At 43.4% G+C, this 72,089-nt stretch overlaps 2 protein-coding genes across 5 annotated transcripts in view; both read left to right on the forward strand.

Annotated features, from left to right (window-relative positions):
* Positions 1 to 2,483: 2,483 nt before the first annotated feature.
* LOC148149197 (uncharacterized) lies at positions 2,484 to 52,680 on the forward strand. 4 transcript variants are annotated; one of them, XR_015758065.1, is made up of 5 exons: positions 2,484 to 2,571; positions 3,547 to 3,663; positions 15,575 to 15,709; positions 47,507 to 49,095; positions 51,635 to 52,680. XR_015758065.1 is itself a non-coding variant. In XM_087990292.1 (5 exons), the coding sequence occupies exons 4-5, from the start codon at positions 15,644 to 15,646 to the stop codon at positions 41,233 to 41,235; spliced, it is 978 nt and encodes a 325-aa protein (XP_087846418.1). In that variant the 5' UTR covers positions 2,484 to 2,571; positions 3,547 to 3,663; positions 10,334 to 10,569; positions 15,575 to 15,643; the 3' UTR covers positions 41,236 to 42,100. The 4 variants fall into 4 exon arrangements, 2 of the variants coding, with proteins under 2 accessions (XP_087846418.1, XP_087846417.1); XR_015758064.1 differs by lacking the exons at positions 47,507 to 49,095; positions 51,635 to 52,680 and adding exons at positions 35,964 to 36,163; positions 40,324 to 42,100; XM_087990292.1 differs by lacking the exons at positions 47,507 to 49,095; positions 51,635 to 52,680 and adding exons at positions 10,334 to 10,569; positions 40,324 to 42,100.
* A 4,008-nt stretch (positions 52,681 to 56,688) lies between these two features.
* The window catches only part of LOC148149198 (putative G protein-coupled receptor 139), a 20,154-nt gene continuing 4,753 nt past the window's right edge, over positions 56,689 to 72,089 (forward strand). Inside the window, exon 1 of the mRNA XM_087990293.1 lies at positions 56,689 to 56,954. Within this exon, the coding sequence (XP_087846419.1) occupies positions 56,738 to 56,954 (217 nt within the window). The 5' untranslated portion in view covers positions 56,689 to 56,737. The remainder of the gene's footprint in view (positions 56,955 to 72,089) is intronic.

The raw sequence follows: 72,089 nt of genomic DNA on the forward strand, positions 1-72,089 counted from the left end.
TTGATATTCGAGTTGTCATTGTCTCCAAGTTTGGTACCAAAGGACTGGAGGATTACACGTGTTGTTTCCTTGTTCAAGAAGGGAAGTAGAGGTGGCTCAGGTAATTATAGACCAGTGAGCATCACTTCTGTTGTAGGAAAGGTTTTGGAAAGGATTGTAAGCGATCAGATTTATAATCATCTAGCAAACAACAATTTAATTTGAGATTGTCAACATGGTTTCGTCAAGGGCAGGTCGTGTCTCACAAACATCATTGAGATTTTTGAGAAGGTGACCAAGCATGTAAACCAAGCATGTAGGGTATTTGACGTGGTATACATGGACTTCAGTAAAGCCTCTGATAAGGTTCCACATGGTAGGCTGTTGGAAAAAATGCAGAGGCATGGAAATGAGGGTGATTTAGCAGTTTGGATTAGAAACCGGCTTTCTAAAAGAAGGCAGCGAGTGGTGGTTGATGGAAAATATTCAGCCTGGAGTCTGGTTGCTCATGGTGCGCCACAAGGGTCTGTTTTGGGATGACTGCTGTTTGTCATTTTTATAAATGACTTAGTTGCAGGCATAGGTGGATGGATTAGTAAATTTGCAGACGACACTAAAGTCAGTGGAGTAGTGTACAGTGTGGAAAAATGTTGCAGGGGGACTTGGATAAACTGCAGAATTGGGCTGAGGAGGTGGCAAATGGAGTTCAATGCAGATAAATGTGAGGGGATGCACTTTAGGAAGAATAACAGGATGGCAGGGTACTGGGTCAATGGAAAGATTCTTGGTTTTGTGGGTGTGCAGAGGGAACTTGGAGTCCATGTACATAGATCCCTGAAAGTTGCCATCAGGTTGTTAGTGCTGACAAGAAGGCGTATGGTGTATTAGGTTTCATTCGTAGAGGGATTGAGTTCCGAAGCCGCAATATCATGCTGCAACTATACAAAACGCTCATGCGGCCACACTTAGAATATTGTGTGCAGTTCTGGTGCCCATATTTTGGGAATTATGAGGAAGCATTGGAAAAGGTGCAGAGGAGATTTACCAGGATGTTGCCTGGTCTGGAGGGAAGGTCATATGAGGAAAGGCTGAGAGACTTGAACCTCTTCTCATTGGCAGGAAGAAGGCTAGAGGGGATTTGATAGAGACATACAAGATGATCAGAGGATTAGGTAGGGTAGACAGTGAAAGTCTTTGTCCTAGGATGATTACGTCAGTGTGTACAAGAGGGCATAACTACAAATTGAGGAGTGGTAGATTTAAGAGAGGTGCCAGAGGCAGGTTGTTTACTCAGAGAGTGGTAAGGGCGTAGAATGAACTACCTGCTTATGTAGTCAATTCAGCCAAATTAGGGAGATTTAAAGAATCCTTAGATAAGCACATGGGTGATTTGGGGATAGTGTAGGGGGATGAGCTGAGAACAGCCGAATGGCCTGTTCTGCGCTGTATTGCTCCATGACTATAGTGCTGCAAGGGATTTCTGCTGTCTTAAACAGAGTGATTGATCTTGTATTGTGGGGTTACGAAATGTCACTGATCACTACCAAACATGTACGAGGTAGACTCAGCAAAAGTGAGGACTGCAGATGCTGGAAAACAAACTTTAGATCAGAGTGGTGCTGGAAAAGCACAGCAGGTCAGGCAGCATTCGAGGAGCATGAAAAGGTAGAGTCAGGGCAATAATGAGATGCTGCAACAGGAGGGGAACAGATAACTCGAAACAAAACCCTTCATCTTCTTACATATTTTCACCTACAAAACAGAGGGAATTCCAGAAAAGCGCCTCTATATCCCACCACAACAGTTTGCCTCACAATCGTGGTTTCTGGCTGTGCACTATTAGAGTGGAAAAGTCTGTACTGGGACCCACTGAGGCCCTGAAACACTTGGTAAAGACTAAAATCATCTGAGCATTGAGAGCCCCGCCACATTGCATACATTTTCTATTGTTTTGACTCAGTTCCTGACTTCCTTTGTTTTTTCTAATGAACCTGTTTAAAGTTGTTATTACACACACCTGCACACGCTGTGAATTGAACACAGGCCTCTCGGTCCAAAATTCGGCATATTTTCACCGCATCACAAGGCATCGACTCTAACTACCCTTGTCCCTTAATGTTTCTTGTGCTTCGCGACTGTGTAGCGCCTCAATCAACTCTGCAGGAGGAAGGGGCAGAGCAGGAGGACCGAGCAGCGGCCGGGCATAAACTTATGCCCGAAACGTCGATTCTCCTGCTCCTTGGATGCTGCCTGACCTGCTGCGCCTTTCTAGCAACACATTTCTCAGCTCTTACCTCTAACATCTGCAGTCTTCACTTTCTCCTAGACCAATTGTTAATGTCTAATATTTCACCCATGATTCTGTGCAAATATGAATATTCTCTATAAACTCACCAGTAACCTCAGACGCACGCGCAGTTTGGTTTCTATGCAGAGCATGCGCAGTGTCACATTGGTCAGCACGGGAAGAGAGCGAGACATTGAGATGCTTTCCCCGGCTGCGATCGGTTTCAGAGAGCGGCGCTCAGAACCGGTGTGAGGGAGTCTCGCTCGGAGAAAGGAGCGGAAAGAATTCACAAGTCCCGAAAAAAGGTAAAAGGAACGAAAAAGACCCTCCAGGCCCGGGTAAAAAGGTGGCGGTCTCTGATCAGGGACGCGGCCCTGGGTCACGGCCGCCATTTGTTTGAGGGAAGAGAGAGAGTGGGCCCCAGGGCCGCCATCTTGAGAAGGTCAATGTGCCGGAGGGCGGGGCTATCGGGGTCTGTAGAACAATCAGAGGAAAGGTAAGACCCATTGTTATTGATTAATTCCTCGAACACAGCATCACTGGGCGATCCTGCAGGAATATCCTCTCTCAGTCCTGCTGTGATGTTTCACCCAGTCAGAACCACCAGCTCTCCTCTCTCAGCTCCCGTTTTGTCATTCCTGCTGCATCTGTCCCTGGAACATTGAGCTGCCTGTCCTGTCCTGTGCCTCCCTCAGCGGTTGTTTTGTAATACCTGTGATGTCCCAGTCCCATCTTAGATTATAAAGTCTTGAATGCACTCTATGGATATTTCTTTACATCAGCAATTGTTCAATACTCACTCACAGGATTTTAATTACATATTTTTTGAAGCATTTAATTCACATCCAAACAGTTGCAATGGTGGGATTTGAACCTGTGTCCACAGAATATTTGTTGAGTTTCTGGATAAATTGTCTCACAATAATGCCACTAGGCCATCACTTCACCTGCTCACAGGCTGCGCATTCCAGTGCAACATGAATCAAAACCCTTTCATCGTGCACAATTGTTTGATCCTGCACTCTGGTGATATCACTCAGTATCTCTGCATGTGGTATCCCTCACTGTGTGGTTCTAATTGCTGCTTCTGTCAGCGTCTCTCACTCTTGCAGCTACTCCAGATCCTGAGCCAACAGAATTCTCCACTCCAGAGAGATGAGGCAGCACAGGCCAGGATTAGAGACTGGGATTTTCCTGTGGGGCTCAATGCCATTCTACATGTATAACCCTCACAGCATCAGTCTCATTTGCCATTCTGCCTATTTCTGTGTCTTCTACAGGTACCCATGGAGTTCCTGACTCAGTATACTTGCCAACTGCTGGTTGGGAAGATGGTTGGTCAATCAGAGAGACAAAGGTCAGGGAGGTCGGGAGCTTTCAATACATTCTGCCGCCAGGTAAAATCATTCCAATGCAGAGAGCAATGAGAGGGCTCCAAACATCAGCTAACAAGACATGAAATAGATATAGATATGGAGGGCGAGTACAGTACAGATATACCCCAGGCTCAGTCACCACTTTTACTTTAAGTTTTGTTTTGTACTGAGACAGCATCAAGAGTTCCCAGTTTGCTCTCCAGGTGTGTGCTGTATTGGTGAGCATCAGGACAACAGAGGGGAAAGCAGGCCTCCCACGAGAGGGTGGTAATGCTTCCTGGGATCTTTCTGTTCCATATTCCCTCTCCAACACTGCTTCTATGGCTTGTCTTGTGGACCAGTGTCTTCAATCATTCTAACTCCTATAACAGTTCCTATATCTATCTTCTCCTCCCCCTCACCAATTATTTCACATATTTGAAACCTCCAGTCCAGTTGACCATTCATATCGCTGTAACTTGCTTCAGTCTCTCCAATATCCCTTGTCTCGAGAGTCTCCTCCTCCAACAACTGGAGATACAGGGCCTGTTTCTGTGCTGCATGACTCTTTGGCCGAGGTTTCCGAAATGGAATGAGTCGCATTTGCCTCTGTTGGCCCATATCCCTTCAAATCTTCTCCTCTGCATGCACCTGCCCAAGTATAGTTTCCATGTTGTAATTGTACTTGTTTTTGCCATTTCCTCTGGTAGTCCATTCCATCTATGCATGATCCTCAGTGGAAAATGTTGCCCTCAGCTCCCTCTTTAAATACTTGCTCTGTCACCTCACTTTTTTGCCTATAGCTTTGGACTCACCTACCCTTGGCTATTCACCTTACTTAGGCCCTACATGGTTTCATAAACCTTTATAAGGTCACCCCGTGGCCTCCTCTGCCCAGGAGAAATATTGACGACAATGTTACAAATATCTCCAACTCATGTACTCAATGCTCTGACCAATGAAGACAAATGTGCCAAATGCTGCTTTCCCAACTCTGTCCACTTGTGATGCCACTTCCAACTACCACTGTAACTGCACTCCTTGGTCTCTCTCTGTTTGACAACACTGTCCAGGGCCCGAACATTAACTGTGTTAGTCCTCCCTGGTTTTTCTTAACTAAATCCAACACCTGAATTAAATTCCATCTTTCATTCCTTAGCCCACTGGCCCAGTTGATTAACATCCCCTTCGTTAACTATATTCCCTGCCCACTCATCCACTAATCTTGGTATCCGCAAATATACTAACAGGGACTGCTATATTTTCACTCAGATTGCTTATGTAAATGGTTCACCAATCCTGAAAACATACTGCTGGTCAGAGGCCTCCAGTCTGAACAGCAATCCTCTCCCACCACCCTCTGTCTCCCACTGTCATCCCATTGTGTATACAGTTGGTGAGCTCTCCCTGATCCCTTGTGATCTACCCTTACTGACCAATGTATCATGCTACACCCTGACCAAGGGTTTGCTAAAGCCAGAAACAACTTCTGTTGCTCTGCCTTCGTCTATCTTCTTAGTCACATCTTGAACAAACTCCATTTAAGTTTGTGAAACATGTTTTCCCACGCGCAAAGCCATGCTGGCTGTCTGTAATCAGTCCTTATCTTTTCCATTACATGTAAGTCATACCTCTCAATGACCTCCAACTGACCCACCCTGATGTCTGGCTCATCAGTCTGTGCACCCCTGGCTTTCTCTTGCATCCTTCCTTAATTAATGAAACAACTGTATAATCATAGTCAGACAGTCATACCGCACTGTTTGGTTAGTGCTAAACATACTCTAAAACTGATCTCATCCCACCTGCCTGTTCCTGGATCATATCCCTTCAAACCTTTCCTATGGTACAACTATCTCTGCGAGGGGCCCTACAATTTCTTCAGCAGCTTCCCAGTGTCCAGAGATACATTTGATTAGGTCTTGGGGATTTATCTACCTTTATGTATTAAAACCTCCAGCACCTCCTCTTCTATAATGTGGACTCATTTCAAGACATTGAGTCATCGAGCTGTATGGCACGGAAACAGATCCTTCGGAACAACTCCTGCAGGACGTATCTAGTCACATTTGCCAGAATTTTGCCAATATTCCTCTAAATTATTCCTATTCATATATACATCCACATGCCTTTTAAATGTATTTCTATCACCCTCCACTATTTCCTCTGGCAGCTTATTCCATACACTCTGCAGGAACCCGTTGTCTTTTAGATCCCTTTAAAAAGTTTCCCTCGCACTTTAAAGCTATGCCCTGTCGTTTGGGAATCCCAAGCCTGGGGAAAAGACCTTGTCTATTGACTCTATCGATGACCATTATGGTTTTAAATACCTTTTTATCAGTTAACTCCTCAGCCTCCCATATTCAAGTGAAAACAGCCCCAGCCTATTCAGCTTTTCCCTGTAGCGCAAACCTTCCAACCCTGGCAACATCCTTGTTCATTTTTTTCTGAACCCTTTCATGTTCCACAGTAGTCTTCCTGTGGCATTGAGACCAGAATTGCACACAGTATTCCAATAGTAGTCAGGCTAAGCGCTGTTTAGGGTCCCAGTCTTTCTCCACAGTAAGTTCCAAAGTGAAATATTTGTTTCGGATCTTGTAGTTTCACACTTCGTTGGCTTCATTAATCATTAAGGGTACCGGTTTTGTCCCTAGCTCTTCTTTTACTCTTAATACACTTGCAGAATCTCTTTGGATTCTCCTTAACTTTCTCTGCGAAAGCTATCTGATGTCCCCTTTTTGCATTCCTGTTTTTCATTCTCAGTGTATTTCGACAACCCCGATCCTCCTGAAGGGATTCACTCGAGTCAGCCAGTTATGTGCCCCTTTTTTTCTTGACCAGAGCCAGTGTTTCCTAATGCTGTCAGCATTGAGCTGCACACTAACAGGAACATACTGGTGCTGAACGCTCCTTTTATCTCGGTTTTAATATATTCCTACTTTCCAGACTTCCCTTTACCTGCAAATAGGCTCCCCATATCTACTTTAAAAATACCTGTCTAATACTATCTTGCTCCATTGTATAACTTGAACTTGTGGACCAGGCCTGTCCTTTTTCATCTCTATTTTCACACTGATACAAATGTGGTGACTTTCCACAGTGCCCCCCCCCCCACCCCCAGTCACACCTCAGTCCCATTCCCGACCTTGTTTCCCAATGGGAGGTCAGGTTTAGTCCCATTCTCCATTGGGACTTTTACATATGACTGGGAGTTTCTGGAACTCACTTAACAAATTCCTTCCATCCAAACGCTTAACACTGTAGCAATCCCAGTCCAGGTTTGGAAAGGTTAAAACCCCCTACCGTTACAACCCTATTACTCTAACAAATATCTGAGATCTCCTGACATATATCCTCCTCCATTTCCCATTGCCTATCGCTGTAGTACAATCGTAGCAAACTGATGACCAATTTTTATTTCTCAGTTCCACTAATATCGCTTAACTGGGCGATCCTGCATGAATACTCTCTCTAGGTACTACTGAGATGTTTCCCCCAATGAAAAATACCAGCTCTCCTCCCGTTTTGCCCCCTGTTCTATCCTTCCTGTAGCATCTGTCCGCTGGAACATTGAGCTGACAGTCCTGAACCCTCCCTCAGCTGTGTCTCTGTAATACCTATGGTATCCCAGTCCCATGTTACCTCCATGTTCTGGATTCATCTGCCTTATCTGTCCGGCCCTTTGCATTTAAAAAATTGCAGTCTAATTCATCAATTTTCCCTCATTGTCTTCTGTATTCTTTTCTGCAGTGTCTACTTATATTTCTTTCTTGAACATCTGCACCAGCCTCAAACTTCTTTCTGGCCTTCCGACTGTTTGGGGTCACACCCCTGCCAGACGAGTTTAAATCCTCTCGAGCAGCGCCAGCAACTCTTCCCACCAGGATATGGGTCCCCCTCCCACTCCCAGTTCAGGTGTCTTCTCCACCCTGTCTACCTGTGTTGACACCTTCAGACATCCAGGAACTTGCCCACCAAAGTCCCTGTGTTCCTCAGTACTCCAGGAGTACCTAGCATTCATGATATATATCGTTCCCTTATTAGACTTCCCACAGTGCATTATTTCACAGTGATCAGAAGTAAACTCCATCTGCCATTACTCTTCTCAGTTTATCATCTGATCGATATCAGACTGCAGCCTGAGACCATCCTCCTCACTGTGGACAACACCCTCCCCTTTCATGTCATCTGCAAACCTACTAATGATACCTTTTTCTTTCACATCCGAGATATTAATGTACATAATAACCAGCAATGATTCCTGCACAGATCCCTGTGGATATATAGCACAGTGATAATACAACCAGGCCATCACGTCTCCTTCTCATAGGCTTCGAATCCCCCAGCACTGACACCAGCGGCACCATGAATCAAAACCCTTCCTCCTACACAATGGTTTGATCCCTCCACCAATTGTGGATCCAATTTATCAACTTGCCTTGTATCCCATGGGCTTTTCCATTTTGGACCAGCCTTCCATGAGGGACCTTGTCAAAGACATTAATGAACTCCATGTAAACCACATCATCTGCACTGGCCCCATCAATTTCAGAGGACAGTCCTCTACAAAATCCATACAGACAATCCCTTATGTATTCCTGTCCTTTCGAATGTTGATTCATCGTGTCCCTCAGAATTGTTCCCAATAATTTCCCTCCCCCTGCTGTCAGACTACCTGCTCTGTAAAAACATGGCCTATCCCTGCTGCCATTCTTGAACAAAGGAACCACATTACCTGTCTTCCAGTCATTCGGCCCTTCACCTGTGGCCAGCAAAGTATTAAATATATCCACCATGTCCCCAGCAATCTCCTCCCTTACCTCCCATAGCAGTCTGGGATATATTTTATTGTTACTGGGAATTTCTCCACCTTTTTTGCCTGCTCCATTTAACGTATCCTCCTCATTGATCTTAATATGTTCCAGAACCTCACCATCCCTGACTACAATGCCTTGCTCATGTGGAAATACAGATGGGAAGTATTCATTGAGAAGACCTCAACTTCTTTCTCTGGCCCCATGCACAGATTGTCCCTTTGCTTTCTAACAGGCCCCACTGCTTAGTTGGGAATCCTCTTTGTCTAACTGTATTTATTAAATACCTTGTGGCTTTTCCTTAACATTATCTGCTAAGGATATTTTGTGACCGTTGTTTGGCTCTTCAGTTTTAAGCCCCCCACCCCCCACCCCTCCCGCACTCTGTATATTTTTGAAACTCTTCATCTCTTTTTATTTCACTGTATTTTCTTTCTCAAACTCACAATATCGCTTGATCAGGATTCGCTAGATGTGCTGCCTTAGCTGTTCACTCCTCGCAAAACACATTGGCTCAGACATCTTAATGCATCATATTCTACATCTCCCATGTTCCATATAGAGACTCTAATAAGTGTAGTTCCTTGCAGTCTGGACTTGCCAGTCTAATGATAATAACGTCGAGTGACAGTGATAATCTAATGATAAATAGCCTCCCAAAGTTTAGATAGTTAGCTTCTGCAAAATCCTTATCTGTTTTCCATAATGTCTTTGAAGCTAACAGTTATAGTTTCTGTGCTCAAAAAAGCTCCATAAATCCTTATCTCTATCATCTTGTCCAGAACCTACAGCCCACCCTGTCTTTAACATTCTTTAGTCCATACCAACTTCTCCCTCCAGCCTCGACAACACATGATATCACAGTAACCTACTCCAGTCCCCACAGCACACATGCATTCACCTATTTACAGTGATCGGTTTTGACCATTGGCTGAGATTCTGGATATATAGCACAGTGATAATACAACCAGGCCATCACGTCTCCTTCTCATAGGCTTCGAATCCCCCAGCACTGACACCAGCGGCACCATGAATCAAAACCCTTCCTCCTACACAATGGTTTGATCCTGAAATCTTCCTGCACACTGCTGATATCACTCAGTATCTCCCCATGTGGCATCCCTCACTGTGAGGGTCTAATTGCTGCCTCTGTAAGCGTCTCACTCTTGCAGCTACTCCAGATCCTGAGGCAATAGAATCCTCCAGTCCAGAGAGATGCAGCAGCACAGGCCAGGGGTGTTGACTGTGGTTTTCCAGGTCAGTATGGCAATTATTGCCATCCTGCACGTATTTCCATCATCCTAATTTCAGAGTCTGTCTATTTCTCTGTCTCCTGTAGATATTTAGGAAGTTCCTGACTCAATAGACTTCCCAACACCGCTGAATCCATCTGACAGGATCTCCCTCTACCTAATTTGTAATGCCTATCCGTAATCAATTACTGTCTTTTCGAATGTTGATCCATCCTGTCCCTCAGAATTGTTCCAATAATTTCCTTCCCCCTACTGTCAGACTATCTGCTCTGTAATTACCTGGCCTATCCCTGCTGCCCTTCTTGATTAAAGGAACCACATTAGCGATCCTCCAGTCATTTGGCACTTCACCCGTGGCCAGCAAAGCATTAAATACATCCTCCAGGGCCCAGCAATTTCCTCTCTTGCCCCTCATGGCAGCCTGGGATACATTTCATTGGCACTGGGGATTTCTTCACATTTATGCCTGTGAAAACATTAATACCTCCTTATTGATCTTAACATGTTCTTGCACTTTAGCATCCTAACTGAAATCCCTGGCTACAATGTCTTTCTTCTGTGTGAATGTAGATGGGAAATATTCATTGAAGACCTCACCTACTTCCTCTGACTCCATGCACTGATTGTCCGTTTGATTTCTAACAGGCCCACTGCTTATTTGGGAATCCTCTTACTCTGACTATTGTCATAAAACACCTTGTCGCTTTTCGGATTCTGTGAGAAGCTAGGGAAGAGATTGCAGGACGCTTTGCAGAGATATTTGTGTCATCAACAGCCATGGTGAAGTGCTGAAAGACCGGAGAGTGGCTAATGCTGTTCCATCAGTTCAGGGCTGCAACGAAAATCCAGAAGTCTACAGACCACTGAGACAGACATCAATGGTATGTGAATTGTTGGAATAGATTTGAAAATCTTCATGTATTTTAAAAAGCAATGGTGGATTATGGATAGTCAGAATGGGTTTATGTGTGAGAAATGAAATCCCACAAACTTGATTGAGTTTTTGAGGAAGTGGACAGGAGGAAGTGTGGTAGATGTTGTCTCTAACAATGTCTTTGACAATGTTCTGCATGGTCGACTGGTTAATAAAGTGGGATCCAGGGAGAGCTGCACTAATGGATACAAACTTGGCTTGATAGTAGGAGACAGAGAGTGGTGGTAGGGATTTGTTGTTCTGAATGGAGCTTGTGACCAGTAGTGCGTGGCAATGATTGGTGCTGGATCGACTGTTTTCCTACATTTATATAAACGATTTAGAGGAGAATATAGGAGGCATAGTTAGTACATTTACGGGTGACTCTAAAATTGGTGACAGACTGTACAGTGAAGAAGATTGTCTCGGATTACCATCGGATGTTGATCAGATGGGTCAGTGAGCTGAGGAGCAGCAGATGGAGTTCAACTTAGTTAAATGCAAGGAGTTGCATTTTAGTCAGGGGAAATGGAGTATGTTGTAAACAGTTAATTGTGGAGCTCTGTGTAGTATTTTCAAAGAGAGACAGATGGGTACAGGAGCACCGTTGCTTGAATGTGGTATCACAGGTAGACAGGGTGGGGAAGAAGGCATGTGGCTCCATTTACCTTCATTGGTCAGAGCTTGGGGGAAAGAGTTGGGACACCATATAGTGACTGCACAGGACATTGGTGAGACCATTTATTACCATTTAATGATGACCATAAAAGCATTGATGATCATCAGGAAAACCTCATCTGGTCCACTTATACACTGAAGGGAAGGACATCTGACATTCTAACTCTGTTTGGCTGAGATGTGTTTCCAAACCAACAGCAACATTGTGACTCTGAGCTGCCCTCTTGCAATTAGCAATGGGTAATGAAAGCTGGTGCAGCCATTAACACCCACATGCCATGAATGCATCAATAAAAGGACATATTTCCCTCCCTACTTCACAACTTGACACCAGCGTGGAGCTGATTTTTATCCTGCAGATTGTGAATGTTTGTGTGTGTGTGGTGGTATGAGTGTTCAGTTCTGTGTGTATGCGTTGGCATGTCTTCCTCAAGCAGAAGAACCCTCCATTATTGCTGTATCTTTCTCCAATCCCTAAAGCATTCCTAATGTCTGTAACTGCCTTTCGGCCCAGATGTCCTGCTGTTCCTCAAGCTTCTGCCAATATAGAACCTCCTGTATCCCCTCCTGCCCTGTTAATGTCTAGTCGAACCCCAGTGACACTTTTTCTATCTCTATAAACTGTTTTGTGTTCTACAACTTGCTCTGTATTTGAAATTATTTCCCTGTCCCATAACCTTCCATATCTCTTGAACCAACTCCAGCACATATTTATCTTCCTAACTCTGTGAACCCCTCCTGCCACAATAATCCATATCGGCTTTTTATTGTTATTGAGGCACGTATCACACTTCAGGTGTCTGCCAGCACTTCCAGTACATTCAAGTCTCCATTATTATCTCATTAAAGCCCAACAATGTTTCCCCTTCCTACAACATACCTCTTACTAGGATAACCCTTGCTCTCCCTTTAACACTGCCTCAACATTTTGAAATATCTTTTGTCAGTTTCTGAGACACTCTGCCTTCAGAATTGTTAGCTTTTATTGACTGTCTTTGAAGCCTGTTTTATTCTAATATAATCCTTAAAGACCTGAGGTATTGGTCGTTGGTTGGTCTTTCTTGCCAAAGTTTGTCCGTGCCAATGGAATGTCCTTTTACATGGAACATTACAGCGGCTCTCGATGTTGCACCGACCTGTCATACCAATCTGAAGCCCATCTAACTCACACTACTCCATGTACGTCCATATGCTCGTCCAATGACGACTTAAATGTACTTAAAATTCGCGAATCTACTACTGTTGCAGGCAAAACATTCCATACCCTTACTACTCTCTGAGTAAAGAAACTACCTCTGACATTTGTCCTATATCTATCATCCCTCAATTTAAAGCTATGCCCCCTCGTGCTCACCGTCACCATACTTGGAAAAAGGCTCTCCCTGTCCACCTCATCTAACCCTCTGATTATCTTATATGTGTCGAATAAGTCACCTCTCAACCTTCTTCTCTCTAACGAAAACAGCCTCAAGTCCCTCAGCCTTTCCTCATAAGATCTTCCCTCCATACCAAGCAACATCCTAGTAAATCTCCTCTGCACCCTTTCCAAAGCTTCCACATCCTCTTTATAATGCGGTGACCAGAAAGGCCGCACCAGAGTTTTGTACAGCTGCAGCATGACCTCATGGTTCCGGAACTCGATCCCTCAGTTAATAAAAGCTAAAACACTGCATGCCTTCTTCACAACCCTGTCAACCTTGGTGGCAACTTTCACAGATCTATGTACCTGGACACCGAGATCTCTCTGCTCATCTACACTACCAAGAATCTTACCATTAACCAAGTACTTTGCATTCCGGTTCCTCCGATCAAAGTGAATCATCTCACACTTGTCTGCATTAAACTCAATTTGCCACCTCTCAGCCCAACTCTGCAGCTTATCTATGTCTCTCTTTAACCTACAACATCCTTCGTCACTATCCTCAACTCCACCGACTTTAATGTCGTCTTCAAATTAACTAAACCACCCTTCTATGCCCTCATCCAGGTCGTTTATAAAAATGACGAACAGCAGTGGACCCAACACTGACCCTTGCGATACACCTTTGGCAACTGCACTCCAGGATGAACATTTCCCATCAACCACCATCTTCTGTCTTCTTTCAGCAAGCCAATTACTGATCCAAATTGCTATATCTCCCGAAATCCCATTCCTCCGCATTTTGTACAATAGCCTACTTTGGGGAACCTTATCGAATGCCTTGCTGAAAATTATATACACCACATCAACCAGTTTACTCTCATCTACCTGTTTAGTCACCTTCTCAAAGAACTCAATAAGGTTTATGAGGCCCGACCTATCCTTCACAAAACTGTGCTGACTATCCCTAATCAATTTATTCTTTTCTAGATGATGATAAGTCCTATCTCTTGGAACCTGTTCCAACACTTTACCAACAACTGAAGTAAGGCTCACTGGTCTATAATTACCAGAGTTGTCTCTACTCCCCTTCTTGAACAGGAGAACCACATTTGCTATCCTCTGGTCTTCTGGCACTATTCCTTTAGACAATGACGTTTTAATGATCAATGCAAAAGGCTCGGCAATCTCCTCCCTGACTTCCCAGATGATCCCAGGATAAATCCCATCCGGCCCAGGAGACTTGTCCATTTTCACACACTGCAGGATTTCTAATACCTCTTCCTTGTGAACCTCAATCCCACCTAGTCTAGTAGCCAGTATCTCAGTATTCTCCTCGACAACATTGTCGTTTTCTAGAGTGAATACTGTTGAAAAATATTCATTTAGTGCTTCCCCTGTCCCCTCTGACTACACACAACTTCCCACTACAATTCTTGATTGGCCCTAATCTTGCTCTCGTCATTCTTTTATTCCTTAAATACCTATAGAAAGCCTTCGGGTTTACCCTGATCCTATCCGCCAACAACTTCTCATGTCTCCTCCTGGCTCTTCTGAGCTCTCTCTTTAGGTATTTCCTGGCTACCTTGTCACCCTCAAGCGCCCTAACTGAGCCTTCACATCTCATCCTAACATAAGCCTTCTTCTTCCTCTTTACCTGAGATTCCACTTCCTTCATAAACCACGGCTCCCGTGCTCTACAGCTTCCTCCCTGCCTGACAGGTACATACTTATCTCGGACACACAGGAGTTTTTCCTTAAATAAGCTCCACATTTCTAATGTGCCCATCCCCTGCAGTTTCCTTCCCCATTCTATGCTTCCTAACTGTTGCCTAATCGAATCATAATTGCCTTTCCCCCAGCTGTAACTCTTGCCCAGTGGTATGCACCTATCCCTTTCTATCATTAAAGTAAATATAACATGATTGTGATCCCTGTCACCAAAGTGCTCACGTACTTCCAAGTCTAACACCTGGCTGAGTTCATTACCCAGTACCAAATCTAATGTGGCTTCGCCCCTTGTTGGCCTGTCTACAAACTGAGTCAGGAAGCCCTCCTGCACACACTGGACAAGAACTGTCCCATCTATAGTACTCGTACTATAGTGTTCCTAGTTAATATTTGGAAAGTTGAAGTCCATATGACAACTATCCTGTCTCTCTCATTCATATCGAGAATCATCTCTGCTATCCTTTCCGCTACATTTCTGCAACTATTCGGAGGCCTGTAGAAAACTCCCAACAGGGTGACCTCTCCTTTCCTGTTTCTAAACTCAGACTATACTACCTCGGTTGACGAGTCCCCAAACATTCTTTCTGCAAAATATTTTCTTGCTGTTGATCTGTTTTCCCTGTTCTCCTCTCATTCCCATGTAACTTGCTTTGTTTCAATTTCAGACTGTTGGGTAGACTTGGAGTGGTCACTGTGAAACTTCATAATCCATTTGAATTCCACCTTATCACTCAAAACCCCCAGGCCCCACCCCACTGCTGGCCAAGGACGGAGTGACTCTGATCAAAGACAAAGAAACAATTAATCTACGCTGGGGGAGCACTTCAGAGGCTTTCTCAAACAGGACTCTGTCATCGATCCGAGCGTCCTTGAAAGTATCCCACAGCATACTATACACCACAGGCTCAGCAATGCCCAGCCCCACACGAAGTTGAGAAGGCTGTCCGCCAGCTCAAGAACAACAAGGCTGCTGGAGCAGACGGTCTCCCTGCTGACGCATTGAAGTGCAGAGGCACAGAGCTCTTGCAGCTACTTCAGATCCTGAGCCAACATAACTCTCCATTCCAGAGAGACAAGGCAGCACAGGCCAGGGATGGAGCTTGGGATTTTCCAGATCTTTGTGGGACTCAGTGCCATTCTCCATATGTAAGGCTCACTGCATCAGTCTAATTTCCCATTCTGTCTATTTCTCCGTCTCCTACAGGTACGCAGGAATTTCCCAACTCAGTAGACTTCCCAACTGCTGGGTGTCTCGTCCATCACCACATTGAAGATGGTTGGTCAGCCAGAGAGACAATGGGTAGGGAGATCTGGAGCCTTCAATAAATCCTGCAGTGAGGTAAGATCACTCACAGTGCACAGAGCAGAGAGCAATAAGAGGGCTCCAAAAATCGGCCAACAAGACATGACATAGGTACAGTGCTGGAGGGGGAGCACACTACAGACACACCCCAGGCTCAATCACCACATCTAATTTAACTTACTTTGTACTGAGACAACATTAGTAGTTCCCAGTTATCAATCAGGCCTGTGCTGTCTTAGTGAACATCTGTACGACAGAGGGAAAAGTGGGCCTCTCAGGAGAGGGTGGGAATGCTGCCTGGGATCTTTCTGTTCTGTGTTCCCTCTCCAACACTGTATCTATGGCATGTATCATGGATCAGTGCCTTCAATAATTTGTAACTCGTATAACAATTCCCGCCCTGTAACCTCCTCCCTTCCCAATAGTCCCTCCATATATTTGAAATGCACTGTATTCCAGACCAACATCCCTATAGCTCTATATGCTTCAGTGTTTATCTTGGTAGTCTCCTCCTCCAATAAATAGAGACAGAGTCATGCAGCACGGAAACAGACTCTTGCCCGATTATTCCATGCCAACCAGTTTTCCCAAACAGATCGAGTCACTTTTGTGTGCGTTTGTCCCATATCTGTTAAAACTTTCTCCTCTCCATGTACCTGCTAAATTTCTTTTCCATGTTGTAACTGTTCTTGTTTCTCCCATGTGCCCCTGGAATTTCATTCCATATCTGCACCATCTTCTGTGGATAATGTTGCCCCTCAGCTCCCTCTTTAAATCCTTGCTCTCTCACCTCACGTTTATGCCTCTAATGTTGGACTCATGTACCCTTGACTATTCACCTTACTTGGGGCCCGCATGATTTCATAAACCTTTATAAGGTCAACGTGTAGCCTGCTCTGCCCAAGGGAAATGTGGAGGACAATGTTACAAATATCTCCAACTCTGACCAATGAGGACAAGTGTGCCAAATGCCGCATTCCCCACCCTTTCCCCCTGTGACGCCACTTCCAAGGAACAATGTAACTGGTCTCTTTCTGTTGAACTACACTGCCCAGGGCTCGACCATTAACTGTATTAGTCCTCCCTGGTTTGTGTTAACAAAATCCAACACCTGATCCAACATCTTTCATTCCGTGGTCCACTGGCCCAGTTGTTCAAGATCCCCTTTAATTACCATATTCACTGTCCACTACAAAATTAATTTGATCATCGACAAACTTAGGAAAAATGCCTCCTATATTCTCAACCAAACCATTTATGTCGATGATGCACATCAGTGGACCCAGCCCCGATCCTTATAGTACACTGCTGGTCACAGGCCTCCAGTCTAAACAACAGCCCTCTCCCATCACCCTCTGTCTTCTACTATCAAACCAATTTTGTGTACAGATGGCTGACTTTCCCTGATCCCATGTTATCTAACCTTACAAACCAGTATTTCATGCTAAATCCTGTCAAAGGCCCTGTTGACGTTAGTGCAGACAATGTATGGTCACCACTTCAACAAAAGCAATCACGTTGGTGAGACCTGACTTTGTATGCACAAAACCGTGCTGACTATCTTTCATCAATCCTTGCCTTACCCAATGCATGTAACTCCTGTCTGACAGAATCACTTCCACAACTTACCCACCACTCACATCGGGCTCATTGGTCTTTAGTTCCATGGCTTTCCATTGCAGTCTTTCTTAATTAATGGAACAAAACCATAGTTTTGTCAGAGCTGTACAGCACGGAAACTGACCCTTTGGTTGATACCAACTATAATCTCAAACTAAACACAACCCAGCAGCATGTTGCTGGCCCATATACCTCCAAACCATTCCTATTCATGGACTTACCCAAATGTTTCTTAAATGTTGTAATTGTACCCCGTGCTCAGGAAGTTCATTCCACACTCAAACTACCCTCTGTGTAACAATTTGCCCTGCATGTCGTTTTTTTGAACATATCCCTCCTCTAACCTAAAAAATGTGGCCCTCCACTTGAGACTCCCTCTTCCTGGGGAAAAGGCAACTGCCATTAACTCTATCCATATCCCTCATTTTTTTTTCACAAACTTCCATAACGTCATTTTTCATCCTCCAGGCTCCAGTGAAAAAAGACTCAGCCCATCCAGCCATTTTTCAGAACTCAAGCCTTCCATACCCAGCAACGTCCTGGTAAATGTCTTCTGAACCCCCTGCAGCTTAATTATATCCTTCCTATAACAGGGTGACCAGAACTGGACAGAATATTGCAGAAGGGGTTTCACCAATATCTGTACAATCTCAACATGATGTCCCAGATTCTCCACTTAATAGACTGAGCAATAGTCAAGAATGCTAAGCACTGAATTATCCACCATGTGATCCAAAACTTCAATAATTATGTACTTGAACCCGGAGGTTCCTCTGCTCTAAAACACTAACTGAGGCCCGAACATTAATTGTATAAGCTCTAACCTTGTTTGTTTTGCCAAACGCATTACCTCGCATTTATTTAGATTGAATTCCATCGACAGTTTTTCAGCCCATTCACCCATTTCATCAAGATCCCTTTGTAATCTTAGCAAACCACCTTTACTGCCCACCATGCCACCCTCCAGCCTTCCAGCACATCGCACATGACTGTCAATGGTCCAAATACCTTTGCTAGAGGCTCCACAATTTCTTCCCTAGCACCCAACAATGTTCTGTGATACACTTAACCAAGTATTGGGGCTTTCCATGCCTTTTTGTTTTAAAAAACCTCCAGCACCACTTCTTCTATAACATGTATTCTTTTCAAGTCATAGAGGTGTACAGCATGGAAGCAGACCTTTCGGTCCAAATCGTCCATGCTGAAAGAACATCTAAATAAATCGACCAGATTTACCAGCATTTGGCCCATGTACATCTAAACCATTAGAATTCATATACCCATCCAGATACCTTTTAAATGTTGTCATAGTATCAGTCTCTGTTACTTTCTCTCTCAGCTCATTCCATACACACATCACCGTGTGCATGAAAAGCTGTCACTTCAGTCCCTTTTTGAACGTTTGCCCTCTACTCTTAAACCTATGCCCTCTATTTTGGGCTCCCCAACCCCTGGGAAAAGACCTTGAATGTTTACCCAATCCATGCCCCTCACATTTATATAAAGCTCTGCCCGGTCACCCCTCAGTCTCCGACACTCCAGGGAAAATAACTCCAGCTTATTCAGCAACAACCCTGGCAACATATTGTAAATCTTTTCTGAGAAATTTCAAGTTTCACAACATCATTCCTATAGCATGGAGACTGGAATTGCAGAGCTCTCCAACTGTGATCTAACGTATTACTCTTGTTCCCTGAGGTCCCCAGTCTTTGTCCACTGTAAGCTTTGGAGTGAAAAATTTGTTTAGGGTCTGAGCAAATATCCTGCAGTTCTACACATCGATGGCCTCATTGATCTTTAAGGGACCCTATTTTGTCCCAAGTTACTCGTTTACTCTTAATATGTTTATACAATCACTTTTGGATTCTCCTTCTCCTTCTCTGCTGAGGCTATTTTATGTACCCTTTCTGCATTCCTGATTTCGACCCAAAGTGTATTCCTACAGCCCCCGTGATTCTCCAGGAATTCCCTTGATCCGGCTATAACTGACATGTGCCTCCTTTTCCTTGACCAGACCCTTAATAGATAGCCAGTGTTTCCGAATGCTATCAGCATTGACCTGCACACTAACAGGAACATGCTGGCTCTGAATGCCCAATTTATCTCACTTTTAAAATATTCTCACTTGCCAGACTTCCCTTTCCCTGCAGATAGACTCCCCAATCACCTTTTGAAAGTTCCTGGCTAAGACTATCGAGATTGGTCTGGCCCCATTTCATAACTTGAACGTGTGGACCAGGCCTGTCCTTTTCCATAGCTATTTTCAAACTAATAGAATTGTGGTCACTTTGGCAAAATACTTTCCCACTAATACTTCAGTCCCCTTCCCGATCTTGTTTCTCTTTTCAGGCTATTTACATATTGATTGGGAGTTTCTGGAACGCAATTACCAAATTCCTCCCTTGCAAACACTGAACACTGGAAGTCCCAGTCTAGGTTTTGAAAGGTAAAAAACCCCGACCATAACAACCCTATTATTATGATTGATATTTCAGACCTCCTGACATATTTGTTCCTCAATCTCCCACTGATTAGTCGGGGTCAGTAGGACAATCATATCAGAGTGATGACCCATTCTTATTTCATAATTCCTCTAACATAGCTTCACTAGGCGACCTCACAGGAATATATTCTCTAAGTACCTCTGTGATCATTCATGCAATCAAAACCCACCACCACGCATCCTCTCTCGCCTCCCCTTCGATATGTCAAGGTAGATGCTACAGCAAGCAATCAGCTGCCAGTCCAGCCCCTCCCTAAGCTTTGTATCTGTAATAGCTATAATATCCCAGTCACATGTTCCGATCCATGCCTTGAGTTCATCTTCCTTACATTGAAATAAATGCAGTCTAATCATCAGTTTTCCCCATTCCCTTCTCTATTCTTGCCTGCCTTGTCTGTTCAAATTGCTCTCTTTAACTTGTGTACCAGCCTCAATCTTCTTTCTAACCGTACGACTGTTTAAGGTGCAACACACTGCCAGAGTAGTTTGTATCCTCTCGAGCAGCTCCAGCAACTCTCCCCACCAGGATATGGGTTCCCCCTCCTCTCCCAGTTCAGGTGTCTTCCCCACCCTGTCTCCCTGTGCTGACACCTTCAGGGATCTATGGACTTGTCAACCAAGTTCCCTGTGTTCCTCAATACTCTGCAATGACCAATTATTCATTGTGTCTGTCCTTCGCTTATCATTCCCACAACGTATTACTTCACATTTCCTGTCATCTGTAAACCTATTAATGATACATTCTGCGTTCACATCGGAGTTATTATTTGACAGAATAACCAGCAATGGTTCCTGCACAGATCCCTGTGGTACACCCGCTGATGAAAGAATTTCAAACACGCAGAAGTCTATCCAACAATTTTGTATCCAATCAACTTGCTTTAGATAGTAATGGCTCTTCCCTTTTGGACCAGCCTTCCATGTGGGACCTTGTCAAAGGCCTTAATGAACTCCATGTAAACCACATCACCTCCACTGCCCTCATCAATATTTTTAGACACCATTTTAAAAAACTGAAGTGAATTCCTCAGACATCTTGCTGTACTAAATCTGTGATGACTAAGCCGAGTTGATCCCTACCTTTTCAAGTAGGGATTCATCCTCCGAATTGTTCCCAATAATTTCCCTCCCCCTGCTGTCGGACTATCTGCTCTGTAATTACCTGGCCTATCCCTGCTGCTCTTCTTGAACAAAGGAACCACATTAGCTATCCTCCAGTCATTTGGCACTTTATCTGTGGCCAGCAAAGTATTAAAAATATCCACCAGAGACGCAGCAATTTCCTCCCTTACCTCCCATAGCAGCCTTGAATACATTTCATTGGGCACTGGGGATTTCTCCACCTTTATGCCTGTGAAAACATTTAATATCTCCTCCTTATTGATCTTGACATGCTCTCGAACATCACCATCCTGACTGAAATCCCCAGCTACAATGCCTTTCTCCTGTGTCAATATAGATGGGACGTATTCATTGACCTACTTTCTCTGGCTCCAAGCACAGAATGTCCCTTTGGTTTTCAACGGGCCACACTCTTTACTTTGGAATCCTCTTCCTCTAACTACACTCAAAAAATACTTTGTGGCCTTTCCTTAACAGTATCTGCCAGTTTCATGACAATTCTTTGCCCGTCATTTTTAAGGACTCCCTTGCACACTCTATACTTTTGAAGGGCTTCAACTGTTTTCATTGCACTGTATTGCTTTATCAAGCTCCCGATATCGCTTGACCAGTATTCGCTGGAGTTACTGCCTTTGACATTCACTCTTCAGGGAACAAATGAGACTTGAATTCTCACCGCATCACTTCAACATACTTCCTCTTTCCGAATATGAATGGAACTGTATATAGTTCCTCCTAGACTGTGTTTGCCAGATCCTGTCTCATGATAGTGATAATGACCAATGTTAGTGATATTCTAATGATTAGGGCGTTTCCCCAAATTTGGCCTCGTCACTTCTGCACTATCCTTATCTTTTCCCGAAATGAATTTTAAAATTCGTGTTGAAACCACTATCCCCCAAATTCTACAAAAATCCTCATGTCTTGTCCAGAACCTGCAGCCCACTCTGTCTGTAACATCCAGCCCTTACCGACCTCCCCATTTGTGTACCTTCCTCCAGCCTCTCCAGCACATGATGTCACTGAAATCTTCTCCAGTCCGGACAGCATTCCTCCATCCTGTCCTACAGCACCTGATTACCTCGAACCTTCCACCATTTATTTCACCTCCCTGTCTGTACAGAGTCCTCCCGTTCCTACAGCCTTTCCTGCCAACCCTCCGTATGTGTAACGTTCTAAAGCCACTTGAACCCTCCCGAGATCTGTAACCTTGCCTTCTCTCTACTGTCTTCTGTCTCGGTGACCTCTTCCCATTACTACAATGTTCTTTACCGCTGAACAACTCCAGTCACTACGAGTATTCCTCGCTCTCGAACATCCTGCAGCCACTAAAACCATCCATTTGTCTGAAACGTCCTCTCAATTGTTGTAACACCTTTCATTTCCTTCAACTGCCTCTGTCTATAACCTCAGCCAGTCCATAGAACCCTTGCTAACACGGTAACCTCACCCAGTGTGTACAACTCTGAGTATTGCGAACTTCATCCAGTCTCCCCAACCGTCCCTACCTCTGTAATTATCTCCACAACCCTCCCTATTGCTGTAACCTCCTCCAGTCCCTTTCATGGATATCATCTATGTAACTTTCTCATGTTCCTGACTATATTCTCCTTCTGTTCAAATAACCTTCTCATGTTTCTGACAATATTCTCCTCCTGTTCCAATATCCCCTGAAAACTTTGTGACCTGGTCTAATCTCTGCAGTACTCTGTATAATCAGATACAGGGATGGCATGGTTCGCTCAGTGATGAGCAGTGCATGCTTACAGTGTCAGTGAATTGGATTCGATTCCAGCCTTGGGCGACTGTGTGTGTGGACTTTGCATGTTCTCCCCCTGAATGTGTGGATTTCTTCCAGGTGCTCTGGTTTCCTCCCACAGTCCGAAATTTGCACGGTAGTTCAATTGGCCCGCATAAATTGACTGTTGTATTCAGGAATGCATGGTTTAGGTGAGTTAACCATGAGAAATACAGATTTTAACGGATAAGTAAAGGGATGGGTCTGGGTTGGATGCTCTTCAGAGGATTGCTGTTTATTTGTTGGGCCGAATGGCCTGTTGGCACTCTGCGGAGACTATATTCAGATCTTTGTCCAGTCCAGTCAACCATCCCTGTCTCTTTAACCTTGCCTCATCCCTCATGATATCCTTATCTCAGTGATCTACTACAGTCTCTAAAACTCTCCTTGCCTATAAGCTTCTCCAGTCTTTACAACGATCAATATGACTGTCACCTCTTCCTGCTCTTTGAAACCTCCCTATAATTATTGCCATTCGTTACAGCACGCCCAATCACTGTTCCCTTCTAAAACTCCTATAAACATTTATATCTCCGTAAACCCATCTGGACACTCTCAACTTCCCTTTGACAATTACGTGCGGAGACCTACTCTACATCAATAACGTAATTAAGTCTTAGCAACCCTCATTATTATAACCTCCCTCCAGCCTTACAGCACTGACGATCTGTCGAAGCTTTTTTCAACCAGACAGTCATCTCTGTGTCTGTAATCTCCTCCACTCCCCATAATACATTCTCTCTGAGCTCCTCTGTCGTCCATTAAACACTCCCTAACACTGTCTGTATCAGTGTAACCTTCTCCAAAAACACAACCTTCCCTATCTGTGTGAATCCCTACACCAGTCCCTATCCCTCTTAGCTGTGTCTAATGATACAACCCTCCATGTCTGTGTATTTACCTTTCTGCCTTTTTCCCGTGACCCTTGTTTCCCTGACTGATTTAAAACTGAGCATCTCAGCTGTAAATACCCTAAATGACCCAGTTTCGACAACCCTCCAGGATGGAATTGCAGAAGGATGAGATTTCTGTTTTGCAGCACCAGCAGCACGAAAGGTGGGAGCTTGGTTGAGGGGCCTGTCGAGCGCAGAGTGTCACTGATTTGAGTCTTTACATCTGACATCAGAGAGCAGAGTTTTCTGAGAAATGAGGGATTATTCTTATTTCCCTCCAGCTATATGTGAGTTTGGTTTTCAGAAACTGAGACCGACCTTTGTAGGGCCTCCCACCCAACAACCTCCTCTATCCTTAAACACCAGGGACACATCAGGTAAGCTTCTCTTTTCTTTTACATTCTGATAAGGGGCCGAGCAGGGATGGCAGTGCAAGGAGAAGACTGTTCCTCCTGCATGACGTTTGCTGTGAGGGGTACCATTAGTGTCCCATTCAAATACATCTGCAGGAAGTGCGTCCAACTCTCCCACCTCCAAGACCACGTTAGGGAACTGGAGGAGCTGAATGAGCTTCAGATCATTCAGGAGGCAGAGCCTGTGATAGATAAGAGTTACAGGGATGCAGCTAATCCGAGGATGAAGAAAGCTGGGTAACGGTTTGAAAGGGCTAAAACAATCAGTGGAGGGATGCCCTGCAGTCGTTCCTCTGAAAAACAAGCAGACCATTTTGAATACTATTGAGGGGGACGACTTACTAGGGGTATGCAGTGGGGTGATCTCTTGCACAGAGTCTGCCCCTATTGCACAGAAGGGAATTTAAAGAAAGTAGGAGAGTATTAGTCATTGGGGACTCATTAGTTAGAGGCTCACATGGAAGGTGTGTTGGGAATGAACGAGACTCATAGTTGGTGTGTTACCGCCCAGGTGTCAGGGTCCGTGATGTCTCAGATCGTTTCTTTGGGGTCCTGAGGGGACAGGGTGACCAGCCCTATGTCGTGGTCCACGTAGTAATCAACAACATAGGTAGAAAGTGGGATAGGGATGGAAGGCAGGATTTCAGGGAGCTGGAATGGAAGCTGAGAGCTAAAACAAACAGTTGTTACCTCTAGCTTGTTACCCGCGCCATGTGAGAGTGAGGCAAGGAATAGGGAGTGATATCAGTTGAACATATGGCTGCAGGGATGGTGCAGGAGGGAGGGTTTCAGGTACTTGGATAATTGGGGCTCATTTTGGGGAAGGTGGGTCCTCTACAAACAGGACGGTCTTCACTTGAACCAGAGAGGTACTAATATCCTGGGTGGGAAATTTGCTGGTGCTATTTGAGTGGGTTTAAACTAGCTCAGCGAGGGATGGGAGCCTGGGGTGTAGTTCCAGTGTACAGGAAGATGAGAGTATGGAGGACATGGACAGGATGTCACGCTTCCAGTAATGTGCTGGCAGATCGCAAGCTGGTTTGAAGTGTGTCTACTTCAACTCCAGAAGTATCTGAAATAAGGTAGGTGAGCTTGCAGCATAGGTACGTACCTGGGACTTCGATGTTGTGGCCATTTCGGAGACATGGATAGACCAGTGTCAGGAATGGATGTTGCAGGTTCCAGGGTTTAGATCTTTCATTAAGAACAGGCAAGGCAATAAAACAGGGGGTGACATTGCCTTGTTAGTCAAGGATAGAATAACGGTGGCTGAAAGAACTTTTGACGAGGACACGTCTACTGAGTTAGTACAGGCTGACGTTAGGAACAGACGAGGAGAGGTCACACTGCTGCGAATGTTTTATCGACCTCCGCAAAGTTCCAGGGAGGTGGAGGAGAGGATTATCAAAATGATTCTGTCTATGAGTGAAAGGAACAGGGTGGTCATTATGGGGGACTTAAACTTGCCTTACATTGACTGGAAAAGCTATAACTCTTGTACGTCGGATGGATCAGTTTTTTGTCCAATGTGTGAAAGAGGGTTTTCTGACTCAGTATGTCGAAGGGCCAACAAGACAGGAGGACAACTTGATCTGGTTCTTGGTAATGAAGCAGGCTAGGTGTTTGATTTAGTTGTAGGTGAGAACTTTGGAGAGACTAACCATAATTCATTTAGTTTCGCGATGGAAAGGGATAGGTACCTGCCAAAGGGCAAGAATTATCGATTGGACAATGGCAATTATAATGCGATTAGGCAAGACTTAGGATACATAGATCGGTGTAGGGGAGTGGGACAATTGAAATGTGGAGCTGGTTAAAGGAACAGACATTGCATGTCCTTGACAGTATGTCGCTGTCAGGCAGGGAGGTAATGATAAGCTCAGGGAACCGTGGTTTACTGCAGAAATTGCACCTCTTGTTGTGGTTCTGTTCGCCGAGCTGGAAGTTTTTGTTGCAAACGTTTCGTCCCCTGGCTAGGCGCCATCATCAGTGCTTGGGAGCCTCCTGCGAAGCACTTCTTTGATGTTTCCTCCGGTTTTTATCGTGGTCTGTCCCTGCCGCTTCCGGTTGACAACTATAAACTATAAACACCGGAGGAAACATCAAAGAAGCGCTTCGCAGGAGGCTCCCAAGCACTGATGATGTCGCCTAGCCAGGGGACGAAACGTTTGCAACAAAAACTTCCAGCTCGGCGAACAGAACCACAACAACGAGCACCCGAGCTACAAATCTTCGCACAAACATTGCACCTCTTGTTAAGCGGAAGAAGGAGGGATATGTGACGATGAGCCATGATGGTTCAGATGAGGCGATGGAGCGTTACACATTAGAGAGGAAGGTTGAAAGAAAGACTCAAGAAGAGCAAAGAGCAGACATGATCAGTCTTTAGCAGGTAGTATAAAGGAGAACCCGAAAGCCTTGTACAGGTATGTGTGCAATAAAAGGATGATTAGGGTAGGAACAAGGCCAGTCAAAGACTGAAGTGGGAAGTTGCATGTGGGCTCTGTTGAGATAGAAAAGGTGTTAAATTAATATTTCTCAATGGCTTTCACTCAGCAAAAGGAGAATATTGTCGTATAGAAGAATGAGATCTGTGATATTAGACCAGAAGAGATCGAGATTAGTAAGGAAAATGTGTTATCAATTCTAGAAGGAGTGAAAGTGGACAAGGCCCCTGCGAGGAATTGTATTTATCCGAGGATTCTCTCGGAAGCTATGGAGGAGGTGGTGGAGCCTTTGTATTTGATCTTTGAGTCGAGATTGTCTACAGATTTAGTAGCAGAGGAGTGGAGGTTTGCATATGGTGTGCCATTTGCCCTGTTCAAGAAGGGCAGTAGAGATGACCCAGGTAATTATAGACCAGTGAGCCAAAGGTCTATTGTCAGAAAAAGTTTGGAAAGGATTATAAGAGATAGGATTATAAGAGATAGGATTTATAATTATCTAGAAAGCAACGGTTTGATTTCGGATATTCAGCATGATTTCGTCAAGGGAAGGTCATGGGTCACAAACCTCACTGAGTTTTTGAGAAGGCGACAAGCACATGGTTGAGGATAGGGCAGTTGACATGATGTACGTGGACTTCAGTAAAGCCTTTGATAAGGGTCCACATGGTAGGTTGTTGGAGAAAATGCAGAGGCATGGGATTGATGGTGATTTAGCATTTTGGAATAGAAACTGGCTTTCTGAACGAAGGCAGCCTAGTGGTGGTTGATGGAAAATATTCAGCCTGGAGTCCGGTTACTAGTAGTGTGCCACAAGGATCTGTTTTTGCACCACTGCTTTTAGTAATTTTAAAAAATACTTGGAGGCAGGCATAGGTAGATGGATAAGTAAGTTTGCAGATGACACTGAAGTCGATGGAGTAGTGGACAGTGTGGAAGAATTTTGCAGGTTACCGGGACTCAGATAAACTGCAGAATTGCGCTGAGAGGTAGCAAATTGAGTTCAATGCAGCTAAATGTAATTCACTTTGGAAAGAATAACAGGAAGGCTGAATGCTGGGTAAATGGAAAGATTCTTGGTTGTGTGGATGTGCAGAGAGATCTTGGAGTCCATGTACGTAGATGTCTGAAAGTTGCCACCCATTTGGATAGCATTGTTAAGACAGCATACCGTGTGTTAGGTTTTACTGGTAGAGGGATTGAGTTCCGGAGCCATAATGTCATTCTGCAACAATACAAGATGCTCATGATGCTGCACTCGGAATATTGTGTATAGTTCTGGTCCCCATATTTCGGGAAGGAAGTGGTTGCATTGGAAAAGGAGCAGAGAAGGTTTACCAGGATGTTGCCTGGTCTGGAGGGAAGGTCTTATGAGGAAAGGCTGAGAGACCTGGGTCAGTTCTCATTGGAAAGGAGAAGGCGAAGAGAGGATTTGATAGAGACTTACAAGATAATCAGAGGATGAGATAGGGTAGACAGTGAAAGTCTTTTTTTCCTAGGATGATGACATCAGCTTGTACGAGGGGGCATAACTACAAATTGAGGGTTGATAGTTTTAAGACAGATGTCAGAGGCAGATTCTTTACTCAGAGAGTGTTAAGGCATGGAATGCCCTGCCTGCAATGCAGTTAACTCAGCTACGTTACGGAGTTTTAACAATCCTTGGATAAGCACATGGATGATGATGGGATAGTATAGTGGGATGAGTTTAGATGAGTTCACAGGCCGGCGCAACATCGAGTGCCAAATGGTCTGTTCTGCACTGTATTGTTCTATGTTCTAAAATAAGTAGCTGAGTCTCAGTTTAGAGAAATTTGCTGAGCAGCGGGATCAATCGAGAATGAAGGATGAACTGTCCAACTGTGCAGAGACATGGAAGTCACCTTTCCCTTTTTCAAAGGGCTGGGATATTGACTGATCTAAGGCTTTGAACAGATTCCTGTTAGACCTGCTGTCTCTGTGTCAGGAACAGTAAGTCCTGATTTCCTGACCGGTAAGGAAACTCGGATCACGGCAGTGAAAGCGCCGAATCCTAACCACTAAACGACCAGGGATGATGGCAGAAAATGTTGCATCGTTTCTTCATAATACAGCTTTTGGAATTGTGTCAATGGTGATAAATTTCTCCTCAAAAAACATTGAATTATTGATTTTTAACAGCACGGAAAGAGGCCATCATCCCAGTTCCCAGCACTTGGTCTGTCGCCTTGTATGCTCTGACGTTTCAAGTGTTCATCTCAATGATAATTTCCCTGGAACGTTTTAATCTCAAATGAGACAATAAATGCGATTCACATTTGAGTTAGGAAATCTGTGTTCACACCCAGTCGGTGAACTGAACCTCATTTGTACCCACAGTCTGAAGCACACAGACACATTTCCCCAAGAGTGACACAGGCCTCGGGAGAAAACAACCAGAAAGTAAGATTTCACCCACTTGGCTGATATTGTCCCTTTTCAGACTTCATCACCAGCATTTGGTTACAGCAAAGAAAGGAAGCCTTCAGCACCTCCCCCCACCCCCCGCCACAACCCGCCAGTGTTCTTTGCCTATTGTTTCCCCATCATTCTGCAGTTTATACTGCCTCACCTCTTTCTTCCTGACAAAATGGATCATTGCTCATGTCAGCTACTTCCTGCCCTGCCGAATGGTTTTCCTCAGTTACTGGAATGACAAACGGGAATGTGGTATTTCAAGCACATTTCTCGTTTACAAGGCGAGTGTTATCACCACTGAGCCAGCACATTGCCAGCTCAGAGAGAAGGTCTCATGGATTAGAAACTACAACGTAAGAGATGATTGGTTAGCCTGTGTTTTATAAACCAACCAACAAAACGAGATCATGTACAGAAGGATAGGAGAATGCAATGCCAAATCTCTGTGTCCAGGGTGTTATTAACGGAGATATTCCCTCATAGTCCAGTGATAAGGATTCAGTTCTTTCACTGCCATGGCCTGTTAAAGGGTAACATTTACAGCATACTGTATGAAACACTGCCTGATCTTTAGAAGCGTAATGATGCTGTGAAACGTCAGGATCACTTCCCTCCACGTGACAGTCCCACATCACAAAACACTGCTGACAATCCCAAATCATTCCATGTCTCTTCAAATGCAATCTTTTAGAATCACATCCAACGACCGCCTAACACCAAAGTCAGTTTCACAGATCTGTATTTCTCAGGTTTGTCCCTGCATGACTTCCAAAACAAAAGCACAACATTAGTCACTCCTCAATTATCCGGAACTTCACCCATATTTATAGATGAGCCAAATATTTCTGCGAGGAATCCCACAACTTCCTCCCTTACGTCCCACAATGCCCTGGAATACAATCGTTCAGAGTCTGGAGCTACATCCAACTTTATATTTTCTAAGACCTCCAGTATTTCCTCTCCTGTAATGTACACTGTTTTCGGGAATATCAACATTTATTTTCCTGAGTTCTCTAGGTTCCTTCAGTCCAACTCATTCATGCCGATCAGGTTTCTCAAACTAAACTAGTCGCAGTTGCTTGTGTTTGTTCCATCTTCCTTTAACTCTTTCCTATCTTGTACTTTGAATGATCTTGAACATTGCAAGTGCACCTGGCATTCCATTCCAAATAAACCAGCCTCTATTTGAAAAGGCTGCCCGTTGGTTCCTTTTTTAATCTTTCTCCTCTTACTTTAAAAATATATCTGCTTGGTTTGGACTCCCCTATCCAAGAGAAAAGACCTTTGCAGTTCAACTTATCTCTACCCCTCATGATTTTATAAACCTCTATAAAGTCACCCCTTAACCTCCTATATTCCAGTGAAAAAAGGTCATAGCCTATCCAGTCACTCCTTGTAACTCAAACCCTCCAGTCATGGGAACGTATAGACTCTGCGTGCAGCATGAAACCGCGCAGAGTGGAACGTCACACTAGCCACTAGAAACATCACCTAGTCTCCATTTCTTTAGCCCCTGGTAAAATAATTTGGGAACAGGAACTGTTCAGCTTCATACATTTGGGCTAGCATACTCCACAAAAAAAAACTGAAGCAAAATATACATTTAATGTCTCTACCATCTGCTGAGTTACAACATAAAGATGACTTCCTTAATCTTTAAGGCGCCCAACTCTCGTTAGTTTATCTCTTGCTCTGCATGTACTTGTAGAATATCTTGGGATTATCCTTAGCCTGGGCATATAAAGTTATCTCATATCCCCTCTTTGCCTTCCTGATCTCCCTCTGAAGAAAGCTCTGGCAATCTTTATACTGTTCCAGCATTTCATTTGAGCCAGCTCTCTGTATTGAATATAAGATTCCTTTTCAGTCTTCACTTCTCCCTCAATATCTTCATTCATCCATTGTTCTCTAATCATGTCAGCCTTAGCTTTCCCTCTAACAGGAACATAATGAGTCTGATTTTTTTTTGGTCACACTTTTGAAAACCTCTGATAATCAGCCGTCCGTTGACCTGTGAACAATCTACTCCAATCAACTTTTAAAAGTACTTGCCTCATACCATTAAAATCTGCCTGACTTTAGTTAAATCTTTAATGTTTAGGGTTAAGTCTTTAACGTTATCCTTTTCCATAACCTTTTAATGATACCCAAAGTGTTTCCAGACTAACATTTCAGTCACTTGCTCTGCCGTATTACCCAAGAGAAGGCCAAGTTTTGCTCCTTCTCTAGTAGGAACATTTACGTAGAGTCAGAGAGCATACAAACAGATCATTCAGTCTAACCAGCCCATGCCGAACCTTCAACTCCACATCCCTGTATTCTGCCCAAAGCCCTACAATTAATTGTATTCAGTAAATGCTACGTTTGTTTGTTTGTTTGTTTTACCTCACATTTATTCAGATTTTTTGAAAATCAGCTATTTTCCAGCACATTGACCGATGTCATAAAGATTCCTTTGGACTCGTAGATAATCTTCTTCCCCAGGGTGGTTTGTGTGTGGAATCAAATTCCTGAGGAGTTAGTGAATGGTGGCACAATCACAACCTTCTTCACTGTCTATGCCAACAATTTTGGTGTCGTCCACAACCTTACTAACATTGTATATTTTCATCAAAATCATTTATATAAATAACAAACAAAAGAGTCCTCCAGGCTGAAAAACTATTCTTGAACGTATTCACAATCCAAACCTTTAAGACGATGGTAGCCCCAGGCAATGATTAGAACATTAAAATCACGTATTATTACAATCTTATTATCCTCGTACATATCTGAGATCTCTCCACATATTTGTTCCTCAGTTTCCCTAGGACTATTTGGCAGCATATAGTGCAATCGCATCATGGTCATTATTCCTCTCTTATTTCTGAATTCAACCCATATAGTTTGACTGGATGAATTTTTCAGAAATATTTTCTGCACTTACAGCAATAATGTTTTCCTCAAAAACATGACATCTGCTCCTGTTTTGCCTCCTTTTCTGTGCTTTGTATTAGCGAACTTTGAGAAGATTTGTAGCTTAGGTTGAATTCTGGATGCAGGTTTGCTCGCTGAGCTGTAACGTTCATTTTCAGACATTTCATCACCATACTAGGTAAGTTCTTCAGTTAACCTCCGGACGATGCAATGATGGTGTTTCCTGCTTTTTATTTACATGTTTGGGTTTCCTTGGGTTGGTGATGTCATTTCGTGTGGTGACATCATTTCCAATGGGATGTCATTTCTGGTTCTTTTTCTCGGATGTAGTAAATGGAATCCAAGTCAATGTGTTTTTTGATATAGTTTGAGAGGGCTGTGATTCGGTTCTGTAATTGTGTGTCGGGTCTATTGCCTCTTGATGGGAAGTGTTGGTATCTGCAAGTTGTGCGTTCACATTTTCAATGTAGTCTCTTTGATTTAAATTGACTGTCAAGCGTCCTTTGTCAGCAGGTAGGATAACAATGTTGTTATCTTATTTAAGTATACCTAGCACTTTCCTTTCTTGTGCTTTGAGTGTGTAGAGAATTCCTAGAAGCATGGCATTCCAACTGGAACTTTATCAACACATTGACTTGGATCCCATTAACCAGCCACTGAGAAAAAGAACACGAAATGAAACCACCATAGGAAATGACGTCACCGCAGGTAATGACATCACCAACCCAAGGAGACCCAAACATATAAATAGAAAGGAGGACACACCAGTGGTGCTTCTTTCGAAGGCTCGTTGATGATGTTATCTAGTATGGTGACAAAACGTCTGAAAATGTGCCTTCCAGCTCAGTGAGCAAACCTACATCCAGATCCTTCCTATATCACCCCTCATACTACAAACTCAATCGAATAAAGACCCAGAGTTCTCAGCTGCTATTTGTTTCACAAGCCCTTCATTCTGGGATCAGTCTTGTAAACTTAATCAGGACTTTTTCAATGCCAGCACATCATTCGTCAGAGGCAGGCCTGGAAGCTGCTCTCAATTTTCCAAATGCAGTCTGACCTGAGCTGATACAGCCTCAGTAGTACAGCAGTGATCTTGTATTATAGCCCCCTTGAAATAAATATTAAAATTTCATTTGCCTTCCCATCTGCCAACTGAATTTGCACGTTAACCTTCAGAGATTTCTGAACTAGGAGTCCCTTTGCCCTTCACATTTCTGAAGATTTTCTTCATTTAGATAATGGTCTATTTCTTTATTCCTCTGAACAAAATGCATAACATCACACTAAATCGTTAATGCACAAGGTGAATAGTTGTAGTCCCAACACTGACACCCGTGTAACTCATCAAGTTACAGGCTGCCGTCCTGTAAAATACAACTTTATTCTGAATCGATTGCCTTCTGCCAGGCTGCCAATCCTCTACCTTGCCTCTGACAGCATGATCTCATCTTATTTAGCAACCTGCTGTCAGTGCCTTGACAAAGGCCTTCTGGAAATGAAAATAGATCATGTCCACTGAACCTCCGGTGTCTAACTTGCTTATTACATGCTGACTCTGCCCAATTTTGCCATGAACTGCCAAGTAAGGTATCAACTCATTCATAATAAGCGACTCTCAAACCTACCAACTACTGAGATCAGGATACCCTCTCTATAGTTTCCAGCTTCTGCCTCCTTCCTCTTTAAACACTCTATGACCCCAGTAATTTCTGATGGATCAACATCAATGCCTCGCCAATCTCCTCAGATACTTCATTAAGAACTCTGGGGTGGAGTCTCACCAGTCTGGGCGATTTATCCCACTTCGACCTTTCAACTCCTTAGCAACTTCTGCTTAATAATGGCCAGTGCCCTCATCCGTGCCTGATGTCTCTCTTAACATTCTGTTTTGCTGCTGATTTCTTCTGATGTGAGAATTGATTCAAAGCATCTATTTAGTCACTCCACCGTTTCTTTGTTCACCATTACTACTTCGGCAGCGCATTTTCCTGTGGTCCACTCTTGCCTCTCTGTAACCTTTCAGATATCTTTTAAAAAGCTCTTGCATTCTTGTTTTATATTACTAGCTAGCTTATTGTAACATATCATCTCATTCCCTCTTATTGCTTTTTCAGTCCTCCTCTGTCGTATTTTTTGAAGACTTCAAAATCGTCTGGCTTCCAGTAACCTTCACTGCACTCCATGGTATTCCTTTTGCTTTTCTGCTCTCCCTGATGCCTCTTGTTGCCTCATGGTTGCCTCATCCTGCCTCTGGTATGTTTCTTGTTCCTTGAGATGAATTTCTGCCGTTGCTCCTGAATTACCCCAGAAACTCCTGTGGTTGCTACTCCACTGACATCTTTGCAAGGCTCCCCCTTCCAACCAACTCGGATCATCACTTCCCTCATGTCTCTGTTGTTATATTTACTCAACTGTAATACATTTCCATCTGATACAATCTTCCCTCCCTCAAACTGCACAGTGAACACTGTTATATTATGATCACTGTCCCCTCGGGGCTCCTATACCTTGAGCTCCCTAATGAAAACTGTCTCCTTACATATCGCTAGATCGAGAATTCCCTGTTTGTTAGTAATTCTCCACCAGTCAGCTCTAAACAAATCTCAGAGACTTTCCACCAATTCCTTTTCCTGAGATCCACTTTCAAGCTAATTTTCCCAGCCCACCGGCATATTGAAGTCCCCAAGAATATTGCAATAGTGCATTTCTGACATGCCTTTGCTATCTCCTGATTTATTTTCTTCCACACATCCTGATGACTGAGAGGAGGCTTCTACACAAGTTTCATCTTTCGTCCCTTCCTGTCCATCTGCTTCTTTTTCATACAATGTGTATCCTTGGATGTTTTGGTCCCAGCTCTGACCCACTTGCAGCCACATCTCTGTGATTCCCACAATAACGTTCCTGTCAATTCCAATCTGTACTACAAGCTAATTTCCCTTGGTTCATATCATGCATGTATTTAAATAAAGCACCCTCAGTCCTGTGTTGATTGCCCCCTTCTCATTTCTGCTCTGCCTGAAGTTAGATTCATGATCCTGTCCACAATTTCTGCCCTATTACGTATTGTGGAAACTTTAAACTCTGCTGAGCCCCACGCCACCACCCCCAGTTTAACTATTTCCCATAACGTTCCACACAGCTGCAACCAACACCAACGATTTATTATAAAGCCCGATCCACAGACCTGAGTTGTATGATTCACAAGGGCTCTGGTCCCGGCCGGATTCAGGTGGTCCCATTGGAACAGCTACATCCTTCCTGAGTGCTGCCGCTAACATTCAATGACTTTGAACACATTACACCCACACCAATCTTTGAGCCTCATATTTATGTCTTTAATCTTGTGACGCTGTGCCAATATTCTTGTGGATCAGGTAGAAATCCAGTGATTAATACCTTTTTGTTTCTGCTCTTTAATTTAGTGCCAGGATACTCATATTCCTACAGCAGAGCCTCTTCCCTTTTTCCACCTGTATCAACAACTGGATCATTCCTCTTACAGTCCAAGTTCCTCTGCAGTCCAGATGAGAAATCCTAACCAGGGGCATCAAACAGGCAACACAGCCTTCGGAACTCTTGATTCTGTCAAAATGGATAGGTGGCTATCCCCTTGACTACACTATGACTGTTTACACCTGCATTTTTTTCTCACTTCGCTCATCGTCTCTTGAATGGCTCTCTCTCCCACAGTGCTAGGTCAGTTCGCTCATTCGCCCTACAGCCTCTACTCTCACCCACACAGGGAACAAGAGTCTCAAACCTGTTTGACAAGCTGAATGGCTGAGGCTTGTTCAGCACTACCCTCTGGTTCCCTCTACCTGCTTAACTCCTAGTCACACCCTTCTGTCCCTGACCACTGACCATATTCGAGGTAGTTAATCTATGGAGTGTGACTGCTCTTTAAACAGAGCATCCGGGTAACTCTTCCCCCTCCCTCATGTGCGTCAGTGTTCAGAGATCAGACTCCAGCTCATCAATCTGAGCCAGAGTTCCTCAAGAACCCAAAACTTGCTGTGGATGATGTCACTATGAACCACAACAGAGTACACCAGCTCCCATATAATGCAGTAAAAACACAGCACCTGGCCTGATATCTCTACTTTCATTTCTTACTGCTTACTTTGATTTTCTTTTTAAAGAATTTCATAGTGAAAAAACATCCTTTGTTGGTGGGGAAATTAACTGACCGCACACTCAAGAGGCTGCACTTGGGCTTGAAAAGATATCTTGAGAGATTGTCGGCTGGCAGATATTACAGAGATTGGAATGATCGCTATCATGGAGGGATTCAAAAACACAGGCAATAATTGTGTTTTTTCTGAACTGGCAAGCTCTTCAGGTTAGTGAGCTGACGGTGAGGATAACATGATTAAATGTGAGTGCGCATACGGGCAACGGGGTGTTGGATGAGTTCATGATTACAGGGAGGTCAGAAGTGGGAGGTGGACCAGGAATGTGTTAGGGTCATTCAGTCTTGAGATTACAAAGGACTGTATTGGATTTTCGACACATGCAGCTGAGACTGCGCTGGAGTTAGGCCGTGTGCATGAAATGGAAATGGAACTTGAAAGTGAGATGATGCTGGTTCGGACAGTTACTAGAGCCAGTGATACATTTGAAGTTAGGAATTTTGTGACAGGGACTGAAGTCAGTAGCTATCAGTGAACAAAGGATCAGGCGTATCCATTCAGCTCCTTGAGCTTGTCCCATCATTGATTGAAATTACGACTGGTCTGTGACCTAAATCCATATTGCTGCATTTGCCCCTTAACCCTGAATACCTTCGCTGAACAAATGTTTGTCAGTCTCAGATTTAATACTACTAAATGATTAATGGAGCATCAAGTGCTGTTTATAGAAGAATGTTCCAAACCTCTGCCACCTGCTGTGTAGCATTGCTACCTTATACCTCTCCTGCTCGGTGTAGCCCTAATTTTCAGACTATGCTCCTGAGCTCTAGACTGAATTGGAGGAAATTTCTATGTATCCGGTACTGAATATTAGAACTTTTGTGAACGGGAGGAAGCATGGACGTGGTGATGCTGACATACACATGCTCCCCGGGTCCTTCATGGTGGTGGAAGCGGCTGGTTTGGGAAATTTTGCTAAAGTACCGTTTGAGCCATTGGTCAATATAACCATTCTCATCCACCAGCTCCTACTTCCAGCACCCTCTATTCCCAACTGACACCCCACTTCCCACAATCCCATGGAGGGCAGAGTCTCTCTGAGCACACCGGATGGAAGGTTCCCTCCCTGCATGACATTAATGAACCAGTTGGCTTTTCAGGAGCTTTCACAGTCACATTTTCTGAGTGCCCAACCCCACAAACTACCAAGTTAATGCAGCTCACTTTTCACAACCTACTCTGTCATTGGGAAAATGGTATATTGCATTATTAACGGTGGACTAACAAAGCATCTTGAAATAAATGATACAGTCAAACAGAGCCAGCATGGTTTGTGAAGGCGAAATCATAGATAACAAGTTTATTAAGACTTCTTCAAGATATATAAGGGGGAAGCCAACAGAAATATATTTGGATTTCCTGAAAGCATTCAGTACAGTTTTGAGCATGAGATTACTTCCTAAGATAAGAACCCATGAAACAACCATGTGAATTGATTGAAGCTTGGCTGATGTGCACAAGGCAGTGAGTTAAGATACAGACATAATTTGCATGGTGACAAGTTGTTATTGTGGAGTCCCACAGGACTGCAGCTATTTATGGCCTACTGGTATACAAAGGATGTGGATGACAGAAGTGAAGGTACTATCGCCAAGTCTGTAGAGGAGACAAAATAAAGGAGGAGTCAAGTAGTGAGGATAACGCATGATACTACAGGGAGAAAGTGAGGACTGCAGATGGGGGAAATCAGAGTCAAAGATTGTGGTACTGGAAAAGCACAGCTCGTCAGGCAGAACCCGAAGGGCAGAAGAGTCGAAGATTCGAAAATAAGCTCTTCTTCAGAATGTGGGGGGGGGGACGTGGGTGCAAGGGAACTTGAGAGTAAAATGGGAATGGGGGGGGGGTTTAGGGCTAGGGACAAGGTGGATGAAGGTTAGGGGTGCTGGTGATAGGTCGGAGATGAGGATGGAGAAGATAGGTGGAAATGAAGATGGACAGTTAGAGAATTTCAAGAGGACGGAGCCATGTTGGAGGGTTGGAGCAGGCATGGGGTGGGGGAGAGGAAATGAAGAAACAGACGAAATTGATCTCATGTGGTTGGAGGGTCCCAAAGCGAAAAATGAGATGTTTTTCCTTGAAATGCCAGATGGCTAGAATTTGGCGCTGGAGGAGGCCCAGAACTTGTGTGTCTTTGACAGAGTGGGAGTGGGAGTAGGAGTGTTTTCCCACAGGTGGTGGGTGGGTTTAGTGTGTGTGTCCCAGAGTTGTTCTCTGAAACGTTCCACGAATTGGCTTCCTCTCTCCCCAATGTCGAGGAGATCACATTGAGAACAGTATACTGTAAATGACATGTGTGGATATGCAGGAGAATCTCTGTTGCATGCGAAATTATTCTTTAGGGCCTTGGATGGAGGTGATTAGGAGGTATGGGCCTCGGTTTTACACCTCCTGCAGTGGCAAGGGAAGCTGCTGGGCGTGGAGGATGGTTGGTTGGGGGTCTGGATCTAACAAGGAAGTTGCGAAGGGGTTGGAGGGAACTATCTCTCTGGTGCTGGAGTCAGACAGTAGGTGGCGGAAATGGCAGAGGATGATGCGTTGAATCCGAATGTTCCCATTGGCTCAACAAAGACCTCCAGCACATCTCAGCTTCCCACACTCCTGCCCTTGAACCCCACTCCTCCACCCACAGCAACGATGTAACCCCCTTGATCATCACCTTCTACCCCACTAATCTCCGGATATAATGCATCATCCTCCGCCATTTCTGCCACCTAAGTCAGACCCCACCACTAGAGATAGATTTCTCTCCCCAAACTTTCCATCTTCACTTGAAATTTTGGTGAATGATTTGCCTCCAAGATGAGCTTGCAAATACATATCCACACTACCATTGCAAGATTGTCATTACATCTCAGGAACAGGACCTGACTCTACCTCACCTCAGAAGAAAGTGAGGACTGCAGATACGAGAGATCATTTTCAAAAAGTGTGGTGCTGGAAAAGCACAGCCGGTCAGGCAACATCTGAGGAGAGTCAGCGTTTCTAGTATTCCTGGTGAACAGCTTATGCCTGAAATGACGACTCCCAAGCTCCTCAGATGCTGACTGTCGAGCTGTCCCTTTCCAGCGCCACACTTTTTAACTCTATTCAACCTCAGCTCATCTGCTTTGGAAAATTATATGATGCACAACTCAGTTTGATTCTGCTGTCACATTCTCGACAGCCTGCAACATTCTATTCATCAGAAATCTCAGATCATCCAGATCACGAAACCTTACAAAAAAAACTGCAGATGATCGAAATCTGAAACAAGAGCAATAATTACTGGAGAATCTCAGCATTAAACTGGGAGCCAGAAAAGAGAAAGCATCAGTTTAATAATTGCTATATTATGTTTCTCTTAAACAAATTAGTTTTATGAAGTGTCGTGTTTCGATCAGGCAATTCCCTCTCACCTTCTCAAGTGCTGATAGGAATCGGGAATAAATACTGGATCAGTCACTGCTGAACAAATGAAAATCTAATCATTTTGTCTTTCTAAACATTTGCTGCCCCTGTAGACTAAGTCAGTGATTCATATCCCACTGTATTTCAGAGTACTGCAACATCGCATTAAATTAAAGGATCTTTACTGATTTTTCCTGACAAACATCGCGCACTCCACTTTATGCTCCATTGGACAATATTTTATCCACACACTGACCACCTGTACATTACTCAATTTGAATACCCATTACGTTCCATTCCCAATTTACCTTCCAAACTATTTTTTTACCAAAGATAATGCTCAATTTTTAAATCAAAGACTGACCAGAACTGATGCCTGTTGGAAATCCAAATATTTTTTCTGTCATTCTCTGCCCCTTGATTAGTTTGGGTCAGTGTCTGTCAACTTAAACCTATTTCCTCTAGTTCAGGACTCCCCAATTCCAGGGAAAAGACATTGGCTAGTCCAAGCCTCTCATGCTTTTATAAACTACTAGAAGGTCATTCCCAGCCTCGAACAGTCCTGGAAGAAAAACAATAACCTGCCGAATCAGTCTCCCAGTATAATTCAAGCCCTCTAGTCGCAGCAATATCCTTGCGAATCTTTTTCTCATCCTTTCCAGTTTCACAACATCCTTCTTGTAGAAGGTGACCAGAGTTGTAAGCAGTCTTCTGAATGTGGTCTCATCAGTGTTCTGTTCAGCTACAACATGATATCTTAACTCCAGTAATCGATATTCTGACTAATGAAGGCAAGAGTGCCAAATGCTTTCTTCACCACCTTGTCTACCCGAGACACCACTTTTCCTGCTTTTATCATTTTTGCCTTAACTTATAAAGTTGTGTCTGTCTTCTTAACCATTATATTATGCTTCCTTCACAGATCTGTGGACCGGCATGCAAGGTTGCTCTGTTCCTCTGGGTCCTGCCATTCATTGAGATCTCCCTTGACGTGTTACTTCAAAAGAGCATCAACTTATGCTTTCCATGGTTAATTTCAACTCCTGCTATCTGTCCATTTAACAACTGCATCTCGAAACTCCTGGAACATAAGACCGCCTTCCTCACTGTTAACCGATTTGCCAAACGTCGTATCATCCGCAAATTTACTTTACATTTCCCCCACATTTTTAATGATGTTTATACGCAAATCACAAATAAGAAAGGACCCAGCATAAATCCTTGTGGCACAGCTTCCTGTCACAGAAACAGCCTTCTATCACCATCCTTCGTTTCTTACCGCCAAATTAAGTTTGGATCCAACTTGCTACGTATCATAGATTTTATTAATAGAGGGATCGAGTTCTGGAACCATGAGGTTATGCTACAGCTGTACAAAACTCTAGTGCGGCCGCACTTGGAGTATTGTGTACAGTTCTGGTCACCACATTATAAGGAGGATGTGGAAGCTTTGAAAAGGGTGCAGACGAGATTAACTAGGATGTTGCCTGGCATGGAGGGAAGGTCTTACGAGGAAAGGATGAGGGACTTGAGGTTGTTTTCGTTGGAGAGAAGAAGATTGAGAGGTGACTTAATAGAGACATATAAGATAATCAGAGGGTTAGATGGGATGGACACGAAGAGCCTTTTTCCAAGTATGGTGACGGTGAGCACGAGGGGCCATAGCTTTAAATTGAGGGGTGATAGATTTAGGACAGATGTCAGAGATACTTTCTTTACTCAGAGAGTAGTAAGGGTATGGAATACTTTGCCTTCAGCTGTCGTAGATTCGCCAACTTTAAGTACATTTAAATCGTCATTGAACAAGCATATGGACGTACGTGGAATAGTGTAGGTTGGATGGGCTTCAGATTGGTATGACAGGTCGGCGCAACATTGAGGGCTGAAGGGCCTGTACTGCGCTGTAATGTTCTGTGTCTATGTCCCTTGATCTCTTGTAATTTGACACTGTTACACGTCTCCCATGTGGGATCTTGTCAACAGCTTTGCTGAAATCCACATAAACGACATCAACTTCACTACCCTTGTTTACGCAACTGATCACTTCTTCAAAATATTTAATCAAATCGGTTAGTCATTACTTCCTCTGACAAAACCATGCTGACTCTCGCTGATCAAACCTTGCCTGGACAGTGACAATTAATTCCCTCCTTCAGAGGTTTCTCCAAAGGTTTGGCTGCCACTGATGTGAGACTCACTGCTCTGTAATTTCCTGATTGAGCTCTACTCGCCTTGTTGAAAAGTAAACCCACATGATCAGTCCTGAAGTCCTCTGCAAACTCCCGTGTGGCCAAAGCAGAATTGAAAAAAAAAAGGTCAGAATTTTTATGATTTCTTCCCTTGTCTCACAAAGCAACATGAGATACAACTCCCTCTTGAGCTGGTGGTTTGTCCTTGTGTAAGCCTGTCAAAACCTCCAATACCGTCTAAGTCCCGAATGGAAATTGCTCAAAAACCTCTCAGCACTTCTTCCTGCAGTCTGTACCTATATCTCAACAGAAAATACATTTCCCCAGCTCAATGTGTAAAGTGAGTCACTCAGTTATCCCATTTACTGAAAAACTGTCCTGTCACACTGGAGGGATATTATTCAGATATTTTCATTGGAAAACATTGTATTCAACCTTTGCATCGACAAATCCTTTAGCTTTGACACCCAATGGCACATTGTTCCAGTGAGAAAGAGTTTGAGTGTTCTCTATCTGAAAAAAAAGTCACTTGCTTCCAACTCCTGTGGAGAGTTCAGTCTGTTCACATCGGGCATGAGGGACTTTTTTCTCTTTGCAGGTCATCACATTCGGGATAGAACTGCTGAACAAATCCCATGCACATGATTGCTATCTTCATTGATATAAGAAGTTGAAGCCTATGGCTCACATTATAATGGGATTCATCCACAAGCGAACTTTTCAAAAGCAACAGAGTTCTGCCTTCTGTGCAGAAGATCATTGTGAAAGTACAGCATCAGGCTTTCATCGGGACATGCGCATTACCTTTCTTCCTCGATCATTCAAAGTATTAGGCTCGAACCAGAGCAAATCCAGAAGTTGCTGGAACATCTCAGCAGGTCTAAAAGCATCTGAGAAGAGAAATTAGAGTTAACATTTCGTTCCAGTGATCCTTCCTCAGAACTGATGGCACCTAGTAAAATGTTGTTTTCTTTGTGCTGGAGATATTGTGGTGGGTGGAAGGGAGTAAGGAGTAAAGGATAGGTGGGGACAGAGCTCAAAGAGAGAGAAGAACAGTTGGATAAAGGAGTGGTTAACGATCTGGCTGGGAGAGTGAATAGCTGTTAATGGAGACTGTTAGTGGATAACTATAGGTAGTGCGTATGTGAAAACAAGGCCTGGTGTGCGCGTAGGGGGCTCGGACATGGAAGAGTTCAGACCCTTAAATTTTTGTTATTGATATGGAGTCTGGAGGGTTGTGGGTTCCTCGAGCTAAAAATGTAGCGTTCTTTCAGCTTGCGCTGAGCTTCACTGGAACACTGCAGCAAGCCTGGGACAGAGTTGTTGACCATGGAAGGGGGTGGTTTGTTAATGGGGCAGGCAGAACTTGGATGTTCTACAATGCGATTACACAGTCCACACTGCGTTTCACAAGATAGTGGAGACCACATTGCAAGCAGTGCATGTAGTAGACTGGATTACACAAACGATTTGGAGATGCTTGTGTTGGACTGGGGTGCACAACGTGCAGGTAAAGTTTTGCTTCACCTCGAAGGTTTGTTTGGGCCCTTGTGTACTCGGGGAGGGGGGGGGGGGACGTAAATGGGCAGGTGAGGAGAAGCAAGAAGCACAAACGAAGGATAACTCAGTGAATTTTATTACAGATGTTGGAAATCATCAGGGTAAGAAAGCTGCCATAAAGTCACTTTACCTGAATGCTCGTCACATTCGTAACAAGGTTGGGGAGTTAATGACACAAATTATTACGAAGGAATATGATTTTGCATCCATTACGGAGACATGGTTACAGGATCGTCACGACTGGACGTTAAATATGTAATGATATGAGACTATTTGGAAGGGCATACAAGAAAGTAAGGGCGGTAGTGTAGCTATAATATTCAAGGACGCTGCCACGGTGGTGCTGAGAGATGATGTAGGCTCGATGGAGAATGAGTTTGAATCAATTTGGTTGGAAATTGGAAATTCTAAGAAGAAAAAGTTACTGATAGACGTAGTCTATGAGCCACACATAATAAGATCACACTGAGGCCGGCTATAAACAAAAAACGGAGGCCTTTCAAAATGGTGCGACTGTTATCCTTGGAGATTTTAATCTACATGTCAATTGATCGAAGAGTAGATTGTTGAGTGCATCCTCAATAATTTTCTCGAGTGGTATGTAATGGAACCGATGAGGGAGCAAGCTGTCCTAGATGCGGTTCTGTGTAATGAGAAAGGGATAATAAATTATCACATAGTTAAGGATCTTCTTGGAAGAAGTGATCACAGTATAGTTGCATTTAGAATAGAGATGGAGAATGTGAAGATAAAACACAATATCAGGGTCCTGTGCTGAAACACGGGAGACTACGATAGAATGAGGGAGGACCTGGGTAAAATAGCCTGGAAGCATGTTTTATGGTGAGGCATTTAACAAGAAGTGGTGGACTTTCAAAGAGGTTATTCAAAGTTCTCAGCAAAAGTATATACCAGTGAAAAGGAAGGACTGTGGGAAAATGGGTAATCTGACCTTGGTGTCTCAGGAAATATGGGAGACTATCAAATTGAAAGGGAAGGTATAAAAAGTGGTCAAGAACAGCATGAAACTGGAAGATTGGGAAAACTTTAAATATCAGAGGAAAGCCACAAGAAGACCTGTAGAAAAAATTAAAGTAGATCATGTGAAAAAAGATACAGAATATAATTACAGATAGCAAATGTTTCTATAAATATCTAAAACAACATAGAGTGGCTAAAATAAACGTCAGTTCTTTCGAGGATGAAAAAGATAATTTAGTTATGGGAGATGGTGAAATGGCCGAGGCACTGAACATGTATTTTGTATTGGTCTTCACATTAGATGACACCAATAACATGTCAGTAATTGACAAAGAGTCAAAGATAGGTTAGGACCTGGAAGCAAGCGCTAGTACGGTAGATAAAGTTGTGGGCAAGCTGATGGAGCTAATAGGAGATAAGTCTCCTAGCCCTGATGCAATGTATCCCAGGATTCGAAAAGAGATAGTCGGAAAAATATCAAGTTCACTAGCAGAAATTTTCCAAATTCGTTGTGCTCTGGGGCATTCCCAGGAGATTGCAAAAGCAAATATGACGCTACTGTTTTAAAAGGGAGGTTAACAAAGGAGGGATATTCATAGACAGTTACCATAATCTCTGTACTTGGGAAGATGCTTGAGTATATTATCAAGGAAGAAATAGCTGGACTTTTCGATAGAGGTTGGACAGATGCAGCATGGGTTCATGAATGGCAGGTCATGCTTGACAAATCTTTTGAAATGCTATGAAGATATTACGAGTAAGGTGGATAACGGGCACCCAGTGAATGTGGTGTTCCTTGATTTCGAAATGGCCTTCAAAAAGGTGCCGCACAAGAGGCCGTGACATAATATAAGAATGTATAGTATTAGAGGAAGAGTATTAACATGGATAGAGGATTGGTTGACTGGAAGGAAGGAAGGAGTGGGGATAAATGAGTGCTATTCTGGCAAGCAATCAGTTACTAGTGGCGTGCCAAAGAGACTTGTGTTGGGACCACAATTATTCACAATTTATACAGATGATTTGGACTTGGGGACCGCGAGTAGCGTGTCACAGTTTGCAGATGACGCGAAGTTGAGTGGCAAAGCAAAGTGTGCAGAGGACTTTGAAACTGTGTTGAGGAGCGTAGATACATTGAATGAGTTGGCAAAGGTCTAGCAGATGGAATACAATGCTAATAAATGTGAAGTCATCCATTTTCGTATGATTAATAGCAAAAAGAAGTTATTAATTGAAAGTTAAAAAGTTGCAGCATGCTGTAATGCAGAGGGACCTGGGTGTCGTTGGTCATGAATCACAGAAGGTTAGGATGCAAGTACAACAAGTAATTCGGAAGCAAATTGATTTTTGTCTTTCATTGTTAAAGGCGTTAATTTAAAGGCAGAGAGATAATGTTACAGCTGTACAAGGTACTGGTGAGGTCACACCTGGAGTACTGTGTGCCATTTTGGTCTCATTACTTGAGGAAGGATGTATTGGAACTGCAGAGGTTGCAGGGGAGATACACTAGTTCACTGTTTCCGGAGTTTATATGGTTGGTTTATGAGGAGAGACTGAGTAGTTTAGATCATATTCATTGGAATTCAGAAGACTGAGGCGGGGGGGGAGGGGTGTGGCATCTTATAGAAACATATCAAATTATGAAGGGAGTAGATAAGATAGATGTAGAGAGGAAGTTTCCACTGGTAGGTGAAACTAGGACAAGAGGGCATAGCCTCAACATTAGTGTGAGCCGATTTCGGACTGAATTAGGGAGGAATTTCTTCACCCAGAGGCTTGTGAATCTGTGGAATTCCTTGTCCAGGGAAGTAGTTGGCACTACTTCATTAAACGTGATAAAGCTCAGGTTGATTCTTTATTTGAACAATAAAGGAATTAAGGGATATGGTGAGAATGTGGGTAAGTGGATCTCAGTCCACGGAAAGATCAGCCACGATCTTATTGAATGGCAGAGCAAGGTCGAAGAGCCAGATGGCCTAATCCTGCTCCTAGTTCTTACCTTCCACGTATGAATGTGCCACGTCCTTAGCACTTGCAGGGACTGATTCCATGAGGCTGTGGGAGAGGTGTTTGGACTGAAGGCAGAGTTTACCAGGGTATCCTGGAAAGAATACTCCCTGCGGAAGGCGGAAAAGGGATGTGAGGAGAAACATGTGGGTAGTAATGGCATTTCGCTGAAACTGGTGGAATTGAATAAAGCTTTGATGAACACTTGAAATATGACAGCGCATAAGGCGACAGACCAAATTCTGGAAAATGAGAAAAGAGTGGGTAGGAGCTTGATGACTGATATTGGAGGAGAAAGTGAGGACTGCAGATGCTGGAGATCAGAGCTGAAAATGTGTTGCTGGAAAAGGGCAGCAGGTCAGGCAGCATCCAAGGAACAGGATGACTGATATTGGCAAGATGGGTAAAAAGGCCTCTTTCTGTGCTGCAAAACATCCCAGTCTCTGTAAGTAAGGAATTCCACCAGCCACATAAACACTGTGGCCACAAAACCAAGTCAGAGTCCGGGATTTCTACAGAAAGTAACACACGTCTTGACTCCCTGAAGCCTGTCTATCACATAGCCTGCCATTGCAGACCAACTATTTTTAGTAAGCAGCAGTCTCCATTAACAGCTATTCACTGTCCTAGCCAGATCGTTATCCACTCCTTTGTCAACTGTTCTTCTCTTTCCTTGTTTTCTTCCCCCACTTCTCATTTACACCTTTACAAGACAGAACTAAGAAACATGATGGGGTACCCCCTGCTTGCCTGGACCAGTGCAATGTTGAAAAAGCATGGCGGAGGAGAAGCACAGATAAGGCAACATCCGAGTAGCAAGAGACATTCTGTCACAATCTTCTTGAGGACTCCTGAGTGCAGTTCCAACAATATTGAAAAGCTCAACATCATTCAGAACAGAACAGCGAATCAATCAGCATCACATGACTGATGTAACGTCGACAAACATCCACTCTTTCCACCACCAAACACTCAGCTATGCAGTCTGTATCATCCACAAGATGCACTGCAGAAATTCACCAAAGCTCCTTAAACAGTACCTTTCATACTCACAACCAATTCCATCTAAAATGAAAGGGGCAACAGATAGATCGTAAAACCACTTACCATCCTGTCCTTGAAATATTTTTTATCACTGTCATTGGGTCAAAAATCTGGATTTCCCTTCCTTTAATTCGGGTCCACCAACAGCACATGGAGAACAGTGGTTCGGGAAGGGAGCCTATCATCAGCTTGTCCAGTCAAATTAGGAATCAGCAATAATTGCTGACCTTGTCAGGAATACATACATTAGATGAAGAATGATAATTATATTATCTGTTGTTTTTAAAAGTTCATTTTACTATACTGTTTGTGTTTTAATTTCAGAAGTATTAAAGATGAGGATTTGCAGTTGGGAAACTGAAACCAAGCATCACATCCGAATGTGATCGAATTGCTCTGTTTGATGTCACCTGTAACGCATCGACCTTTGAAAATGAAAGGAGAAAGCAATATTCACAGTGGAGTGAAACCATTCACGTGGTCTGTCTGTGTGCGGGGCTTCAGACAAACATCTAGCCTGTCCAGACATAAATGGAAGGATGCTGGAGAGAAACTGTGGAAATGTGGTGAATGTAGAAATGATTCAATTCCTCTTCTGCCCTGAAAATTCATCGGTGCAACCAGACTGTGAAAAGCCATTCACCTGTTCTGAGTGTGAGAAAGGATTTGCTCAGTTATCTAACCCGCTGATACACCAGTGGGTTCACACAGAGGAGAGACGAATTAATTGTCCAGAGCATGGGAAATGCTTTAAAAGTTCTCATGCACTGATGTACCATCAATATGTTGAAACGGATAAGAAACCATTCAAGTATTCTCACAGTGGGAGTGGGGTCAGAATATCACCAATCCCACTTCAAATCTGCAACCTCACTGAAGAGAGACCGTTCATCTGCTGTAAGTGTGGGGAGACATCAGGAAGTTCACACAGCGGTGAGACCATTCGTCTGCTGTTTGTCTGAAGAAAATAATTGATTTCAGCAATCTGCTGAAATAACGGCCAGTTCATTCAACTGCTCTGAATGTGGAGAAGGATTCTGTCACTCCTCAGACTTGCTGAGACACTAGTTAATTCACATTGACGAGAGGCCATTTACATGTTCCAAATTTACAAATAAGGATGCACTTATGTCATCCACCCCACTGATACACCAACAGCTTCACAGTGATCAGAAGCTGTTTAAATTCCTGAGAGTGGGATGAGCTTTCTAAGTACCAAGGAACTGAAGTCCCATCAATGTGTTCACACTGATGAAAAACCATTCTTATGCTCTCACTGTTGGACTGTGTTCCCACTGTGATTTGGCACAATTTAGCTGCTGTATCTCCTGCAATAATGACTGCACTTCTCAAGGACTTCAGTTGCTGTGAAGCACATTCAGAAATCCTGAAAATGTGAAAATACATTTGTAAATAAAAAGCAAGTCTTAACAACGTAGAAATTGCCCAAGAAAAACACAATAAATGGATATCTACCTCTCTCCTCTAATGGGAGAGAGATCGGGGAGAAGAAGGCTATGTATTTGACTTGATTGATATCTAACAATTAAAAACCAGTTCAATTAAAGAGATTAATCACATCCAATGAAGTAAGCACTTGCTGACAGAATGAACACAGTTCCATTTTGGATGCGGTAACAGCAGAACGCAATCACATGTGACATCACGGGAATGCATACATCGTCATAGTCTTACCAGATCATCAGCACTTTCTTTTTTTATAAGAGAGAGAATGTGACTTGTGGTGATTTAACCAGAGGGGCACCAGACCTCAGGTGAAAGAGGAATCCTTCATGGCAACCTTTGATGGGAATTGGATGCATGCTGTTGGCATCACACCGTCAACCACCAAACCAGCCAACTAAGTCCACGATAATCTTTTTGCAATTATCCAACCTGCGCTACCTTCAGTAGTGAGTATTTTAACCCTATGTGATAGTTTATTATTATTTCTTCCAATCATGTTCAAATGAGTGTTTCATCACGGCAGGTCCTTAAGCTATGTTCTGTTAATTTATTCCACTTGCAATGCCTGGCCTCCCTCACAAACATCACTCGAACTCTCCTATGCTCCTGCTTGCTTTTATTCTTCGTGGTCCCTTTTATACACTCAATTGCCTTCCATGCTTTTCCCCTACCCCGCAACCTCTTTCTCTCTCTTTCATCCAGAGGCCAGATCCCGAGTTGATGGTCATTTTGAAAAGAGTTATGGAGAACATGGAACAATATAGCACAGAAGCGGGCCCACGATATTGTTCTGAACATGATGCCAAAATTAAACATTCCCTTCTTCATGCCCTTGTTCTATTTCCCTCAATTGCTTGTCCAGTCATGTGCATATCTAAAATCCCCGTAAATGCGCCTATCGTGTCTTCCTCCACAAAGAACCATGACAGCATGTTCGAGATTTCTACTACTCTCTGTATAAAACGCTGGACTCTCACATCTTCATAATATTCTGTCTGAACAACCCTCTCTCTACCTTTCACCTGGACTGCACGTCACAGCCCTCCCTATATGTGTAGCCTCCTTCAGTCACTCCAAACCCCCCAATAATTGTAACCTCCTTCAGTCACTCTATAATTCCCTATCATTGTAACCTCACTCCAGTCACTTCAGACCTCCCTATCGTTGTATCCTCCCCGATTACTCCATCCCTCCCTTTTTCTTTAATCTCCTCCAGTCACTCCAACACTCCCTATTAGTGTTACCTCCTTCAGTCACTCCATCCCTCCCTATTGCTGTCACATCCTCCAATCACTCCAGCCCTCTCAGTCATTGTCACCTCCTCTAGCCACTCCAACCCACGCTATCATTGTCATCTCCTCCAGTCACTCCAACAGTCCTTATCACTGTCACTTCCTCCAATCATTCCAAATTTTCTTATCGCTGTCATATCCTCTAGTGGCTCTAATCCTCCCTATTGTTGGCACCTCCTACAGTCATTCCAACCCTGCCTGGCATGGAACCTCCTCTAGTCCTGACAATGTCAAAAGGAATGGCGTGAAAGCGGAAACTAGTACTGAGTTAGTGACCAGTCCGGATTGTATTATACAGTGGGGTCGCTTCTTGGAACTGAATGGAATACATCTGCACTCTATATGACACTTTCTGTCTTCATGACTTCCTTAAGACACTACTATGCTCCCTACCTGTTTAACCAACACAAACTCCTGAAGAAGGGCTTATGCCCGTAACGTCGATTCTCCTGTTCCTTGGATGCTGCCTGACCTGCTCCGCTTTTCCAGCAACACATTTTCAGCTCTGATCTCCAGCATCTGCAGATCTCACTTTCTCCTCCAACACAAACTCCTCACAATGGAACTGCCTCAGAGCGCAGAATCCGCCTTATGTGTCCTGCAGTACCTACAAAGTTGCCAATCTGTTTTCTCCTTCAGCCCAAATCCCTCCCTGTCTTTGTAACTTCCTTTAGTTGCTGGAACACTCTCTATCTCTATAGCATCACACCCTACAGCGTCCCTACCATTGAGTGCTCCTCCTATCCCTGCAACCAGCCTGCCTCTGTAACCTTATCACACACACTGACAACTCTTCCTCAACTGCAACATCTGTAACTATGTTATCTTTTCCTACAAACCTCACTGCCTGAATGATCCCTTTTGGTTTGCCAGGCTTTCTTATCTCTGCAACCTACACCAGCCACTGTCGACTTCCTTCCACCTGCAAACTCCTCTGTTCCTTGCAAACCTCTATGCCTGTACATGCCTCCAAACCCTGTATCACTCCCCATGTGTCAGGTCTACTGCAGTCCGTACAGCCTATGTGGTCCACTTTCTCTCTAACCTCCCTCAGGTGCTGCAAGTCTTCCTATAATCTGCAAACCTGTCCAGCTGCAATAACACTCCGCAATCTCTGTTTGCTCTTCCACTCTGTACAACCAGCCAAGCACCTCAAACACACACTTTGTGTGCAACTCTGCAACTTTCCCTGTGTTCCCTGCTTCTGTATCGAGAATTTCAATCTCTCTTTAAATGTTCCAACCCCTCCAAACCTCCTTCTCTAACTACACTTCTGCAGTTCCTCTATAACTCCTTATCTACCACAGCAAATTGCAGCACATGTTCTCCTCCCTAAATCTTTACGAATTGCAGTTGCTGGACGTGTTCAATGGTGAGTAAAATAGTTCAGAGACTAATCACTCTCATTGGCTGTGCCATCCCTTAAAGCCTGTACAACTTCCCTATCTTTGTAATCTTATCCAGCCTTGACAATGCTCCCCTTATTGTGTACAGCGTCCTGCACTGCAAGCCCTTGAACACCAGCAGCTTCTGCAGTGCTCCCTAACCTTTACTCCCTCCAGTCATTACAAGTCTCTTAACTCTAACATCCACAAAATTCTAGTACTCTCAATGCTCTCTATCTGTCATGTTCCCCTTTCTTCAGGTATTCATTTTTCTAAACATTTAACTACTGACCTTTTATATCTTACAGAGCTCTAATGCAAGTAACCACTTCCGACTCCGACAAGCTATCATCTGGTTCCTTTGCCTCTTCAGTTCTGGAATCTCTGCCAACACCTTCCAATGCTTCAGGCCCTGCATCCCTCCCGACCACTCCAATAAAACGTTCCTTCCTCTATAGCGCTTTGAATCAATGTCAGACCTTCCATGTCCTCGAATTCTCGTCCTCTTTGTTTACTATCTTTCAGGTACAAATGCGATCTAGTGAGGCAGTAGTGCGGAATTGCACGTTATAACCCTCAGGTGAGACTTGAGGTTTACCATTGCCTGGGAATCCCACAGGCAGAGAACCAGTGAGCGACCAACACTGAGTTGGAGAATATGAACCAACAGCGAGGATCAAGGCTTACTGGGACATGGAGATTAAGAAGCAGCAGAGCGTGAGGGTCTAAATCAACACCAAGTCACAGAAGCAGTAACCATGTGTGGAAGCAAACTTGAGCAAAGGTTTGACACGAACTCAGAACTTGGAAATACAGCAACACAAAGTAGGAGGATCTAAAACAGCAATGAATTTTGAGGCCTAATCATATCTGGGATTCGAAGAGACGATGACCCTGTATGAGAGCAGAGTGGAGTGGGAGCTGGAGGATTACAAGTACATGGGAGTCTCAGAGATTTTGACCCTCTGAGGGAGCAGAGCGTAGTAGGAGTCAAATGATTACACGTACCTGGGAGTCAGAGAGATAGTGACGCTGTGAGGGAGCAGAGTGAAGTGGGAGCTGGAGGATTACACGTCCCTGGGAGTCACAGAAACGGAGACGCTGTGAAGGAGCTGAGTGAAGTACGAACTGGAGGAATACACGTACCTGGGAGTCACAGAGACGGTGAACCTATGTGGGAGCAGTGTGGAGTGGGAGCTGGAGGATTACACGTACCTGGGAGTCACAGAGACGGTGCCCCTGTGAGGAAACAGAGTGGAGTGGGAGCCGAAGGATTACACCTACCTGAAAGTCACAGAGACTTTGGTACTATGAGGGAGCAGAGTCGCGTGGGAGTTGGAGGATTACACGTACCTGGGAGTCACAGAGATGGTGACACAGTGCGGGGGCAAAGTGGAGTGGGATGTGGGGATTGTACGTACCTGGGAGTCACAGAGACGGTGACCCTGTGAGGGAGCAGAGTGGAGTGGGAGCTGGAGGATTACACGTATTTGGAAGTCACAGAGACGGTGGCACTGTACGGGAGCAAAGTGGAGTGAGAGGTGGAGAATTACACCTATATGGGAGTCACAGGTACGGTGACCCTTGAGGGAGCAGAGTGGAGTGGGAGCTCGGGGATTACATGTATATGAGAGTCACAGAGCTTTCTGCCACTGAGACTTGCCTTACTGAGTTTGAACGAAACGTGACGGGCAGCACAGAAAACCAGAAGTTCATTTTCGTATAACCTCCTATTAGGGACTGTTTATAACTTGCTATCTGTTAGCCAATTTATTTTATTTTCTTGTTCTGAAAGAAGTGTTTAACTCAGAAATACCAGGTAAAAGAGAAAGTCCGAGCCAACTGACCCGCGTAATCTCTGTAAATTGCAGTTGGATAAGGCAAAGAATCTTAACTTTATTAAGTGAGTAACATTGCATGGAAGACATGGTATCACAATTTAGTCAAATGGAAAATGTGTTCTGTTTCATTGGGAAGTGATTGCCCCTACGAGTGTCCCAGATGGACACCGGATCTTGGAGCTCAGGCCACGACGAGACTGTGTCGTACATCTGCAACACTGAGTGTTAGGTGGATAGCTCCTCCAGAGATGGAATAACAATGCAGGAAGAAGGAAGTGAATGGGTGGCCAGTGAGTCCAACAGAGTAGTTATGATACACTTGGATATGTTGTAAATGCATGATCAATTGATACATTCAATAGGCGATTGAATGATTATTGATACAAAACTAACGTATAAGGAAACGGAGGAAGGAGGCGATCATTAATCAGCAATGTGTTCAGTAGAAGAGTTGGTGAAACCATTATTGGCCAAATGACATCCTTCTGTGCCATAAGGCGTCTGTGTCGTTCAGTGTGATGTGTTGAGAGTCCTCCAAATCCAATCATATGCTTTCTCTGTAACTGCATCGCTCCTCTATGATGTACCCTGATCTCTGAAGTGGCTTAATGGTTAGCTTTGCTAACTCACAGCGCCAGAGAACTGCGTTCGAATCCAGCCTCAAGCAACTGTCTGTGTGGAGGATGCCCATTCTACGCGTGTCTGTGTGGGCTTTCTCCCACAATCCAAAAATGTGCAGGGCAGCCAAATTGAACATGCTAAATTGCCCATCGTGTGGAGGGATATGTAGGTTGGGTATTTTAGTCAGGGTCAATGTACCGCACAACGGAGTGGAATGGGTCTGTGTGCTACTCTTCGGATAGTTTGTGCAGTCTACTTGGGCCAAGTGGTTTGTTTCCACACTGTGGGGATTCTATGATTTTCTGCAACCTCTCTCAAACAATGTGATCATCATTACAGGCCCAAAAATATTCTTTCTCTGGAATCTCCACCAGCCCTGCAATCCTCCCTCTCGATATAATATTTCTCAAGTCCTTACGGATATCCCTTTCCCTGTAACCGTTCAATCCATAGAAAACGCCCAATCTTTGCAATCCCATCCAGTCCACTCCACCACGAGTGTCACTAATTCGCTCCTGCCCTGACGATTCTCATCATCTCCATAACTTCCTCCAGCCAGTGCAGTGTGCATTATATCTGCAACTTTCTTCAACATCTACAACTCTGCCCATCTTTTTTTTATTGTTCCAGGCCCAACAATTTTCCCTGTTTTGTGTAACCTACTCCAATGCCAAACCAGCTGTGTAACATTCTCTCGTCCCGACGGTGCTCCCCATTCAATAACCAATTTCTGAACCTACACAGCTCACTATCTCTACAACCTCCAGATTCTAAATCCATCGAAATCAGTGGAAACATCTTCAGCTGTCCCTCTCTGTATAATTTCTAACAGGGGTTAAAACTGAAATAATTCCATAGAGGCCGATATCCCATCACCAAGTCACATTTTGTTTATACATGCATTATCTATGGCAATGACACACATTAGCTGAGAGTCAGATCCTAAAATGATCAGAGCCTCTGACGCTCCTGTTCATTTCTGTTGGACAGGACTCCCTGATTGGACCAGGTTAACAGTCCAGTTCAGGGAAAACGTATTGATGAGCTTTACCTGACTGACCTTGTTCCAATCAGCACAAAAACTCTCCACGTAGCTGTAACGTTCATTAACACCTACCAATATCCCAGACTCTTCAACCACCCCCAGCTGCTACAAAGCTCTCTCTGTAAAGCTCTCCAAGAAACGGCCCACAGCTTTCAGGAGAACCTCCTCCTATCAATCTCCGGCAGGACAAATGTGACCTTTTAACCTGTTTTCTGCAAATTATCCATCCTAACGCCTTCCACACAGAACGTCTCTTACTAATTTCTAAACGCTCCCAAAAACTCGATCCGTCACATGTCTGTGACCTTCTCCATAAGGAGGAAGGGGTTTAGAAGCAGGGAGCTTCAATAGGCAAGAATAACTTTACACAATTAGTTAAAAGTCATACAGCACCATGTTATAATGCAGCAGATTTATTTCGAAGCAGTAGCTTTCTAATCGATGCTCCTTCATCAAATGGTTGTGAAGTATAAGATCATAAGAAACAGAATTTACAGTGAAAGGTTATAGTCCACGATAAAAAGTAGAATAATTGATTAAGGTATAACACCAGAAGCTGGAAGTCATGACACATATATTGATAAGAATGAGAGATTAGAACAGGAATCACAGAGAAGAGGCATCCTGGAAAGAAGGGGAACACAAAACCTCAGCAAAGGAGTGTTTTATAAAGAGTATAGGTTGTATGCAGTATTTTGTTAACTGTGACCCTTTTAATCATTCTGAAGGTCTTGTGTACACATGAACAATCTTATCTAACTACACACTCAGTCATTAAACAATCCTTATTATATCATTTGCGTACATTCCATTTCAAAATATCCTGCTTTGATTACACTGTAATTTGTCATTATTTCTTCCAAATGTATTCTGTTTCTTTACCTGGATTATATTTTATTCTGACTATCAAGAAACTATTAGTAACTGGGGGGGGGGGGGGGGTATTCTTTACTCCTCTACAGTCTCCACATCCAGTGTCTCTTATTCCTTTCTGTTTCTTCACCAATGACACATACATACTATCCCAGACCCTTTAATCCCAGTCAATAAGTCAATTGTAAATGTTACATTTTTTGGGGGGCCAAGGCTAAAAATATGAAAATGAAAAGATGTACAAACTGTGCAATAAGATGTTTGCAACTTCAGAAACAAATTATTGAAGTGCGTTGTGTTAAAGATAAAATGTTGCCTTATTAGAGCAGTGAAAGGTATGTCTGAAAACGTCCATATTTCCTGTATGTGGTCAGAACAGTTGTGCCCAGATACAACCTTTGTATTGACATTTATTGTGGTGGCGGAGACTTCAGTGTAGTATCAAATTCTCAACTGGCTCTTGGGAAGGTAGTTACATAGAGCATTGTACGCAGATAACATGACAGAGCCATTGAGCCTGTAAAGAGAAAGTATAATATTGTTAGAGTAATTGGGATGAGCAATATGGCCAATAGCCGATGTCAACATCACACCCAGAACAGGTATTGTTGTTAAATTAAGTGTTGTCGTGAAAAGGTTAACTGGAGGTGTTTGTTAAGTGACTGTGATTGATATCAGTCTCCATGGATCCTGTCTGTATCACTGGAGGGTTTCTCTCTTCAGTTAATAACGGGCTGCTTTTGAAGTGTTATCCCATAGTATTAGCAACAATGTCTTCCTCAACACGATTTGGATCGGCAGCTCCAGAAAGAGAGAGGGAGAGAGATTAGATTCTGAGAACATTAGCGTGGAAAATTCCAACACTTGATCAGAATCTGAGAATATTAGACTGGAATGCTCAAACAACGGATGTGAATCTGAGAACCATAGACTGGAGTGTTCCAACAATGGATCAGAATCTGAGAACAGTCAACTGGAATGTTCCAACAGTGGATCGGAATCTGACAAAAGTGGACTGGAATGATGCAAGAATGGATCAGACTTTGAGAACAATAGACTGGAATGTTCCAACAATGGATCAGAACCTGAGAACATTGGACTGGCATGTTACAACAGTAGACAGGGGTTTATCCTGGGGTCTTTACTGGCTTTCTTTCGATTGGATAACATTAGAATTACGGATAGAATGTGTGCTGATGATTATTCAAGCAGGTTACTATCCAATGCTGGCTATTGTTGGTGGTCCTGGTAAGTCTATCTCTGTCCATTTATTAATTTTGTAAAATATTGTGAACACCATCGATGATTCTATTACATGTTTTTGGCAAAGACACAAAGGATCTTCTTCACTTTCAATTGCAAACTGCATTTCTGTTCCATGGATTTCTTCCCCTTCACTTGCAAACATCTGAGGAGGAACGACTGTGATCATTCGCACGATTTTTCCAATTTGTCCTGAGCTGACTTATATCTCAAAACTATCTTGATCACCATACATTTGCACTGCCACCGCCACAATATACACAGTCTTCACTTCTGCCTCAGTGCTGTTTTTGAATCATCCATCATCTACATCTTTCCGGTTGCAGTTCTCTCCTGGCCACTGTTCGAGTTACAAATACTTTCGTAGCAAACTTATTCTTTTCTCGAACTGAAGCTATGCAATATGCATAGATTTAAGCCAGTTTGTTTCTAAAATGTTGTGTTCACAGCTTTGTGTCAGCTGTTTCAGCATAACCTGTAACCTCAAACTAGGGGAGGACTATGATGTGAGTGATCATGAAATGTCAATCTCATTGAACTGTTTTGATTCGAGAACTTTCTGAGCATACGTGGGTGCCAGGCTCATGATTTCCAAAGTGTTGACAACACTACTATTATAGGACAAGCCAAACAGAGAACAGCCAGGGAATTCCTAGAGGCATGGCATTCATCCACAGATTCAATCAATAAACACATCGACCTGGACCCAATATACCGGCCACTGCAGTGGACAGCTGGAACAGACAACCGGAAGCGGCAGATACAAATCACTATAAATGCCGGAGGAAGCATCACAGAAGCGCTTCACAGGAGGCTCCCAAGCACTGAGGATGTCACCTAGACAGTGAACGAAAAGTCTGCAATACAAATTCCCAGCTCGGCGAACAGAACCATTACAACGAGCACCCGAGCTACAAATCTTCTCACAAACTTTGACCATATATATTTCAAACGCAGTGGGAGGGCAAACTAAAACAAAACAAAATATTGGACAAATTGATGGCAGTGCTGAGAAATATATTAGTATTTTTTATAAGGAATGTGACAACTGGACACGTGGGGCGGCATGACATGATTTGGCAGAGTCAGCTTAGATTCATGAAAGGGAAATCATCTTGAGAAATCTGTCGAATTTGTGTGAGTCGAGAGATCACAAATGATCGCATATTGCAATTGTATAAGACTTTGGTTCGGCCGCATTTGGTATAATGAGTACAGTTCTGGTCGCCACATTACTAAAAGGATGTGGATGTTTTAGAGAGAGTGTAGAGGATGTTCACTATGATGTTGCCAGGTATGGAGAGTGCTAGCTATGAGGTGACGTTGAGTAGATTAGGATTAATTTCATTGGAAGGAAGGAGGTTGATTGTAGTCTGCAAAATCAGAAGAGATGTTGACAAGGTGGATAGCAAGAAACCGTTTTCCAGAGAAGGGGACTCAATTAATAGGGGTGAGGAGTTCAACATGACAGGGGAAAAGTTTATGGAACATATGCGTGGAAGGTTCTTCACGCAGAGGATGGCGAGTGCCTGGAATGCATTGCCAGTGGAGGTGGTAGAGGTGTGTACAATAGCATCACTTAAGATTTTGTTCTGGACAGATACATGAATGGGCAGGGAGCAAAGGGATACAGATTCTCAGAAAATAAGAGGCAGGTAGAGTCAGAGGGTCTGGATCGGCACAAGCTTGGAGGGCTGAAGGGCCTGTTCCTGTGCTGGAGTGTGCTTTGTTCGTTGTTCAGAAATGACAGTCAGTTGGAGTGCTGAATTTGAATATACAGCATATTTTTGACATAGTTGCTGACAGTTGAGCGAAAGAAATTGGAATCCACGGCTAAGTGGGGAATACACTAAATGGATTGAGAATTGTTTATTTGAGACAATAAAGAGAGCAATGTCATTTTCTGGACGTAAGGCCGGTACTCACGGGGGATCACTTGTATCAGAGTTTGGGCCACAGCAATTTGCAGACCATACGAATGATTTGGATGTGGGCAACATGGAAGATATATCTCATTTTGTATTGATTAAATGATGTGAGGTTGTGTTGTTTTCTAAAATGCTCTGCACTTCCTTCGTCATAAGTCGCAAATGATAGTACATAGTAGTAATGAGGGCAGTAAATGGAATCATGCTCTTAATTATAAGGTGGTTCAAGTATAGAATTAAAGACATCTTCCTGCAATTGAAGGGCCTTGATAAGAGAGTATTAGTAGCACTGCATACAGATTTGATCTCCTTTGTAAGGAATGATCTCCTTGCAACAGGCATAGTTTAAACAAGTATTGCTAGATTAATCCCTGAAATGATGGTACCATGAGGAGAGAGTGAAGAAACTGAGTGTTTAACCTGTAGAGCTCTGAGACAAGGAGAGATAGTTGTGTTGAAACTTGAGGGTCCGCGGCAATCACTTAGTTCCAAAAGAAACATTGATTGGTTAAGCAATTCCATACATTCTCACATGCAGTTGTCTAATCCAGGAGGAAGAAATAAAATTAAGAGAAAATGCAGGGATAGTCGAAGCTTGGAGACATTCACTGAAGCTTCTAACTCTGTTGAGACCCCAGTAGCTTCTGATGTTACTGAGAAACCAAAACCCAAAAATCCTAATCTGTGAGACCTGACCACACGAATTCAAGCTGCATTAAAATAAATCCAAGGCCTCCCTATCTAAGGAGGGCATTCCTAATCGGTTATGTGCCTCTGTGGAACCCCATAGTGATTGAGAATTTCAGGTTCTGAGTGAACTCTCTCCACATTAATGTGCAGTCTGTGTGTGACCCTGCACTTAATGCCATGTTGTTCACAATCACCGACAGCAGACAGCTTCTTTCTGAAACAATTTGCCATTCCCACCAGCATCTGACCTTAAAACGGAGCAACAGTCTGTCTTCTTGGTGATGGAAGATAAATCCTTGAGATTTTGTACAAACATTTGCCTTCCGTCCTCACGACGAGAAAGCCGTATGAGCAATGGGGGCACGGGAGGAATTTGAAGCTGTCTGTCTGTGCATGTTCTGTTCCATTTGTCATGTTGGAGCATCAATTACCTCACTCTATCCCTTTTAGAAGTGACTCGAGGGGCTGAAAGGCCTCATTCTGTTATTATATAATTGAGTCAAGGGACCAAATAGTTTCTGCCTCATCTAATTTGGCAGGGCCAAAAGCCTGATTGCATAACTGCAGTTCCAGTACAACAGCTCAATATGGTGACTAGTATGTCAATGCTGTAGCTTTCAGAGGTTATTTTGTTCTGGTTTCTTTTATGAAGGAAAATGAATGATAGTAACCAAGCTGGCTAGGTAAGAACACTTGAGTAAACAGGTTGAGAGGCCTTAGGTTTTCTTTTAATGCAGCCTGCATGGGTGTGGTCATCTGTCACAGATTGGGAATTCTGGGTTTTGTTTTGTCAGTAATGGCAGAAACTTCTGAGGTTTCAACAGAGTTGGAAGCTTCACTGAATGTCTCCTAGCTTCTCCTCTCTGAATTTTCTCTTAATGATATTTTTTCCTCCTGGATTAAAGAACTGTGTGAGAATCAGTGTCTGATTTTTTTCTTTTTGCCAAGTGTTTTAAAAAATTCTCAAGGTCAGGTTCGTAGGAGAGTAGTCTGACACAGAACAAACGACCAAGAGGCGAGACTGCTAGAATATGGGCATTTTATTCCCCGCAGTGTCGCACAACGGGTCTGGCTTATACTCACTCTACATGTTACAAAAACTGGGAGCCGTCAGTTCTCGTAGAGCGGTTGCCAACAACCCACGCTCGGCGGTTAAACGTAACCCCAGAGCAGACTCACCGAACTGGAGACTTTTCCGGCTGATATACTCTTTTCCAGATATAAACATTCATGTGAACAGCAGAAAAACACATTCCATTCTGGTTACATACAGATAATAACAGCAGAGCAAGGCTAAAAAACACATTCCATTCTGGTTACATACAGATAAGAAGATTCACACGGGACTAAGCAACACCTCCATTCCGGTTAGATTCACACATGTATTGGGACATAATTTTTAACCGTTTCACCACATTCCACTGCTTGGAATTTTACACCACACCAAGTGGTGTGTTTACTGAAAGTTTCCATACTGGAGCAGTTGATTAGTAATTGCTATTGTATGTATTATGCTGATAATTTTTCCAATAGAGTTAAGCTGTCCTAAAATCCTCTTTCTTTGATTATATTTTAACTGCAGAGTTTAAACAAATTGTGTTTTGTTCAACGTTAGTTAGTGTGACCAGTCACATTGCATCTGGATCAGACACTTCACATTCGCCTTTAAAATTAGAAATCGTCAGGGTCCAGGCTACCGCCTTAAAATATGTTTGATGCGGACTAGTTCATAACGCTAGACTCCTTCTTTCCCTCTTTCATACACTAGAAGGACTGAATGGGCTATCCCAGTTCTTGTCCACTTCATTCGATAAGCTGAACAATTTCCTTATACTCCGATGAAGAGTGAGATGTTTTCCGAGCTCCTCTTTTACTATGCAAATGTGCAGTGTCTAACAATACTGTTACCTGAATGTTACCGACACTGAATGCTGTTCAGATCTTCCTGCACATGGGCACAGACTGCTTCAGGAGCTATGGGGAGACAAATTGTTCTTGTGTAAACTTCAGTGAACAGCACCACTTCTGATCTTATGATGGGGAGAAAGACCTTGATTAAGCAGCTAAAAATGCTTTGCAGAGAAAGCTGCCCTGAAGCTCTTGTGCAGAGATGTGCCAGGATTGAAAAAGTATGACGTCCAACAACTGCGAACATCTGCCTCTGTGTCCGTAATGAAACTAACCAATTGGGAGATTACACCTGATTCCCATTAAGTTCCTTTTCGTTCTGCTCATAAATGGCATCCTCAGTCAAACGCGTACTATCAGGGTCAGTCACTCTTATCTAAACCCTTGTGTTCCCTCTTTTGTTCACATCAATATATAATAGAGTAGGAGCAGGGAGTGTTTTCTTCAAATAGAGATTCAAATAGAATGTCAGGAATTCTCTGTTTCGGAAGGTTAAGGAGCTAGATCAATCAGAGATTTTTTACAAAAAGGATGTAGATGGGTTTTTATCTTTCCGTGAGGTGAGGGCTAAGAAGAATCAGGCATTAAAGAGGATTTGAGACTGAGACCAAATCAACCATGATCTTAGTGAAGGGCAAGGCAGGCTTGGGGGAGTGCGAATGACCTGCTCCTCTTTCTAATGTCCTCATATTCTGTTACTGCAAGGTTAGTGCGTGTTATTTTCCTGGAAGGTCTGTTATTGAATGGGGCAGCAGGGAGAGAGGACTTTGTGAGTCATCTCTGGATGAAGTATGGTGGTTGTATTCACAGTGAATCTGAGTCTATATGAACAAAGAATGAAGCACAAGTTGCAGAGAGGGGAAGCTCTGTAAAGAGAGATGAGGCACCTCTTTTGTACCCAGCCTGGATTTTCCAATTACGTTTTCCAAACCATGCCAAACCGAGTCTGACAGTCCCTGAGTGCAGAAGGGTCTCCTCTGTTGATGTACACCAGGTTAGAGGAGTAAATGGCCTCCAGCTGCTCCTAACTAGCAGATTTGAGGGCCTGAATGTAATGTAAGAACATAGGACTGAGGGGCAGGAGTGGGTCTTCACACAATTTGAGCCTTCTGCATGCGCACTCACACTGTGGCTGATCAGGTTGTGGTCTCAACTGCACTTTCCTGTTTGGATCCCATTATCTATGACTCACTTTTCCGTCAAATAGTAAACTAACGCAAATGTGTAAAAATATAAACAGAGAAACGCCACAAAGTTATGGAGAAGAGAATTCCCACTTCAAAAGGACTTTCAGAATTTCTCTTTACTCCTCTTAAAGAACCAAAATGTCACATAGCATGGAAGCAGACCCTTTAATCCAACTTTTGAGCAGTAGTCATAACGATGACTGAGGTGTTTTCAGCTCATGCACAAAGCTGTGATGAGGCGCAGTGAAAGAGGCAAGGAACAATCGGCTAGTCCTTCTCAGGAAGATTACATTTTCTTCATCTCGGAGTTGAATCAGGAATGTTATCTGACCCCACACTATGAGATGTGAGGTATTTTGAACATTGCCTGAACTGTATGACTCCATCACATTGGCTGCTCCATGTAGGTGCATTATTGCTGCTCATACACATAACCGATTCCTTAGCAGGAAATAGTCCCACTTGACTTGTGGAACTATGCATGGGCACTTAAAATATATGTGCCCATGTATTTTAAAAATAAAATGTTTAATACCTTAATATCTGTATTAAAATGCATTTGTCTGCTCTTCCATTGCTTCTATACTGTTATTCTCCCATATAAGAGCAAATGTCCATCAGGTATTCACTAGCTACACTCTTCTCAAGGTCATATATAGTCAATAAGAGCATTGCTTATTCTGAGGCCCTAACTATTAATAATATTGAATATTTCATCCTGACTGGCACACAACACTGGAGCTCTCCGGGATGCACACTCAGCCCTCTACTGTACTCACTGTGTTACCATGACTGCGTCGCTAAGTAACAAACTAATTCCATTCATAAGTTTGATGATGACACCACCATACTCGGTCGAATCATGGATGGCGACAAAACAGACTATAGACGGGAAATGGAAGACCTGGAGAGATGATGCACTGAGAACAACCCAGTTGTCAATGCCAACAAACCCAAGGAACTCATTATTGACTTTCAGCCGGATGTTGCTGATTCCCCCCGACACATTATCAAATCAGAGGTGGAACGAGTGGAGAGGGTCAAGCTTCGGAGATTGGTCATCCACAACAAGCTTTCTTGGACACTTCATGTGGATGCATTTGTTACAACGGCCCAACAACATTTTTTCTTCCTCAGGCAGTTGATGAAATTTGGTATGACGGCTAATACCCTTGCTAACTTTTATCGGTGAGTCATCGACAGCATTCTGTATCACTGTCTGGTATGGTATCTGTATCATTCAAATCGGAGACGGTTACAGACAGTGATGAACTCGGCCCAGACAAGAAAGGCCAACCTCCCATCTATAGAATCCATCTACCAGGCCAACCATCAAGGAAAGGCTGCAAACATTCTCCTAGATCCATCCCATCCTGACAATGTGTTTTTCTACAACCTCTACCATCGGGAAGATGGTACAGAAGCCTGAACACACGCACCAGCCAGTTTCGAAATAGTTTCTGCTCTACTGTTGTTAGAATAGTGAATTGACTCACAAACTCTTAACATTCGCCTCTACTTGTGTTTTTGTTTTTGCCACTATTTACCTATTACTTACTTATCTATGTTATTTAACATTATGATCTGCATGTATTGCTCGCAAGACAAAGCTTTTCAAAGTGCCTCGGTACACGTGACAATAACTTCAATTCAATTCAATTCAAATTCAATTCAATTAATTCTTCGTAACATCATGCCTTCACCCCTAGAATGAGGAAAGAGAAACATCTTTGAAAAGTTTTGAAAACAATTGTGTTTTATTTTACAGTTTAGGGAATTATAACTATACGCCATATATCATAATAGGTGTCAGCAATGGTCTGCACATACGAATACAAAAAACCCTATGGTCACACCTGACACCCCTTCCCTGAAAAAGCACCAAAAGCATTTGCAGCATCTGCAGACTAGAAATCACAAACTCCTCTAATTTGTCTCGCCATTTCAATAATTTACAGTTGTTTTATCCTTTCTCCAAACAAAAAGGTCCCATAACCCACAGTGTACTGATTAATTTTTTTTTGCTGAATGCTTGCTCATGAGCTTCCTGTCTGTATCCCACTGCAGAGGCTCTGCCTCCACTGGACATCTTATTGAATGACTATCCTCGTGTATAAGCAAACTGAGCTCAAATTATTCAGCCACTTCATCCAACTCATTAATCCTGATTGTAAATCGTTGATGACTTCAGACTGATCAATGAGGAATTTCAATCGTTGCAGCTTTCCAACCTGAAAATGAGTAAATATCTGTACTCCGTATTTCCTGTCAACTAAATAAGGTTTCCCTGTTCCTGTGCAGCAGTCTAAAGAGGTTGTAAGGCTTCATCCTGTGCAGTATAACTCCATGGACGGGCAGAATGATCTTCACCATTTCATTGTAATGACCCTGATTGTCTGAATAGAGATTTTCTCTCTGTAACAGCGTTGAGCGACTTAGTCAACGAAAAATATACGGGATAGGGGTAGCAGTTGACCGTTTGTTCTCTCAACACTGCTGCACAATTTGGAAAAATCATGGCTGGTCTGGTATTAGCTGAACACCCAATCTAGTCTGTTCCCAGTAAAATGATCCCTTTGCCCATCGAAGGTCAGTCGAGCTCAGTCTTGAATATCTTCAATTGTAGGGCAGGCACAGTGGTTAAGTGGTTAGTATTGCTGCCTCACAGTGTCAGGGACCTGGGTTTCATTCTGGTCTTGGATATCTCTCTGTGTGAATTTCGTATAGTCTCCTCGTGTCTGAGTGGGTTTCCTCCCAAAGTCGAAGAACATGTAGGTTAGCTGGATTAGCATAGGTAAATTGCCAAGAGCGTCCAGGGTTGTATAGGTGAGCTAGATTATTCATGATAAATCTGGGGTTATCGGGAAACTGTAGAAGGTGAATCTGGGTGTGATGTTCTTCGCAGGGTCTTTGTAGAATCGGCATGCTGAATGGCTTTTTCTACACTGTAGCGATTCCATGGTTCTATGACCCTTTCTTCACAGTTCACTGAGGATGAGAACAGAACAAACAGCTCAACCTGAAAGAGAAAGCAGTATCCTTCCCTCAAAGGGAAACCTCTTAACTTTAAGTGTGTTAAACTCATAGCAAGTCACCTGCTCTTTTGAAAAATAAGGCTACACAAATAGGAACAGACAAAGACCATTCAGCCCCTCAAAACTAACCCATGCTCCCATTGATTCTGTTCAGTGAAATGCTTACCAACTCTGCGGCTACTGCTCTCTTGGGAAGATATATCTTGGGAAGATCATTGAGTATAAGAAATCGGAGCAAAATTAGTCCATTGGGCCCATCGATTCTGTTGTTTGATCACGACTGACGATTCTCAACACAATTCCCCTGCATTCTCACTGCAACCTTGGATCCCTTATTAATCAAACTTATCTGTCTCTCCCTTAAAGGCAGAACTGTGTCTGTGTCTCTCTCTCTCTGAGTGTGTGTGCTTCTGCTTAATGGCAGGAGACAGAACGTGTTCGAGGAAAGTTGACCTTTGGAGTGGAGGCCTATGATCAACAGTGTTACACAGGGATTGCTGCTGGATCCACTTTTGGTTGTCATTTATATCAATGATTTAAACAAGAATTAGAGAAGGCATAGCTGGCAAATTTATGGATTAGATCAAAATTGATTGCATCGTAGATAGTGAAGAAGGTCATTTAAAATTACAAAGAGATTTTGAACAATTTGATCAATGAATAAGCGATCTGTAAAACACGGCAACAGACGCTTTAGTACAACTCATCCATGCCAACCACATATCTTAAATCAATAGAGCGCCATTTGCCAGCATTTGGCCCATATCCCTCCAAACCCTTCCTATTCATATAGCCATCCAGATGCCTTTTACATGTTGCAATTTTATGAGCTTCCACCACTTTCTCTGGCAGCTCATTCCATACACTCATTCACCTTCTGTGTGAAAACGTTGCCCCTTGGGCCCCTTTTAAAATTTACCCTCTCATCTTAAACCTATGCACTCCAGTTTTGGACTTCCACCACCCCAGGTTAAAGGACTTGACTATCCATGCTATCTATGCCGCTCAAGAAATTTTAAACCTCTATAAAGTGCAAAGTTCATCTCCAATGAACACGAATGGCTATGCATTCAGTCATCCTGGGCCTAAATTCCGAAATTCAATGCTGACTCTTCTTCCCTCTTCATCAATTCAAATCGCTAAAATAATTTTAATTAACGTTCATAGGCATATAACTAAACACCTCTGTGGAGTTTGAATCTAGACCTTTGGGTTCAGAGGCAGAGGCACTGTCACCACTCTAAAATAGCCCCGAAAGCTCAAATATTCTCCTATGTGTTTACTCATCAGCCTGTTCTGACATGCTGTGACACTCTTTGGTGACAGGCATGACTTGAATCCAGACCTACTGGACCAGAGCTACGGACACTACCACGAAAGTTCAAGGCTTGGAATTGAATCCAGAGCACTAGCTCAAAGGCGGGGGCACTACCCACGACACAAGACTTAAACCATGCCAGGATCTTTGCGTCACATTCTAAATGTCATCTTTTAGCTTGGTATGGATTCATTAAAATCGGGTTAACTTTATTGAATTACACAGTTAAAAGAATTGCATTGTTAAACAGATGCAAAGTATTTGCTTCAATTATATGATGCCGAGAACGTGTGCTATGCCTTCAAGATCATTATGGACATATTTAATTGATTGGCTATGATTTCCAGCTTAAATTCTTAATGCTTGTATTCTGCAATATTAACGAAAGAAATCCTGCACAAACATTCTGCAGTATGAAGTATCTGGAATAGATATCATTACTGAGCAGCAGAGTGCTGAAAAAGCATTATTTTTGGCCCTAAAACATTGTTCATTATTTCCTGCATCTTACGTGTGACTGCCTTATTGCTAAAGCCCAATTACCGGTACAAGGCAGCTGATTACTTTTCAGCCTCTCCTCCACACTTACTGACTCTGCAATCCACCGCAGACACCCCTCATGCCCGCACAAAGCAAATCAGACTCAGGGTCTTTGTGAAAATCAAGGCTGAATGTGAAAGGCTCTTTGAAGGGGTGAGTGTCTTTTAGAAATGAATAGGGGGGGTGAGTGGCGGTATTGTCAATCATTGGGCTGAGGAGTGGCAGTTGTTGAAATCTTTGCATCATCGATAGTCACAGGTGAGGTACCAGAAGACTGGGGGTTAGCTAATGTTGTGCCAAGAATTATGAAAGATGGCAAGGAAAAGCCAGGGAACTATGGATTGCAGAGCCTGACATTGGTGGTGGGAACGTTGCTGGAAAACATCCTGAGGGACAGGATTTACATGTATTTGAAAAGGCAAGGACTGATACGAGATAGTCAGCATGGCTTTGTGCATGGGAAATCATGTCTTACGAACTTGATTGATTTGTTTTGAGGAAGTAGCAAAGATGACTGATGAGGGCAGAGCGGTGGACGTGATGCTTGTGGACTTCAGTAAGGCATTCGACAGATTCTTCATGGGAGACTGGTTAGCAAGTTTAGATCTCATGAATACAGGGAGAACTAGTCATTTGGCGAAAGAACTGGCTCAAAGGTAGAAGACAGAGGATCATGGGGAAATATAGCTTTTCAGAGTGGAGGCCTATGACAATTGGTGTGCAACAACTTTTCGAAATGTATATAATTAATTTGCATGAAAACATCGGAGGTATATTTAGTCACTTGCAGATGACACAAAATTAGAGTCAGAGTGGACAGCGAAGGAAGTTACCTCAGATTACAGATATTGATCAGATGGGCCAATGGGCTGTGAAGTGCAAGATAGAGTTAAGTTGAGAAAAATGTGAGGTGCTGCATTTTACAAATGAAATCAAAGCAGGACTTGCACACTTAATGGTAAGGTCTCAGGGAGTGTTGGTGAACAAAGAGACCTTGGAGTGCAGGTTCATGGTGTCTTGAAAGTCGAGTCGAAGGTAGGTAGAAAAGTGAAGAAGCTGTTTGGTATGCTTTCCTTTATTTTTCAGAGCATTGAGTATAGAAGTTTTGGAATTTTGCGTACATTTCTGGTCTCTTTCCTATTGGAAGAGTGCTGTGAATCTTGAAAGGGTTCAGAAAAGATTTACAAGGCTGTCACCAGGGTTGGAGGTATTGCACTATAGGGAGTGGCTGAGTCAAATTGGCCTGTTTTCCCTGGACCTTTGGAGGCTTATGGGTCACCTTATATACGTTTATAAAATCATGAGGGTTTTGGCTAGGAGAAATTCACAATGTATTTTGCATGGAGTGGGGGAATCCAGAACTATATGGCATACCTTTGGGGTGCGAGGGAAAAGGTATAAAAAGGATCTTAGGTGCAACTTTTTCACACAGAGTGTGGTGCGTGTATGGAACGAGCTTCCAAAAGAAGTGGTGGGCGCTGGTACAATTACGGCATTTAAAAGGCATCTACATGGTTACATGAATAGTAAGAGTCCAGAGGACAATGGGGCAAGGTTTGGCAAATTGAACTAGATCAGCTTAGGATAACTGGTGAGCATGGACGAGTTATACTGAATGGTCTGTTTGTGTGCTAGGCTTCTCTATGAATCTATAATTCTATGAGATGCAGTTTGATTTAGATAAATGCAAAGTAATGTAATTTGGTGAATCAAACAAGGGGAGTAATTACACAATTACTAGTAGGATCTTTGGTAGCGTTCTTGAACAAAAAGACCTGAGCGTTCAGACATAATATCTCGAAGTATGCATCACATGTTGACGGCGGGGTAAAGAAGGCGTTTTCTGTACTTCATTGGTCATACACTTGAGCATAGGCGTTGGGAAGTCGTGTTGAGATTGTACAGGAAATTAGTGAAGCCTCTTCTATAATATTGAATCCAATTCTGGTCACCCTGTTACATTGAGGAGATTATTAAGTAGGAGAGGGTTCTGAAGATATTGCCACGAATCGATGTCGTTGAATTATGTAAGTAGACTGGATATGATGGGACTTTTTTCACTGCTGTGTTTGAAGTTGAGGGGGTACAGAGGCTTAGAAAATCATGAGGGGTGCAGATACGTTGACAGGCACATGACTTTTACCGAGGGCGGGGGACTCAAGACAAGAGGGACATTTGAAGGTGAGTCAAGAAAGGTTTTAAAACAAGAAATGAGGGGTCAGTATATTATACAAAGGGCGTTTTGTGTGTGGAATGATCTTCCTGAGGAAGTACTGCAAGTAAATACAGTTACAATGTTCAAAAGACATGTAGATCAGTACATGGGTAGGAAATCAGTTCGGATGCTGTTGTGAGCAGCTGCGCTATCCCTCCCCCTCTCTCAATGAATCGCTAATGACATTTTTCCTCTGCCACTGCCCGCAGAGTGTGACATTGAATCATTTTAAACACCGCAGCGATGTCAGGCCTGCTTACACAGATATACACATATATAACAATTACACTTATACCAATGCAGATAAGGGAAGTCTATCAGGATTTATCTTGTTCCGTGGTTAATCAATACTTCATTCTGTCTGGTTGGTGTCCATCAGGATTTCTGTTGCTCCATTGACGGTATGCCATAATTTGACTCGCTGCATGGGAGTATATTTCACTTGTTCACACCAGTGAGTGTGTCAGTATTTCAATTGTTTCATGGGGTTTGTGACTCAGTGACAACCTTAATGATTGTAGATGGAAGAAAATCTGGAAGAATTATCAAGTGTGTGGAGGACAGTGTGGAATTCCAACAGGATATCGACACATTGGTGTACTGTTCAGTTTTGTGGCAAATGTCGATCAATACTGAGCAGTGTGAAGTGTGCAATTTGGTAAGAAGAACGTTGAAAGACAATATAAAACAGGCTACATCTTTGTAAACGGGATGCAGAAGCAGCGGGCGCTGAGTATATACGAGCACAGATTGTTGAAGATTTCAGAACAAGTGGGGAGAGCAGTAAGTTTCGCAGGTTCTTTTCATTATCTGAGCTGTTGACAAGAGGAGATGCAGGAGCGAGCCTCCGTGCTCCCTTTCTGGGAGGTGGGGAAGAGGATGTGTTGTGATCCCAGCCTCCTGCCTCCCAATACCGTGGAGATTCCATTTGTACTAGCTCAACACCAAAGGGAGACGGTATTCACAGCTGCTAAGTTGTGCCAGGGGCGAAACGCAACTTACAGTGGGTTTTAAAGTGAGAATTGCCCTTCCCTGAAAATACTCCTTACTCGGTTGGTGGGAAATGGATGTTTCAGAATCTCCACACGAATTGTTCTGGCCCTCTCCAGATCGTGCCAGCATATCTTCACATTGAGTGGGGAGGGGGTGACGGAACGGATATCAGCCCCATCACCATCTGGCTTGGCCATTTCATTCCTATTATAGATTGTATTTCCTGGAATGGGAGAAAGGGAGAGAGAGAGAGTGAAGTTGGAAGTGTGTGGCCCTGCTGTTATTGCTGGTGTAGATTGGGAATGGTGAAATGTTGAGGTGGCTGAAATGAGTCAGCCCACAGTGTAATATTATTACCGTGGGGCATAGTGGAGGGAAGAGAGAGGAGAGGCAAGATGCTGCATGCAATAGTGAGATAGCTGGAGCATGAGCCTTGTTCAGGGATAGGTGCTGTAACAGATATTCTGTGATAGTAAGGGAGCAGAGAGGATCCGGTGTTCCTTACTGTGGCCGATTGGGGAAGGTTATTGATGCTTGACTTGTATTGCTGGAAATTTCTTCAGACCACAGATACTGCACTGAGGTGGGTGGTGAGCTCAGATCATACTCGGCGGATTTGGTGCTGTGGCCTCCTCTGGGAAGGGAATGATCCTCCTCTGTACCAGCCCATCCATCAGGCTCTCCGTGCCACTGTCAAAAACCGTGGATGTAATTGCCCCTTATCTGCCATGCTCGGGGTAAACTGAGAAGGGCAGCTCCAAATTGAGAAAGCTCAAATGTCTGTCAAAAGGCCTTCAAAAAGAGGCAACAGTATCTGGGGTCACAGAATACAAAGAGGTAACTGGGCGATGATGAGTACCTCCAGATATGGTGGGTGGGAGAACTGAGTTGACATTAAATGAGAGGGACACCATCAGATTGGTTAGGTGGATGATGAGGTGAGATTGATAAGATAGCACCAGGAAACCAGCTCGGCCTCGTGTAGATGATCCCTCGGTCACACTCAATGAAAATTATGCTGAGTCAAATTGGTTTCAGCCCAATGCAGCGAAGATTCTGCTGTCCTTCTCTCAGTTACAAAGCTGCAGAATAAATGTTCATCCAATATTGTCCATCACCTGAACTCTCACCAATATCCCGTTCACCCATCATTCCAGGAAATCCTAGCACATGTTAAAGCATGCTATTGAAATGTCTACATTTCAGCATTCTGAAACCTGTGAACACATCCTCCCATGACACTGTCTCTCAGTCTCCCCTGTCTGTCTGGATCCCAAACCCCTCCCATTGTTTGGTATTTATAATG

This window comes from Chiloscyllium plagiosum, unplaced genomic scaffold (genome assembly GCF_037043375.1).
Source record: "Chiloscyllium plagiosum isolate Xiang-an unplaced genomic scaffold, Cpla_swu_hap1 HiC_scaffold_9, whole genome shotgun sequence".
Classification (NCBI taxonomy): domain Eukaryota; kingdom Metazoa; phylum Chordata; class Chondrichthyes; order Orectolobiformes; family Hemiscylliidae; genus Chiloscyllium; species Chiloscyllium plagiosum.

Bases quoted from the DNA above. Each gene is read 5' to 3' on its own strand.
- LOC148149197 (XM_087990292.1), top strand. From the start codon at position 15,644: ATGGTTGGTCAGCCAGAGAGACAATGGGTAGGGAGATCTGGAGCCTTC. The intron at 15,710-40,323 runs GTAAGATCACTC...CTTCCTTCACAG, and splicing joins TCAATAAATCCTGCAGTGAG to ATCTGTGGACCGGCATGCAA.